The 72,089-nt window shown below is 40.0% G+C and overlaps 1 long non-coding RNA gene across 1 annotated transcript; it reads left to right on the forward strand.

Moving 5' to 3' along the window:
• The first annotated feature begins 30,144 nt into the window (after nucleotides 1–30,144).
• Nucleotides 30,145–42,542, forward strand: LOC124544713. The gene is made up of 3 exons (XR_006967560.1): nucleotides 30,145–30,180; nucleotides 40,506–40,592; nucleotides 42,406–42,542. It is a non-coding gene; the product is annotated as an uncharacterized LOC124544713 (long non-coding RNA).
• Nucleotides 42,543–72,089: the final 29,547 nt, after the last annotated feature.

The raw sequence follows: 72,089 nt of genomic DNA on the forward strand, positions 1-72,089 counted from the left end.
ACTCTCGCCTGGTTAGGGCCATTTTTTATACTGGCATTCATAAAAGTTGTACGTTACCTAACCAGGCTAAGGGTTGTATCGCATATTATTTGTACTTTTTATGAATTTCAAGTGAGAGTCTAATTTCACATATAGTATATCAGTATATGTTTTTAATGATAGGCGCTCGTTTAGCCAAAGGGGGAAAAACTTCTAACTAAAGACAATGCGTACCGCATTTTAATCTTTATATTGGCGACTTTGGTTTACTATGTACTCTGGCTAAATTTCCCTCTGTCGGCATTAGGTTTTTGTATAAATACTGACGCAGTCTGAGTATTAGCAAGCACATTTTTAACTTGACGATGATTTATATCAGAATACTTTGACGGTATGTATGACTGTTATACATGGATATAAATATTTAATATTTTATTTTACATGCATCTCTAAGACTTGAATAGATTTAATCTTAATAAATAGAACTTGGCCGCTTACACAGTATTTATATTCACAATATATCCGAAGATCTCGATAAGCCGAAAACCCTCATAAAGTGTAAAGAAATCTGTGTGATCAAGAAGATCTTGTGAAAATAAAAGTGTTCAAAGATTTATTATATAAGAACTGAGAATGTGTTCAAGGATTTTGCTGCATACCGATGTCAGGAATAGCAGTCTGTAACTTTAGTGGTCCGTTCTTTTGTCCTTCTTATATGTAAGAATTAACTGGGCTCTTTTCCAGTAACTGGCGACTTTTCGCTGGGAGAGAGATTCGCGGTAGATGCAAGCTAGGTAAGAGGCCACTGCTATGGAATACTCTTTTACCCGCTCAGCGATTTTACATTAAGACCAAAATTTTCATGACTTCTCTGTCATATGGTTTGGAAATGTATGACGGTGGTAGTTGTTGTATGCTTCAAGCATAGATCTTTCACAGACGCTTCAATCTTTACTATCATTTGCTAGCAGTCATTTACAAGTTGTCTTCTGAACTTAGAGCGTAACATCGTCTGCTTCCTCAAATTTTCTCGAATCTTGTTATCAAACCATGGTTGGTCTTTTGTCCTTAACCCACTTACTAGGCACATAATTATCTAGATTACGACGTATATCCGTTTAAACGTAGTCCCAGTATGATTGACGTTGAGCAGTTATAAACAAAATGATACCAGTTCAAGTCAGTATGTGTTGCAGTGCCGGAGAAACAGAAGACATATAGGCCACCAGACTGAGATCCATGCCAGAGGTTGCCCCAAGAAGCAGACGAGCAGAGGAGGCCCGCTGGTGGAACGAGCCACATGGCGCCAAGACATTTGAAATCCCATGTGTAAGAAGACGTCCTCCAGCAGCGATAGGAGCGGTATACGTTCTGAGAAACCGCTAGTAATAGTTTCAGGAACATTTCAGAGTAACAAAGGGGAAGTGCTGGAGTTACTGAGAATATGCATGTCGCATTTGAGGTAGCTAAAGGTAAGGACCAAGAGTTATTATTTAGATAGCTCAATTATAAAATTACTGGTGATACAAGACCTAATTTGGTAGTCAGAGGTAACAGAGAAAAAACTTCCGATAAACGTACGACAGATTTTTACACGGGTATAATATTTCAAGCCAGGCAACATTCAGGGGAATTGTAGCCTGAAGGGGAAATGGGATGAATTAGCAATCAAAGTCCCTTGGGGCTGCAATTAGAGTGTGACTAAAAATGTAAATTTAAGCGCCATAATAGAATAGGTTTATGCACTAGGACGTGCATATTTCCTTCAGAGATTGGAAAATGACAGGCTACGGAGCGCAGCATGTTGGAGAAGGGCGAGAACATTAGTTTAAGTGACTCATTTCATTTCGTGCTGTAAGACGAAAGTGCGAATATGCCAAAGGTAGTGGAAAGTAAAGTGACAACAGTAAAATTTTGGGAGGGTAACAGTAAAGAAACGTGATAAGTAACATTACAGTTGTGGGAATCGGAGGCATGTATGCTGATACTGTGATCAAAGTAAGATGGGTGCAGACACATACTATGGCAGAGTTAGCTAGAAAATTTCTAGATTTCTGCTACTATTGTGACGAGTCAGAGCAAACAGATGCATAGTTGAACTACTAAAAAGTCAGAGACCTCACCGTAAGTCCTCTGAGACTTCCTGATGTTATTTATGTACTAAATACTGGCAAGCAGCACACCGGTGTGGAGAGAAACTCGGGAACACTCCTGAGAAAACGATGGGATATTCAATAGCTGCCTCGTGTGGGAGTCATGCGTGGCCACTGTCAAATATGGCACAATGTTAGGGTAGTAACACGCACAGCAGAAAATGACTGAGGTGACAGAGCCATGGGATACCTTCTAATATCGTTTCGGACCTCCCTATGGCTGGCACAGTGCTAAGGCAGCTGGACCTGGCATAGACTCAAAATGTCGTTGGAAGTCCTCTGCAGAAATATTGAACCATGCTGCCTCCATATCCGTCCACAATTACGAAAGTGTTGATCATGCAGGGTATTGTGCAAGAACTAACCTCATCAGTATATGTCGTAAATCTTTTACGGGATTTAAGAAGGTGGCCCTAGTGCAAGATCATTTTTTCGAATTGTCCACAATCTTCTTCAAGCTAATCACGAACAGCTGTGGCCCGGTGAATGGCGCAATGTCATCTATAAAAATCCCGTCGTTATCCTGGAACATGACGTCCATGAATGGCTGCAAATGGTCTCCAAGTAGCCAAACATAGCCATTTCCTTTCAATGAGCAGTTCAGTTTGACCAGAGGATCCAGTCCATTCCATGTCAATACAGCCCATACCATTATGGAACAGCCACCAGCCTGCAGAGTGCCTTGTTGATAACTTGGGTCCATGGCTTCGTGAGGTCTGCACCACTCGAAATCAACCGTGAGCTCTTACCAAATGAAACTGAAACTCATCTGACAAGGCGACTGTTTTACAGTTCTGCTTTTCTTCGAAATTTCTCGATGTTCCCCGTTAATCCTATCTGGTAATGACCCCTCACCGCGTAGAGGTACTCCAAAACAAGACGGACAAGCGTAGTGTAGGAAGTCTCTTGAGCAGATATGCAACTTTTTCAAAGTGTTTTTCCAATCAATCGCAGACTTTGGTTCGCTTATCACACATTTGCTGTTGTTCTTTTGAGTTTAAGCTGTACGCAATTGTAATCCCTAGATATCAATTGAATTTACGGCCGTGAGATCTTATTTTTCGTTTAACAGAAGTTTTACCGGATTCTTTTTAGCACTCATGTGGATGATTCATACGTTTCATTTTTTATAGTCAATGGCCACTTTTCGCATCATAAAGATATTTTTTTAAGTCGTTCCGCAATGTACTTTGATCTTCTGATGACTTTGGTAGACGCCAAACGACAGCATCATCTGCAAACAACCTGGAGGGCTTCTCAGATTGTTTCCTCAATCATTTATATTGAAAAGGAACAGCAGATGTCTATAACACTACCTTCGGGAACGCCAGAAATCAGTTCCGTTTTACTCGATAACTTTCCGTCGCTTTCCTACGAACTGCGAACTTTCTGGCAGGGAATCAGGAATCCATTGACGTAAGCGAGACGATATCCGTAAACATGCGGTTTGATTAGGAGCCGCTTTTTAGGTACAGTGTCAAAAACCTTCGGCAGATCTAGAAATGCGGAATCAATTTGGAATCCCTTGTTAATAGCACTGACCATTTCGTGTGAGTAAATAGCTAGTTGTGTTTCACAACAAGGATGTTTCCTAAATCCGTGCTGACTGTGTCAATAGACAGTTCTCTTCAAGGTAATTCATTATGTTCGAAAACAATATACATTTCAAAATCCTGCTGCATATCAGAGTTAATGATTTGGGTCTCTAATTTACAGGATTACTCCTATTACCTTTCCTGAATACTGGTGAGACTGTGCAACTTTCCAGTCTTTGGGTAAGGTTCTTTCGTGAAGAGACGGAATGTACATTGCACATTAGAGGTACATTGTACATTAGGGGTCTACTGCACCAGCGTACTCAGAAAGGGCCCTGCACAGCTAGACTTGCTTTTATTGATTTAGGCTTCTACACTAATCGGAGGGCATCTACTTCTAATTTTCATATGTTGACAGCTGTTCTTGATTGGAATTCACGAGTTTTACTTTGTTTTCTTTCGTGAAGGAATTTCGAGGATTAAGTCTAATAACCGTCTTAGTGTCCCTTTTATCGGTACCATTAGCATTTTCCAGTAAAGATACGGATTGCGTCTTGCCGCTAGCATTCTTTACATACCATCAGAATCACTCTCGAATTTATGCCAGGTTTCAAGAGAAACTTTCGTTGTGGAAACTGTTATTAGCATCTCGCATTGAACTCTGCGCTAAGTTTCGAGCTTCTGTAGAAGATCCCAAATTTTTGAGATTTTGTTTTCATTTAAATCTGGCATGTTTCTTCCGTTGTTTCTGCAACAGTGTTCCTACCCGTTTCATGTACCCAGAGGAATCAGCTCCATCAGCTCCATCGTTCGTTAACTAATTTAGTGTAAATCTCTGAATTGCAGATACTATTTCTTTGAATTCAAGCCTCATTTGGAAGGATTAGAACTTGTGTTTCAGGAATGCGTCAAGAGAACATTTATCTGTTTTCTGAATACGTATACTTTTCGTTTATTTTTAGGGTATTTGGTCTCTCTGCGACTACCTGTGTTCACTAATCCCTTTATCCGTTTTGATGCTCATTATTAGCTCATAATTATTTGCAGCCATGATGTCAAGTATGTTTTCACAAACGTTTACTATTCGAGTCGGCTTGTGAACTAACAGATGGAAATAATATACAGAGAGTGCGTGCAGCACAATTCTGAATGATGTTTTATCCGTACCTCCGTATTAAACATGTATTTTAGGTACGATATAGAGGGTAAACTGAAGTCAACACCAACTATAACGGTATGAGTCGGGTAGGTGTTATTATATTATTTGAGTTGGCAGTCGCTAAAGGGATCCAATTAATACCTTATTCCGGTTGCCACGAATGACCTCTACCCAAATTAATTCAATTTCGGTACAAGATTAAATACTTCTAACAGCCACAGACATGCCACCACAAACGGTGTTTAGCCTATCCTTTCAAAAAACCGTAAAGTCCTTATCAATAATATCGTCCCACATTGCGTTCTGCGCCTATTTCACACAGTGGTGTTCACTGTTAGCACTGACAACTTTACGAAAACGTCGCTGCTCGCGGTCGTTAAGTGAAGGCCGACAGCCGATGTATCGTTCGTGGTGATCGGTAATGTCTGCAGTTTGCTATTCTTGGCAAGCTCTTGAATCTTCTGATAAGTAGTCATATATCTGCTCTTATTTACTTAAATGTAGTTTGCATCTGGCGCAACGCATTTACTAATTTGTCACTCTCTCTTGCACAGATCATCGGCAATGTGTTGCTCTTTTGTTGTAATTGTGTTTGTGGCATTTTTTTTTGCTTTGTCTTAGTTTCATTTATGCTTAATTCTGATTTCTGAAAAACACCGCGAAAAACTGTTAACAGTACATCGCGATGTATAATGAGTGAAATAGCCGACTCGAATAATTTGACCGATAGTACTTGCAACACTCAGTGTAATAGTGACAGTCCTCCATTTACAGACAATCACTGCGTACCGACCGCTAATATTGACTTTGATCCAAGTGATGAGCAAATAAATTCAATTGTGTCGTCTGTTAATTTAACAACAATTGATGACGCGCGACGTTCTGTTACAATGAATGCTGCGCAGGTTGATACACCCGGTTTGCAAAATTTACGTAATGAACAGACAAATTTTTCTAACGAAAATGAACAGTGTAATCAGAATACGTCACATTTATTTGATTCCGAGGTAGTGACTAACAGTGCACATCCGATTAGGTAACATTTTCAAGAATCACAGAATATCCAAATGGATACACAAAACGTGACAATTGCAGATACACCATCACACAGCACTGAGAATAGAGTTGCTAATTTTAGCTTGGATCAAATTATGGCATTGTTGCTACAAATTAATGAACATAATAAAAAACAAGACGAAAATTCCAGACGACAGAATGAAAGACAAGACAACAATCACAAACAACTTAGTGAAAATTTCAAACAACTTAATGAAAAACAAGACAACCTCAATGAAAATTTCAAACAACTTTGTGAACAGAACAAACAACTTAGTGAAAATTTTAAATAAGTTAATGAACACAACAAACAACTTAGTGAACAGATTACAGCCGTTGCTGAGCAATGTCATGATACTAAAGAACAATTACATGAGGGAATTAAGGCTTGTGCTAGGAAATAGTGAAGAAATTAGATCTGTTGCTCAAGAATTAAGGAATATGCAAACAGCTACAACAGAATCACTTAGAGAGGAAATTAGTGCAGTCGGTAAACAATGCTCTGAAAACGCAACACAGCTACGCGACGAGTTTAAACTAATGACAGCAGAACTTTCGCGCACACTGGATGCAAAAGTAGATGCGAAATTCGACCAACAGAACAGTCAAATTGACGAACGCTTTAATCACCACCTACAAAACAGTGAAACGCGTTACCGTAATTTCATACAGGAACAAAATAAAGTAAAACGACACACAGTAGACTTTCAGACACTGACCGACAGACTCGAACAATTAGAACTAATACAGGATTCCGATGTCATCAAAGCAGACGTAAAAAAATTGATCGAAACCACTCGTAAAATACAAAAACAAATTAATGCTTGTGACACTAAAAACGACGATCAGGTAAAAATACTGACTGAAAAATATGATGAATTGGCCAGTCGTATTGACGTTATCGAAAGTAATAATGACACCAAATCAGACGATACGTCACCAGTTTCGTTTAATCAAACACATGAATTCCAAAATTTTCAGCAGACGATCAGTGAGATAGATTTGTCCAATAATACATTACGTAGAAAATTGTCAACTTTACAGCAAGAGGTGACAGAGATAAAAAATATTTCAGTCAATAACACGTCACAGCATACGGCATGTTCCGAACATTTGTCACACTCACACAGCCAGTATAATTTAGGTAATTTACAGAGAGTACGTGACTTAAATTCCGAACAATCACAGACAAATAGATTCTCATACAATCCTGAACCTGTTCACACATACAGAGACGATTATTTTGATTACAAGCATTTTCTATCCGTGAGAAAATTTAAAGTGTTTAAAAATGACAGAACACAGGTACACACTTTGAAGTGGATACGCCGATTTATTTTTGTACTTTCACCAGCTTGTCCTGTAATGCTGAAACTAGAATTGGACTGGATACAACAATTTGCTTTTGAATTTTCATCGGTATTGCTTGTAACGCAAAAACTAAAATTTATTTGCAGCTCGTAATAGACCTCAAGGGATTCATTAAGCTTTAATGAATATGTGCTGTAGCGTGCACAGGGCCCCGAGCCATAGTAGTGCCATTTCATCTTTACTTTTCTGCACTGCTGCCTTCTCTTCTACTATCCTTTATACCTATTAAAACAGCTCTTCAACTATCGATCAATCTAGAATTAAGAATGAGTAAAGAAAACCTGATAGAACAAATTTTACCGAAAGTGACAGTTCTCTTTAGACACTCCCGAAATGACAACTACCGCCGTAATTTTAATAACAGGTGAAATTGTAATCATCAGTATGTACAACATTTTTAGCATTCATCAAAATTGTCAGCAACCACATTTTGGTAACAACAGAGGTTTTTCTTCGCAACAGCATCAAAGCCAGCCGGTTAGCATACCTAACCAACAATGTAATGTACAAGGTCAACCAAGCTTTAATCTTTCGCCGCCTACACGTATAGCATCAGCTTCAACAAATAGTAACGCACAGCAACAAGGGAATCAGTACGTACAGAACACACACTATCTCAATTCCTATCGCAATGAACGGTATAGAAATGACTATCATGACAGATGTAAAAGTAATGAACACAATTTTCAGCGTACGTTTAATAACTGTCGGTCTTATCAGCAGCAAAATCATCCGCAACAACATATTATCATGAATGAACCAGACAGTAGATATCATCCCGAACGTAATACGTCAGGAAGAAATAACAGAACAGTACAAATAGTTGAAATGCCACAGCATCCTACTGAAAATAATAGCGCGTCAGATAGAATTTGACTAGATACAGTACAGGTTGCATCTTTCAGTAACGTAAGCACTACTTTTGACACGCAGAATGTTGCTCACGAAAATATCGCCTTTGCGAGTCGCATTCTGTCACCTGCTGAGCGCAATTATTCTGTTACAGAACTTGAAACATTATGTGTTGTATGGGCATTTACCAGATTTCGGCATTTCCTTTATGGAAGCCATACGACCGTTTATACAGACCATAGAGCGATACAGTTTTTACTTTCCGCCAAGCTTACACACGACAGATTAAGCAGATGGAAACTTTATTTGCAGGAATTTAATTTTACAATTGTTCACATTCCCGGCACACAAAATATTGTACCAGACGCACTATCCCGTTCTCTCAGCAACAATCAGCAAGACATCGCAACCAACTTCTGCAAAGCAAATTTCTGCGTCATGTACATTCAACGAGTTGCATTTGAAAATTTCGTTTCGTCGTCATTACAAGACATAGCACAAGAGCAGAGTAAAGACAACGTGTGGAAAGAAATGAAACACCTCTGGCAAGATAGGAATAATGTTACCATTAGAAACCATTACACTGTACGCAATGCCATTCTGTTTCGCCGCTCTCATCCAGACAGCAACAATTGGTTATTATGCATTCCAGGCGAACTTGTTAACAAATTAATCTGGTATACTCATTTAAGTTACGCACATTACGGAGCCAAAAAATGTTTTCTTATATTGAGACAGAACTGTTATTTTACCAACATGGAGAAACGTATTCGACGAGTTTTAGCGTCACGTAAAATCTGCCAGAAAGCTAAATCAGACACGACTTCACATACTCCTCCATTACATCCCATTTTACCTGTTAAATTGAGACCTATGGCCGCTGTAGACATTTTTGGTCCGATTCCCAGAACTAATAGACGTTTTTGCTACATCTTTGTCGCTGTTGAACTCACTCCAAAATTTGTTACCTTCACTCCGTTACGCAAAGCTACTGCTAAAACTGTTTCGAAAGCATTTGTAAAACATTTTCTATTTCATGTAGGGTATATGTTGGAAGTAATTTCCGACAATGGATCACAGTTTCGATCTGCTATATGGACACGTATGTTACGAGCTAGAAACATTTCTCCGATCTATATATCCAGGTACCATGCTTCTTCGAACCCTTGTGAACGATTAATGAAAGAAATTGGTAAAGTGTGTACAATATACTGCCATAAAAAACATATTGATTGGGACACACACATACTCTCATTCCAGGATGTAATTAATTCCATACCAAATGAATCTACTATGCTATCTCCGTCTGTTATACTGAAAAATGTTGAACCACCTAACAAAATTAAAGAATTAGTAACATTTCCTACATCTCGTCGACTACGACACCATGAAATAATTGACATTGCGCTGAACAACATCAAACGGCCCGCAGAGCGCCGGAGAAGACAGCAAAAACAGGTTTGTACACGCGTGACTTTCACATTGGACAGAAGATATTAGTGCATACACACTGTATATCGAACAGAGGAAAGAGAAGATGCAGTAAATTTGAGCTTTATACGCAGGTCCATATAGAATTCGCAGCATTCCTCACCCCAATGTAGTACACGTGGAAACTTTGAGAACCAGAAAAAGTATGGGCAATCACCATGTCTTCAACATCAAACCGTGTATTGAATGAACATACTTTATGATTTATCACACTGTAATGCCATTTCCTAATTTTTTTTATGACCACTTACGCAATTATATTCATGTGACTACTAACTGATGATTAACGTATTTTTTCTTGGCAAGTACCCAGCAAGGTAAGGTTAGCAAGTCGCTTTTCTTGTCTTTACACATCAGACTGTGCTCACTTTTCCAGATATACTTACGTATTTTATGAATAATTGTGCAGTTCTATCTAGTGACATATTAATTTTATGTAATTCTCTCTCCATTAAAGTCTTCAGTTCTCGCCTCTATTAACTACACAACATACAAGCTGAACACAAAGAAAGTCATTTCTTGTCGTTATATATTTGACTGTGCTTATTTTCCATTTTTCATGTATGTATCATTGTTTTATTATTTTGTTCGTATGCATTATGAAATATTTAAGATGTAAGAAACACTAGTTGACTTTGACATTTTGCCTTATGCTATCTCAACATCGTGACTACTTTACTTTTTTTTTTTTTTTTTGCTGCTACATTGTGATACTCTGCGTACATTTTTGCCTCTGAACACAGTCTATGTTTTTGACATATTACGTTTTCTGTCATGATATGCTGTGTGCTCAATTGTGTTACTATAAACCAGTTTTTATTTAAGGGGTATATGATTTAAATACAAGACATTAATCATTGTACATCAATTTCAGAAAGCAATAACGTATAAAAGAAATAAATGAAAGAAACACAGTGGATTACTATGAAATGGGAATTTCACCTTCGGAATGAACGAAAAAAGATGCAATACCTCGTCACGAAGAGTAAATGGATCAGAATTAACAAGCATTAACGAGAAAATACTATACACATCGTAGAATTGCAGTCTTAATTATTTTTTTCTTTCAGAGTACGAGGCGATTGTTGCAGGCTGTCAGACAGAACTACACATCTTAGTTTTAGTGAAGAAATATGCTAGAAATAAGGAACTCTATACTATGAATAGTTGTATGATGAAGTGTCTTTTTGCAGATGATAATGAATGGTGATGAATAGCGATGAAGAGTATGCTACTATGGATTATGAAGTTTTTCTTTGCAGGTGATGATAATAATGGAGTTATAGTGATATGGATAATGAAGTTTTTCTTTGCAGGTGATGATAATAATGGAGTTATAGTGATATGGATAATGAAGTTTTTCTTTGCAGGTGATGATAGTAATGATAATGAAGTTTTTCTTTGTAGATGAAAATAATGATGAAGTTTATATATTTACTGTTAGTTAAGAAATGCTACGTCATTATTTAGGTATTTGTTGCAGTTGCTTTTGACTGTATGTCTTATGTCGCATGTTATGATGACTGAAGGTTTTGGAAAGGACAGCTAGAGAACATATATAATTAATACACATTTCATTACCTGTTAATTCGAAGTTCACTACTCTTCAGCATAATATGCGTTTCTTCTTTCAATTTAATAATCCATTTTGTATTATTTGCAGGAGAAATTATTCATGAAATTAATGTGCTATAAACAGTTGATCATTAAACCTGTGTCATTTATGAATGGGATCACATATACTCTACTTGTTTCATAACCTTGCTACAGTTGACTCATGACGAATGACGTTACACATCTTCATTTGCAGCAGTAACTCAAAAGCAAATATTGTTATGCCCCAGTAATTAATTATAGATTCCAACGCAATGCATTGCTAGCACAAAAAAAAAATTATTACCAGTCCCAAATAATGCTACCAGTTTAAGAGAGTTCTGAGTAATACTGAATAATGTTTCCTAGTCACAGACCTTGAATAATAGTTACAGTATGTTACATTTTCAATTTGTCCTATGTCACTGGCATGATCAGTTCTGAGTAATACTGAATGATGCTTTGTAATAATGCATAAATACTATGCCAATAATTTCTGTAAATAATATTTTTGTTATACTCTATAAATGCTATGCCAATAATTGACTCTCATTTTGAATAATAACTTCTGAATAATACTGAATTAGGTTTTATTAAAATATAAAAATATTTTGTAACCGGCCAATGAGAGCCAATAATTATTTTAAATCTGTCATATGTCACTTTAATGATGAAAAATGTTTTGAAATATTCAATACTTGCTATATGTTTAGTTACTGGCCAATGAGTGCCAATGATTACTATAACTAAGTGAATTATGTTAATACTATGCCATTGATTAGCTCCTGTTTTGAATGATGACTTCTGATGGTTTCTAACTGGTCAATGAGAGACGATGTTCACTGTAATCAGATGATCTATGAAAATTATTCTGTAATACTTCATACATGGCACAGAAAAGTTCAGTAACTGGGCGATGAGTGCCACCTATTAGTCAAATCAGTTGTTAGACTAGTGTAATTCTCAATGAAGACTTGTATGTGACTTAATGTCCTTCACCTTCTGGCCTAGTTACCAGAAGTTACTGCAATATCCGTTTGTTCTGTCTATCCTCATGATCATGCAGCACTATATTTGGTTTTTGCACTAACTCTACATTGGTGTACCTTACAGAAACGTGATGTTGATACGACATGCTGTCCACCACCTTTAGCGATGGAGATGTTATTATGGTCCCACTGTTTGGTGTACCTAATGTACTACCAAAATGATAACATGGAATATTACTACGACATTTCAGTGTCTTGGCTACACTGATTAATACTTCAAGGAAAAGAGCTTCAGATTGTCTCACTTGGTGTTGTGCTTCTGTAGAAAGATATGGACTTTCAATGCAGCTGCGTGCAACCTAAAGTGCTACAACCATGATGCAATACTTCCCTTTCCTATTCTAGTTCTTGTAAAATAGTAAAAAAAGTATATACAGTGCGTGTGCACTTTTGTCATTTTGTTAATATGGTTAGTACTCATTCCGTATACACTTGTGATTTCCTGATATGTTCAGTACTACAGTGAATGTGCACTTTATATCATTTGTTGATATGATTTGTACTCATTCTGTATACATTTTGTGATTTGCTGATATGTTCTGAACTACAGTGCGTGTGCACTTTTGTCATTTGTTAATATGATTTGTACTCATTGTGTATACATTTTGTCATTGCTTGATATGTTCTGTACTCAGTGCATGTGCACTATATTATATTTCATGTTCTGCACTTATAGATATGTATATATTCTGTGATTGTAAACTTAGTTCATTAAGAAACATTTGTTGCTCATGGCCATTCCAAATGACTCACCATCGCTGCCAAATTTTTGTTCCCCCCCCCCCCCCCCCCCCCCCCCCAGTGGAAGGTTATGTAAGACGTATGCGTTGCCGGCGATGGGCGAGGCATGGCAGAGTCTCTGACCAGAGAGTAGTATGTAGTTAGTTGTTGCATGTCGTCATCGGCAGTAGTGTTCAGTTGTCTGCGGTAGTCTTGAGTAGTCTGAATTAGTCTTCAGTAGTCGGCGCGTACCTGCGCGTGTCGGCAGTCTCCTCTGGTCGGGACTTTGGAGGCTGAGTATTATTGTAGAAGGTAAACAAGCAGCCTTGCGCATATCTAGTAATGTATATTAACTGTCATTAATTTCTTTAAAAAATCCCCCAATAATAATTGTTATAATATAACGTAATTTTTTAAAGACAAGCATTATTTCAAATCAAAGAATATTTCCAATGCATGATCATTCCTTTCAAGAATCAGAAAAAAATATACACCAGCATTGCACGAAGTTGTGCCGAAAAATTTCTACTTAAGAACAGATATATTCACTGTTTTTATTGAGGTAAGAATTTTTCCTTTTTTATTCAGAGTACAGGGCCGAGGCTCAGCGCTGCTGCCATCATAAAATTTACCAGGTTACTGATTTTTTTTTTATTCTTTCGGTGTTTTGGAATTTCTTCTGTTTCGAACTTAACATTAAATGAGAAATGAATTTAGTGGGTACATTAAATGTGAATGCGTTTCTGCACAAAGATCATAAATAGGAGCCAATTTTGTGGGGAGGTTACATTTGGTGCTTGGTTCCTTTTAAATTATTTTGTGGGGAGGTTACAACATTCATCACTAGAGTCAAAATGACAGCTCCGCATTCACACTGCCCTTTCACCCCATGTGTACGTGGTACTACCGCCATCTCTATATGTGCTTATCGCTTTACCATGACTTTTGTCATCTGAGTGTATTTACAAATTAGTTACAGGGAAGCTACATCCAAATGTGTACCAGCTGACAAGCATGATGTGCGAAGATTGAAAAGTGTGACACATGGCACTTAGAACATGCTTGGGATGGTGAATTTGACGCTTAAAATAGCCATAAATGTTTTAGGAGGAAACAAATTTCAAATATGAAGAAGGGAAGAAACGTCCGCTATAATAGTTTAGTAGGAACATATTTCCTCACAAGAGACATAGTGGTCATTATCGATATGGATAGACAGAAGTGAATGAGAGTAATATACCCTTGTGGAAGGTACACGACGATAAGATACTGAAAGAGCAAACGAAACCACGAAATATTACTGGACAATTGGGAGCACGAATTGTCCATCAGGACTATAGGAATGTAATAAATGAGAAGAGACAATGGGACGAGTCGCAGCAAAGGAATATCAATTGGTGGAACATTGTCAGCGAGAATTACGGACCAATGCAGTTCTTAGGTGGCGAAAGAAAAAGCAAGCTTCGCGGTCGAAAGGAAACAATCGGATGAAGGGACGGGAAGGTCATGTGGAATCGAATAAAGGAATACTGCATTACTCCAGAAGGCGAAGAAATGATAGTGTCGAAACAGAAGCCCTACTACCAATCATACGAGGAGAATGAATTATAAATGATATGAATACGAGCGAAGAGGAGTGTGACATAAGATCTGTACTGAATCAATATGCTGGGAAAAAACAGTAAGATGTAGAAACCTCAGACGTGGTCCAATATAATAATGCTCACTTCGCGCAAGTCACGCACGCTTAGCGAACAGGGCACATAAAACGAAACGGAAAACATGAATGACAAAAGCTATGCCGTCCGGAGTGGCCGAGGGGTTCTACGTGCTACAGTCTCGAACCGCGCGACCACTACGGTCGCAGGTTCGAATCATGCCTCAGGCATGGACGTGTGTGATGTCCTTAGGTTAGCTAGGTTTAAGTAGTTCTAACATCGAGGGGACTGATGATCTCAGAAGTTAAGTCCCATAGTGCTCAGAGCCATTTGAACCATTTTCACAAACGTTCAGTTGTGCAGATCTGAAAATGGTTCAAATGGCTCTAAGCACTACGGGACTTAACATCTGAGAACATCAGTCCCCTAGAAGTTAGAACTACTTAAGCCTAACTAACGTAAGGACATCACACACGTCCATGCCCGAGGCAGCATTCGAACCCGCAACTGTAGCGGTCGCTCGGTTCCAGACTGATGCGCCAAGAACCGCTCGATCACACCGTCCGTTTGTGCATATCTCATTGTGCTTCATATAAAGGGTGACAGATCGTCATTTACTGATACTATGAGGCATATACATCCGGTATCAGCAGAACATAATGGTCAAATAATGCACTGAGGTGACATAAGTCATGCGGTAGTGATATGCACAAATCCAGATGGTGGTAGTGTCACATACACAAGGTATGAAAAGGCAGTGCGCTGTTGAAACTGTCATTTGTACTCATGTGATGCATGTGAAAGGGTGTCCGATGTGGTTATGGTCGCACGACGGGAATTAACGAACTTTAAACGCGGAATGGTGGTTGGAGCTAGAAGCATGGGACAATCCATTTCGGATTTCGTCAGGGAATTTAATACATAGTGATCCACAATGTCAAGAATGTCACGAGAACACCAAATTTCAGGTATTACCTCTCACCACTAAGAACGCAGTGGCCGACGCTCTTCACTTTAGGACCGCGAGCAGTGGCGTTTGCAATAGTTGTCAGTGCTAACAGACAAGCAACATTGCATGAAACAGACCCTGAAATCAGTGTGGGACGTCCAACGAACGTATCCGTTAGCACAAAGCGCCGAAATTTCGCGTTTATGGCCACGACACGCCATCACTTGCAGCACCTCTCCTTGGCTCGTTACCTTATCGCCTGGACCCTAGATGACTGGAAAACCTTAGCCTGGTAGTTTGTCGGCAGTTCTGAATACCACATGTGGCATCGGATTGTCGTGGATGAGAATCACTTTGTCCACATTTTGTATCCCTCGACGCCTTCGTCTGATGGCAGCCCAGAAGGCTGCTAACATCACTTTCCTGACCGATGGCTCTCAACAGATTTTTTTTTTTTTTTTTTTTTTTTTTTTGAGCTCCAGGATATCTTCGCACTCCTTGGAGTACCGATCCCGATGATTCAGTGAAGACATCATTCGTTTGCCTTTCATCATGTTATCCGACGCTTAGCAGCAGGAAACCTTCCCATCCATACCTTAGGATCTGTGAATGGTAAAAAATGGGCATATCACCCTCGTAGTAAGGGTTGCACTGACTTATGTAGTAAAGGAGACCGAGAGAAAGCAAAATTGTAGGTACACGTCTATAAGCAGAAGACATACTATTAAAATAGAAGTGTATGGCATAAACTTTCAACTAAATTTAGGTGAGGTGTCCTCCTATTGAATACCCAATCATCATGTTACCATGTGCAGTGATGACTTGGCTCTGGATCATTACATGAAGTTGTTATGCCTGGGACCTTCAAGTGCGCGGGTTTCCTCAGGATTATATTACCATCATCAAGGATCGTCAAAGTTATCAGTATCACCTGAAAGTTCGTAACGTAAGTAAATCTTAGAACTATTCATGAAAACTTAGTAGCGCAAAGAGAGCTGATTTGAAGGTTGTTCAACAAGACAAGGATAAACTATAGCAGCTAAATATTAGTAAAACGAATTGTAATATGTTGATTAATGGGGTCACATACAATGTGGAAAGGTTGCAAGTAACGAGATCCATAAAATCATTAATTAAAGAATCCTTAACTTTGTATGAGAATTTAGCAAAATATTGTTCGGAACCTTGGACGAGGAGAATGTCGCTTATTACAAAATGCACATGCATATGATCGAATCTAGATCAGAACAACTGTGGAAATTATCAAAGAGCAAGTGACTGTAATAAATTCCCCTTGTCTGGTCTGAACTTGATGGTAAATTGGATCAGCAGAAATGGGAAGTTGCTTAAGAATAGTATGACAGAAATGGAACAGTTCACACGTGCTGTCTGAGAACTACAGATGTGACTCTGAAAAGAACTACGCCTCATTGAGCGAGATAAGTATAGAATATGAACAGTTAGCGAGTGCTGTAGTTCACACACAGAAAGACCACCTGCACCACATGTAGCATATTCACTAGAGAATGTTAAACACCTAAGGTTAATCCAAGCTGAAGAGAGATGTAAGGTTTCCATTATATCTAATTGTAGATTTTATAGGTATAGTCTATTGAATGTCATGGATCTTGATGTTTAAGGATATTTAATTGATATTCCCTTAAGTGAGAATTCTAGACAATTAAAATTTTATGTTGACCATTTGTTACAACAGCAGGTAAGGAACAGAAATTATGTAAGGAGAGAGACGAAAGGAAGGAAATTTATAATGAAACTTTTGTGGAAATTACGATTTATGACCGAGAAAAGTGAAAAGACGTACAACGAGACAGGCATTATCCTAATAATTGTATTAAATAAAAATTAATTCATTAGCTAAAAGTTAATGGACACATTTATGTGCCAACAAATGGTTGTATGTAGTTTCTAGTGAGGAAGATAATACCATATTTTGTAATACGTGTTCATTTCAAGCTGTTGAAGTAAATGAAATCTGGATGAATGGTGAAAGGTGGGGTCCTCATATATTCAGTTGGACAAAGTGGTACAACAAATTATAATTGGAAAGAAGTAATACCAAATGTGGCTTTGAGCACGGATGTTGTGAGGGCCTGGAAACAAACATTACTGCCTGACAGGTACGATTATATTTGACTTTGAAATATGTAACATCGAATCTGTTGATTTAAGAAAACCCGTCAAAAGAGTAGAGAAAATTTCCAAAACCATAGGTAAGGAGTAGATCGAAATGGAAAGCCAAGAAAGGGTCTAAAAATGTCCCATTGCTACATATCCTAAGTAAAACCTTAGTTATAATAGATGATGTATCTTTGCGTTGTTCCGAATGTGATTGTTGCAACATTTGTATAAGAATTAATTTGATGATATTTGAGGTGGTGACTATTGTTTTCTCTTTCTAAGAGGACGACTGTAATGAGTTCATCAGAGAAATCGAATTACCGTTGCGAGCAGGAGGACAAATGACAAAATAGTGACGTAAGAAAGACTTCGTAGAGAAACAGATGACAGAGTAATCCCACGAAACTGACGATAGTGAACAAAATGTAGCTACGTTCTTTCAGGATCATATAAACAATCCATGTACAACTTTTATTGTGCTACTGCTACTCTGTGTAGGGCCCCTTAATGTATTTCTGCGGGGAGCTGTCAGGACCGGGACTATTTTAGTTAAAAGTGAGAAAATAAGTGGGGCTGTTCCACCGGGGCTTCTTCGAAGACGCCAATGGGTGTGCGGAGCACGGGAAACAAGAACAGAGCAAAGCCGAGTAATTTTAAACGAGAACGCCTTCCGAAGCAAATTTTTAGGTTAGAGGGTCTCAGGAAACCACAGAAATGGCGTCCGTCTAAATGGGGGCAGGTTAAAACACAGAAAGGTAGTTGCAGAAACGATCGGTGTTGTAAATGTGAATTGTCATAACTGTGTTGGGAAAGAACCAGAGTTCCAAGCCCTAATAGAAAGGAACTGAAGCTCAAATAGTTATAAGTTCGAAAAGCTGGATAAAACCGGAAATACGTTTAGCAGAAATTATTTCAAATGATTTAACAGTGATCAGAAAGGATATATTAAATATTCTTGTGATGGCGTAATTATTGACGTCAGAAGTTGTTTAGCTTGTAGTGAAATTGAACTAGATATTTCCTGCGAAGTAGTATGTCGGACTAAACTATTAATTGGAGCGTTTTACCGACCACCCGACTCAGAACATATATTGCTGAACAATTCAATGAAAACTTGAGTCTCATTTCAATAGGTACGCCAGTCATGCAATTGTAGTCGGAGGTGACTTAAATCTACCATCGATATGCTGGAAAAATTATACATATAAAGCCGGTGACAGGCATACGACGTCATCCGAAATTGTATTGAAAATTATTTTCAACATGTAGTTCATGAGCCAACTCGATGCATAAATGGTTGCGAAAGCATACTTGACCTCTTAGAAGCAAATAATCCCGTACCAATTGGGAGTATAATGACGAATACAGGGATTAGCGACCACAAGGCGGTTTCTGCTAGGCTGAATACCGTAACACCCACAACCATCAAAAGGAAACGCAAAGTACATTTGTTTATAAAAGCTGATAAAAATGCTCTTCATGCCACTTTAAGAGGCAGTCTCCACTCCTTCCGATCTGATGATGTTAGCGTAAAAAAGATGTGGATTGATTTCAAAGAGATAGTATCGAAGGCTGTTGAGAGATATGTACCTCATAAAGTAATAAGTGATGGTACGGGACCTCCATGGTACACAAAACGGGTGAGATCGCTGTTGCAGGAGCAACGAAAACAGCACTCCAAATTTAAAAGAACGCAAAATCATCAAGATTGTCAATGTTTTGCAGAACTTCAAAATATAGCCTGTACTTCAGTGCGAGATGGTTTTAATAATTTCCACAACGAAACTCTGCCTCGGGATCTGGCAGAAAACCCAAAGATATTCTGGTCACACATAAAGCACATCAGTGGCATGACGCAGTCAATACCTTCACTGCGCAATAACAATGGTGAAGCCACTAATGGCAGTACCACTAAAGGAGACTTATTAAACACTGCTTTCCGAAACTCCTGCACCAAAGAAGACGAAGTAAACATTCCTCATTTCCAATAAAGAACATCTACGAAAATGTGAAACGTAGGAGTAGATAACCCCGGTGTAGTAAAGCAGCTTATATCACTTAATAAAGGTAAGCCTCCGGTCCAGATTGTATACCAGTCAGGTTCCTTTCAGATTACGCTGATACAATAGCTCCATATATAGCAGTGATATACATCTGCTCGCTCACAGGAAGTTTCGTACCTACAGACTGGAAAATTGTTCAAGTCACACCAATACCCAAAATGGAAATAGGAGTAATCCGCTGAATTACAGGCCCATATAACTAACGTCAATTTGCAAGATGGTTTAGGAACATATACTGTATTCGAACATTGTGAAGTACCCCGAAGGAAACGATTTGTTGACATATAGAACGAATTCAGGAAACATAGTTCTTGTGAAACACAACAAGCTCTTTATACTGAGAAAGTGGTGAGTGCTATTGACAGGGGATGTCAAATTGGTTCCATATTTTTAGGTTTCCAGATCGCTTTCGCCACCGTTCCTCACAAGCGTCTTCTAACCAAACTGTGTGCCTATGGAATATCGCCTCAGTTGTGCGACTGGATTCGTGATTTCCTGTCAGAAACATCACAGTTCGTAGTAGTACACGGAAAATCATCGAGTAAAACAGAATAAATATCCGGCGTTCCCCAAGGAAGTGCTATAGCCCTCTGTTATTCCCGATCTATATTAACTACAGAGGAGACAATCTGAGTGGCGCTATAAGCTTGTTTGCAGATGATGGTGTCATTTACCCTCTCGTAAAGTCATCAGATGACCAAAACGAATTCCAAAGTGATTTAGATAAGTTATCCGTATGGTGCCAAAAGTGGCAATTGACCCAGAACAAAGAAAAGTGTGAAGTTATTCAAATGAGTACTACAAGAAATCCGCTGCATTTCGATTACGCGATAAGTCACACATATCTCAAGGCTGTAAATAGGGGGAGATAATGCCACAGACATTATAAGCGAAATGGAGTGGAAATAATTAAAACGAAAGTGTTTTTCGTTGGGACGGGATCTTCGCAAAACATTTGAGTCACCCGATTTCTCCTCCGATTGCGAAAACATTCTGTTGGCACCCACCTAAATAGGAGAAATTTCATCACGATGTAAAAAGAGAAATCAGGGGTCGCACAGAAAAATATAAGTGATTATATTATCCGCGCGCCGTTCGAGAGTGGAACGGTAGGAACTTCTTAAAGGTGGTTCATTGAAACCTCTGACAGACACTTTATTGTGACTAGTAGAGTAATCACGTAGATGTAGATGTAATACATCCTCCCAGAAGTGATCTGCTTGCCTGTCATGGGTACAGCACATGGATGAAACTTATCAACCCATCAAATGAGTCGAGGATAGAGAAAAAAACTCATGACAGGAAAAAGCCATGTTCTAATTGTGGTTACTAGATGCGTAGATGCAGTGATCGAGAAAAATAACGAAGAGGCTCATGGACAACTATATTCGAGTGGAAGAACAGTCACTCTGAAAACCTATAAAGGGTGAGCTATGGGCCGTAGTTTCCGATCATAGAGTCAGCTGAATCTGTAGTGGACGTCTTTTTCCAATCACCTTCTCACTCCAAGTACCAAGACACGGCTACCCGTCAGGATTTCTCGAGTGCTGGCCAGGCAGAGACCGGAAAAGCCAACAGTTAATTTACAAGCGCATGTTCTCGACATCCATTACGAGAAACATATTAATCGATCTTTTCAACTGTTCGACCGTGCCCCCTGTGCGTGGTAACGGCTGAGTCGTTTACCTGCGTTTACCCGTTATTGCGCTACATCACAGTTTGTATTTCCTAATAATAATTCCTGTACTCCCTTTGTATAACTAAAGATTTAGTGATTACTTTTTCTTCCAACTTCTTTGTCTCCTGTAATTTGTGAACCAATAAATTAGCCGATAACACTGATAAGTAGTTGTGTTTCATATCATTTTCAGTCTGTATTGAAATTTCATAATGGTAAATTAACCGATCAAAAGCTGTTTCGGGAAGCGAGTGTACTTGATTTAAACGCAGACTTCTACAGCAGTGGGATTTTTCTGTCACAGAGAAGAAAAGGCTGCTTGTGGGAGAGATACAGGCCACCAGTGTGTGCTCTGGAATGCCCACCCCTGTGTGCATATTCCAGATGCGAAGGGTGGAAACTCATAATCGGAAAACACATGACTTTAGGAAAGCTTTTTTACGAAAAAGACTTCATATTTTAGGTAATTCTATGGTCGCCTTTGTGTCGCGTATGTGTGTTGTGCTCTGAGTTAATAGCTTCTGAGACGTATAGTTTGCTCAAGAGTCTGTGTAGCTATAGCAGTGTTCATATCTCGGATACAAGTTAATGATGCTGCAGAATTTGTGTGTGGATGAAAGTTACTCACGATTCTCTCTGCAGTCGATAATTCGTGAAAACCTCTAGGACCTTCGTGGAGTCTGTAAAAGAGCTTCCCAGTACCATGCAGGACAGGGGGGCGAAAAACATAATGTCAGTGGTTAGTGTAACATTCACGTGATAAATTTTTGGCTACAGTGCGACGAGAGGAAATTATGCCTCTAACAGTTACAAACATTATCTATTCGACGTATCAAAAAACAGTGAAAATTTTTAAATATTAATTATTTACATAATATTCTATGATTTAATTGGACACATCGGTGTGTACAGTACAAAGACAATGATATTTGTAAATTCCTTTTATGATCTGCGTTTGTCTTCCTTTGTTTGTACCTTTTGTTGGATGGCTTTTGTAGGTTCAGCACGCAAGACGCATATCAAACTGAGGTCTGTTAAGAAAGTGTAATTATTTGTTAATTATTACTTGAAAAAAGAGTTCATTATAATTATGAACATGAGTGAATAATTATTTGTAACTGTAATTCCTCTCTCAGTAAGCATTATCTGTGTTAATTATTTCTTTCTGCTGAAAGGAGCGCAGCCATTGATGATAGCGATTTGTATCGCGCTTTTGTCTGTGTTTTCCTTTGAAACAAATCGAATGTTTCCTTGATGAAGTCTAAATAGTGCACAATACGAAAATAGATTTTATAGCGTTCAATAAGCATTTTAAATATTTACTTATTTGCTCTAACAATAGAAAGTCTCTATCAATTGCCTGCCGCCATCTCAACAATTATCTCAGCGCCAAATACAAATTTAAATCACGCAACTCTGCAGACATAAATGCCGAACGTAATACAAATGTGTAAAAATAAATGTGCACTGGTGGTTCCGAACTCATTTTATATGAAAATGATTCGAATCAGATTGGTTCTTTAAAAACAGTGCCCATTGCACGATCCTTATAAGAAATTTTTCTAGCTGATGTATGGAGCCGAAATTAATTACGCACGAGTTGCGAAGAATATTGGTTCAGGTAACATACGTCAGTGTTATGCGCGGCTGATATTCGGTGGTTTTAATGATCATTTTGCTGAAGATAACTGTTTCCATCGTAATCCATAGTTGTATTGAATCTGTTGTATGAACTGTGATTTAGTGACACACAACTTACAGACAACACTTTAACACGACGTTAACTTGGAGATCTTTAGCAACTTGATCAAATCTTTAGCCGGGAGAAAAATTATTTAGTAATTACCCAATGTAATAAAATAAGATTGTCATTTCCATTTACAAATTAGTTAAATACCAAACCACTGAATAACACAGCGAACGCCACATTAGTGAGGCTGATTAGTACAATACTTTTTAGTGTGTGGTGTTAAAAACAAGTCTGTGGCCCATTTACCTTCCGTGTGAGTCACTCTGTTACGTGGGACTCACTCTGTTACGATGGAAACGCAATAGATAACTGGAGGTAGTGTTTTAAGTAAACAGCGAGGTTTGTGAAAATTTTTAGAATGCATATGGCTTTCTTGGCAACTAAAGGGTTTATATTATTACTTGAAAAGAATTTCTTTAAGTACTACCTTGAGGACTGTGCATTTCCGTGTTTTGTGGACATTAAAAACACCTGTTAAATGCTGACCGATGATATAATTCGCATCGAGGTTAATGATATGATCTCATGTTCTTCCTAGTGTTTTCAAATAGAGGAGAAGATTAATTAACCGGCTCTTGTATGAAGGCGAGATATATAACCTTACCTACAAATCAATAACGAAGCTTACCAATAAAGTGAGTATCTCACCATTAACATTATACTTATTACTGAGCTTGTAACAACAAAAAAAAAAACCAGTGAAGCACTTCGATGGTATTTATACGTTTAGCCTTTATTAAACGAAGAAATACTTTCAAATCCGGTGATTAGAGTAAACTGGGATTTTTAATTTTTTTTTTTTTTTTTTTTGGGTCATCAGTCTACTGACTGGTTTGATGCGACCCGCCACGAATTCCTTTCCTGCGCTAACCTCTTCATCTCAGAGTAGCACTTGCAACCTACTTCCTCAATTATTTGCTTGATGTATTCCAATCTCTGTCTTCCTCTACAGTTTTAGCCCTCTACAGCTCCCTCTAGTACCATGGAAGTCATTCCCTCATGTCTTGGCAGATGTCCTATCCTCCTGTCGCTTCTCCTTATCAGTGTTTTCCACATTTACCTTTCCTCTCCGATTCTGAGCAGAACCTCCTCATTCCTTACCTTATCAGTCCACCTAATTTTCAACATTGGTCTATATCACCACATCTCAAATGCTTCGATTCTCTTCTGTTCCGGTTTCCCCACAGTCCATGTTTCACTACCATACAATGCTGTACTCCAGACGCACATCCTCAGAAACTTCCTCCTCAAAGTAAGGCCGGTATTTGATATTAGTAGACTTCTCTTGGCGAGAAATGCCTTTTTTGCCATAGCGAGTCTGCTCCTGATGTCCGATTTGCTCCGTCCGTCATCGGTTATTTTACTGCCTAGGTAGCAGAAGTCCTTAATTTCTTTGACTTCGTGACCATCAATCCTGATGTTAAGTTTCTCGCTGTTCTCATTTCTACTACTTGTCACTACCTTCGTCTTTCTCCGATTTACTCTCTAACCATACTGTGTGTTCATTAGACTGTTCATTCCGTTCAGCAGATAATTTATTTCTTCTTCACTTTCACTCAGGATTGCAATGTCATCAGCGCATTGTATCATTGATATCCTCTCACCTTGAATTTTAATTCCATTCCTGAACCATCCTTTTATTTCCATCATTGCTTCCTCGATGTACAGATTGAAGAGTAGGGGTGAAAGGCTCCAGCCTTGTCTTACATCGTTTTTATTACGAGCACTTCGTTCTTGATCGTCCACTCTTATTATTCCCTCTTGGTTGTTGTACATACTGTATAAGTCTCGTCTCTCCCTATAGCTTACCCCTACTTATTTCAGAATCTCGAACAGCTTGCAGTATTTTATATTGTCGAACGCTTTTTCCAGGTCGACAAATCCTAAGAAAGTGTCTTGATTTTTCTTTAGCCTTGCTTCCATTATTAGCCGTAACGTCAGAATTGCCTCTCTCGTCCCTTTACGTTTCCTAAAGCCAAACTGATCGTCACCTAGCGCATTCTCAATTTTCTTTTCCATTCTTCTGTATATTAATCTTGTAAGCAGCTTCGATGCATGAGCTGTTAAGCTGATTGTGCGACAATTCTCGCACTTGTCAGCTCTTGCCGTCTTCGTAATTGTGTGGATGATGCTTTTCCGAAAATCAGATGTTATATCGCCAGACTCTTATATTCTACACACCAACGTGAACAGTCGTTTTTTGCCACTTCCCGCAAAGTTTTTAGAAATTTTGATGGAGTGTTATCTATCCCTTCTGCCTTATTTGACCGTAAGTCCTCCAAAGCTCTTTTAAATTCCGATTCTAATACTGGATCCCCTATCTCTTCTACATCGACTCCTGTTTCTTCTTTCGTCACATCAGACAAATCTTCACCCTCATAGAGGCTTTCGATGTATTCTTTCCACCTATCTGCTCTCTCCTCTGCATTAAACAGTGGAATTTCCGTTGCACTCTTAATGTTACCACTGTTGCTTTTAATGTCACCAAAGGTTGTTTTGGCTTTCCTGTATGCTGAGTCTGTCCTTCCGACAATCATATCTTTTTCGATGTCTTCACATTTTTCCTGCAGCCATTTCGTCTTAGCTTCCCTGCACTTCGTCCGCAGTTCGTGGTCGTGCGGTAGCGTTCTCGCTTCCCACGCCCGGTTTCCCGGGTTCGGTTCCCGGTAGGGTCAGGGATTTTCTGTGCCTCGTGATTGGGTGTTGTGTGATGTCCTTAGGTTATTTAGGTTTAAGTAGTTCTAAGTTCTAGGGGACTGATGACCATAGATGTTAAGTCCCATAGTGCTCAGAGCCTTCCCTGCACTTCCTACAGATTTCATTCCTCAGCGACTTGTATTTCTGTATACCTGATTTTCCCGGAACATGTTTGTACTTCCTCCTTTCATCAATCAACTGAAGTATTTCTTCTGTTACTCATGGTTTCTTCGCAGCTACCTTATTTGTACCTATGTTTTCCTTCCCAACTTCTGTGATGGCCCTTTTCTTAGAGATGTCCATTCCTCTTCATCTGTACTGCCTACTACGCTATTCCTTATTGCTGTATCTATAGCGTTAGAGAACTTCAAACGTATCTCGTCATTCCTTAGTACTTCCGTATCCCACTTCTTTGCGGACTGATTCTTCCTGACTAATGTCTTGAACTTCAGCCTACTCTTCATCACTACTATATTGTGATCTGAGTCTATATCTGCTCCTGGGAACGCCTTACAATCCAGTATCTTATGTCTGCTCCTGGGAACGCCTTACAATCCAGTATCTGATTTCGGAATCTCTGTCTGACCATGATGTTATCTAATTGAAATCTTCCCGTATCTCCCGGCCTTTTCCAAGTATACCTCCTCCTCTTGTGATTCTTGAACAGGGTATTCGCTATTACTAGCTGAAACTTGATACAGAACTCAATTAGTCTTTCTCCTCTTTCATTCCTTGTCCCATGCCCATATTCTCCCGTAACCTTTTCTTCTACTCCTTCCCCTACTGCTGCATTCCAGTCGCCCTTGACCATTAGATTTTCGTCCCCCTTTACTTACTGCATTACCCTTTCAATATCCTCATACACTTTCTCTATCTGTTCGTCTTCAGCTTCGACGTCGGCATGTATACCTGAACTATTGTTGCCGGTGTTGGTCTGCTGTCGAATCTGATTAGAACAACCCGGTCACTGAACTGTTCACAGTAACACACCCTCTGCCCTATTTTCCTATTCATAACGAATCCTACACCTGTTATACCATTTTCTGCTGCTGTTGATATTACCCGATACTCATCTGACCAGAAATCCTTGGCTTCCTTCACTTCACTGACCCCTACTATATCGAGATTCAGCCTTGCATTTCCCTTTTCAGATTTTCTTGTTTCCCTACCACGTTCAAGCTCCTGACATTCCACGCCCCGACTCGTAGAACGCTATCCTTTCGTTGATTATTCAATCTTTTTCTCATGGTAACCTCCCCCTTGGCAGTCCCCTACCGGAGATCCGAATGGGGGACTATTCCGGAATCTTTTGCCAATGGAGAGATCATCATGACACTTCTTCTAATACAGGCCACATGTCCTGTGGATACACGTTACGTGTCTTTAATGCAGTGGTTTCCATTGCCTTCTGCATCCTCATGTCGTTGATCATTGCTGATTCTTCCGCCTTTAGGGGCAATTTCCCACCCCTAGGACAAGAGAGTGCCTTGCACCTCTATCCGCTCCTCCGCCCTCTTTGACAAGGCCGTTGGCAGAATGAGGCTGACTTCTATGCCGGAAGTTTTCGGCCACCAATGCTGATTATTTATCAAAACTTAGGCAGTGGCGGCGATCGAACACGGGACCGAAGAAGTTTTGATTATGAATCACAGACGCTACCCCTAGACCACGGGTAGCTTACAGCTTTATTTCTGTCCAGTTCACTCTGTTGGTCCAGGTAGTCACTTATGGTCTGTGAAAATGCATCCACATTTGCTTCATTACTCTGCAATTCACAATGAAGTGCCTGACACAGGGTTCACCGAACCACTGTCATTCTTTTTCTCTAACGCACCACTTTGTTACAGCCCGCGGGAAACACAAATACATACGAGTACATCTGTCCGTGAGTGCTCTGATTTCTCATGTTTCATTACGATGATCATTGCGCCCTATGTAGGTGGGCATAATCCCAAATCTCCACACTCTGAGGAAAAAAATTGTGATTGAAATTTCGTGACAACTTCCAGCCACAAAGGAAAACGACTTCCGTTTAGTGATTGCCGCACCAGTTCACGTACCATATCCGTGACACTCTCTTCGCTATTTCGTGACAGAACAAGACGAGGTGCCCATCTCTGAACTTTTTCAGTGTCCTCCGTAGATCCAATATGATGCGTCTCCTACACCGCACAGGACTACTCCGGAAGAGCACGGACAAGCGTAGTGTGCGCAGTCTCTTTAGAGACCCCGTCACACGTTTTAAGTATTTTGTAAATAAATTGGGGTTTTCGGTTTATTTTACCCACAACATTATATGTGATTGAACCAACTTAAGTTATTCGTAATAGATATCCATAAGTATGCAGTTGAGTTTATAGCCTTTATATTTGTGTGATTTTTTAGTATAACCGAAATTTAGTCGATTTCTTTTAGTACTCATGTGGTCGACTTCACCTTTTTAATTATTTAGAGTCAATTGCCACTTTTCGCACCATATAGATACCTCGTTTAAATTGTAGTGGAATTTGTTTTGAGCATCTGATGACTTTATAAGACCATAAATGACAGCTCCATCTTCCCACAATCTACGAGTGCTACTCATATTGTCTCCTAAATCGGTCACGTAGACGAGGAACAACAGAGGGCCTATAACACGCTACAGTCTGGAACCGCGCGGCCGTTACGGTCGCTGATTCGAATACTGCTTCGGGCAGGGACGTGTGTGATGCCCGTAGATTAGCCAGGTTTAAGTAGTTCCAAGTTCTAGGGAACTTATGAACTCAGAAGTTGAGTCCCATAGTGCTCAGAGCCATTTGAACCATTTTTTGAAGCCCATAACACTTCCTGGGGAACGCCAGGTATTTTTTTCTGTTTTACTCGATGACTTTCCGTCTATTACTACGAACTGTGACCTTTCTGGCAGGAAGTCACAAATCCAGTCACACAACTGGGACGATCCGCCGCAGTCACGCAATTTGAACAGAAGCAGCTCCTGCCCGTGGAGAACGGTGTCAATAACTTCCAGGAAACCTAAAAATACGGAATTTCTGGAAACCTGCAGCTACGGAACACTATGACAACCCCGTCAATAGCGCTCATTACTTCCTGACAATAAATTGGTAGCTGTGTTTCACAAGCCGTTATCCGTTTTTCAATAAATTGTTTGCTTTGAGGTAACTCATAATCTTCGAACAGAATATATGTTCCTAAGCACTACGGCAAATCGACGTTTACGATTTGGGTCTGTAATTCAGCGGATTAAAGCCATTTCCTTTCTTAAATATTGGTGTGAGCTGCGCAACTTTCCAGTGTTTAGGTAAGAATGACTCGACGAGAAAGCGCTTGTACATACTTCTATAAATATGAAACTACTTTATCAACATACTCTGAGAGGAACCTGTCTGGTATACAGTAAGAACCGGAGGCTTTGCTTTTATGATTTAAATTGCTGTGTTACACCAAGGATATCTGCTTGTAAGTTACTCACGTTTCCAGCTTATCTTGATTCGAATCTGGAATATTTACTTCGTCTTCTTTGGGGAAAGAATTTGCTAAATCCGCTTTTAGTAACTCTGCTTTAATGGCACTGTCATCAGTAGGGTGTTATAGTGTAATGGAGATATTCATTGCATATTTCCGCTTGCGTACTTTATATACGACCAGAATGTCTTTGGATCTTCTGCCACATTTTAGATTTAGTTTCGTTGTGCAAAGTATTAAAAGTATTTGTCATTCGAGTTCGGAGTAAATTTCTAGCTTCTGTAAAACTTCAACACTCTTGGAGGTTTCGCGTTCATTCTAATTTGATATGCTTTTTTCGTCGCTTTTGCAACAGTGTTCCGACCTGTACTGTGTAATGTAGGGGATCAGTAACATTTCTTATTAATTTATTTGGTATATGTTACTCGAGAGCCGTCGATAGTATTTCTTTTAATTCAAAGCATTATATAAATAAATAAATGAAAAACTAAAAACTTTACGTAACCAGACTTCGTATCTTGTAAACGTTTTGTTATCTGGCTCGTTCGAGTAGCCACGCCTCCCTCAGCCAGTGACATGTAAATTCATTTCCCTTTTCCTTGTTCGACTGCTATTAACATCCACAGGAGGGAACAACGGATAATTTTCTGTGAAGTACAAAACGCCTGGTAGCTTTTATCACTACAATTCGCACTTAACTGATGACGTTCGCTTTACGTAACAACGGAAGCTTACTAGCTCATAAAAGGCGATGTTCCTAACTCCTGGCTACTATTCGCCATGCAGAAGACACTCATTGTCATCGTCGTGGTCGCCGCCTGTGTCGGTAAGTCAATTCGCCGAACAGAGCCACGTAACTTCGTTTGTAATCGACTCTTAGACGCATTTTCAATTTGTAACAGATATACCAATAACGATGTTTGACCTCTAACTACGTTTCGAAGAGGCGAACAGCTGGAAACGAATTACTTGTTGCTAATCTTTGAGACACTCCGTTCATCCATTCGTTCCCTATATGCATCCCCTTTCATCGAACTGCACTGTATGCGTTCACCAGTATACAAGCCTTTATTCATTTGTTCTTGTACACTGACTGACAGGACGGACTCAACAGCGTCATAGTTTTTGCTCTCACCTCATATCGCTTGACAGAAAATATTAAAGGTGGAACCATAGGCATAACTTTTTCTAGTAATATCTGATATGTGAAGAAAAGGAAACGTAAAGGATAAATGAGGCAAGCGTCGCGTACAGCAGAGTGACACTATGTGCACTTAATTACCTAGAAATAAACTCTGGGAAAGAAGATTAATGTTACCAGTCAGTAACTGCTAGCTCAAAAAACAGCACCCATTTGGAACAAAATGCAGCATGAAGTTGCTATGTTCACATATTCAGAGCTGTGATAGCATTCCCGTTTAGATGTTTAGGTAAGTGGAGTTCGTTTATTATTTATTGTGATAATTTGAAGAAGCAGTTACGACATAGATATCATACAAATTTCCACAAGCTAAACAGTAAATTAACTACCTTGATATTTCGTAAATAACTTTAATGAATACATAAATTTTTGTCGTTTTGTGCTCCATGGCTGCGTTTACATTCCAGTTTCGTTAAATTAAGAGTTAGTTCCATTTTAATGGGATGCAAAGAGATGACGCGCGATTATGGTAACTGTATGGTATTGTTCGTAGCGTTCGTCACATAGCTCGACAGGCGATCCTGCGGCAGTCAGTTCTAAAGCTAAACCCATTTTGCACATATTGGGTCATCCGTGAGGCAGCGTGGCTCATGTGCTGCTTCTTAACCGGACAGGGCTTTTTACTGAGTATTAACAGCTTTACGATACAAGGTCTAAACCTTTTGTGTCTATTCCATTGTGTCGAATAATTTTCGTTCTCACGTATGCAGATAAAAGATTCCCATATTCCTCCCGCCTTGATTTGGAACGAAAAGGTTATTTGTTATGAAATTGACCACTACTGCTCCTAAAAAGGACAATCCTTGCGCCAGAATTACTTTACGAATATACTCTAAGACAAAAAGTGATGCATCACGAAGGGCTGGGACGGAACTCGGTTGATGTAATGTCCGTGTACAGTCAACAAATGATTGCAACTTGAGAAAAAATTCGATAGTTAATTCAAGAGGAAAAGCTTCCTAAGTTGAGGAAGTCGTTTACGCTTTGGTCCACCTTTGGCGCTATGTAAGCAGTTATTAGTATTGACATTGTTAGATAGAATGGTTGGATGTCCTACTGAAGGATACCTTGGTACATGCAGTCCCAATTGCTCTTTAGATCTTCAAAATGCCGAGTTGCTTGGAGGGTCTTTCCAATAATGCTCTAAACTTTCTCAACTGGGGTGAGATAAGGTGACCTTACAGTGTAACGTATGTTTTGGAAAGTACGAAGGCAAGCAGCTGAAAGTGTCGCCGTGTGCAGGAGGGCGATATCTAGCTAAGATGTAAGCCCATAATGCCTTGCCATAAAGGGCAATAAAACGGGCTTAGAACATGCTGTAAAGTTGCGTGGATGACACTCAAAGGGGTCCTGCTATGATATGATATGGCACATCCATCCATGCGTGTCTGCAAGTACGTCTCCACTGGTCATCGGGGCTCAGTTTGAAGCGGGACTCATCACTGTAAACACCTCTACTCCAGTTAGTGAGATTACAAGTCGAATATGCCCGGCACCACTGATAATGGACCTGTTGTTGTACAGAGGTCAATGGATGTCGGTTCAAGGGTCGCCTCCACAGCAGGCGACTGGATCATGTACGAAACATAACTCTATGGTAACAAAAGTGATGGGATAACGACATGCACACATGCAGGTGTCGGCAGTATCGGGTACACAAGGCGTAAAACGGCAGTGCGTTGGCGGAGCTTTCATTTGTGATCCGGTGGTTAGTGACAATCATTCTTTGCGCGCACTATTTGCGAGTGGAACATGGTTGTGGGGATCAGATAGTTGTACCAAAAGTACGGTCCGCCACTCACCATTAGGTGGCTTGCGGAGTATGATGTAGATGTAGATGTGATTCATGTACAATAATTTACCAAGTTAATTATGGCCTCAACAAGGTAATTAGCATACTTTGAACGCGGAAAGGCATTTGGAGCGAGACGATTGGGTAAGTACATTCTGGAGATCGTTTGGGAATTCAGAGTGTGCCGAGAATATGACGTTTCAGGCGGAGAATGCAGTGGTTGATGGCCTTCACTTAACGACCGACAGCAACTGAGTTAGATTGGTCAGTACTAACAGGCAATCACAATACGTGAAATAGCCGTAGTAATCAGTGTGAAACGTACGACTAACGTATCTGTTACGGCTGTGCTGCGAAAGATGTCGTTAACGGGCTATGGCAGCAGACGACCGACCTGAGTGCCTTTGCTAACAGCATGACATCACTTGCAGTGCCTCTCCTGAGCCGATGACCATATCGGGTGGACCCTAAACGACAGGGAAACGGTGGTCATGTCAGACGAGTGCCTATTTCAGTTCGTAAGAGCTCATGCTAGTTTTTGAGTGTGTCACACACCCCACTTATCCACAAAACCAAGTTTTCAACAAGACACAGTGTAAGTTGGTAGTGGTTCAATAATGGTGAGAGCTCTGTTTCGATTCAATGGACTGGGTAGTCTAGTTCATCTGAACCTCTCATTGACTGGAGATGGTGAGAGATTGCAGGGCACAGTCAGTTCTGATACGGTGTTGTGTTCCTAGGGAAGTTGATCTTTATTACATGGTTGCTATAGTTGGAAATTATCTGACTTCATTCATATCATGAAATGGTTGGCAGTAGTTACGCTCTTGCTTGTGTGCTCTACTGAAGGAATTGCGGTAAACTTTGCCTGCATCTAAAGGAAGAGGGTGCCGATTTAAACGACTGCAGTGAAAGCGTACGGTAGCTCAGAGCCGAGGGGACGTTTTTTCTGCAGGGTGAAAACGTGCTGCTAATCAGTCTCATTGTGCAGACTCGTTGGATGGCGCCAGTCGGCCGGCGGCCGCGTTCACATCGGCCAACTAGCTATGGGCAGAGCATTGATGATCAGCAAATAAATCAAAGGATGGGTCCTTGTTAGGCAGGAAGGCAATGAGACGACTGTGCGTTTCTGCGAAATTCCATGACCAGGGGCGCCCATACGTTAAGACTCTTCTTCAAGACATATTTGTAAAGCCACAAGGGTTTAGCGAGTTTATGGCCATTCTTTGGAAAGTTAGAGATGGACGCTACAGGGTACATAGCAATCTTTGTATGTAAGACTGTGGTTCCATCGAGTTCATTCTTTTAGCAAACGTCACAGCGTAAACGTGGGAGAAAGAGGCCTATAATCTGAGTCTGTTTCTCCTTTTCTCCCAATTAATTCTTAAAGTCACTAATTGGTCAAATCTGTGTATGCAGAGAAAGGGAGAGCCCGTGCCAGTTTTCATCTGAACTGTCAGACGTACTGCTTTTAGCATCAAACACACAACGAGTGGTGCGTGGGTGGACTTTTTTGTTTTGAGTCATCCGTCTAAACATTTGACATATTCCGTCATTCATAGTTGTGGCATGGAGTCAAATTGGTTTGGCACAACAGCAAACTGGTCCACCTGCACACTAGAACCCACCGGGGTTTGAGAGGCTACGATTTAGCCAAACGCGAGACCGTGGCGTGGGCTGAGGAGGTCTAGTCTCTAAGCCGACCGTAGATTTGCAGCGTAGTCACATGGGCTACCGCCAAATTCTACATGTGGACTCAGGTGGCGTAGTATTGACAGCACACGACGTCACACGAGGTAAAAAGTGTGCTTGCACCCTGGGGAGTTGGTGATGTAGACATATGTTATGTTAGTCACGTAACTTGTTTAGACGAAATCATTAACAGGGCAGCGAAGCACTGACGTGCTCATATTGGGGACAAGTTGGATGTAACACACATTCGTTCGTGGTCAGTTCTAATCATCTAGCATTACAACTACTGGTGCCGGTATGGATTACATCATAATAGGGCAGTTTCGTTCTAATAACTCATTGCGTAATGTACGTCTCCTTTGATGTGGCGACAGCATTTCTGTCCAGCTGAGCTGCCGCTGCGGAATTTCACTCTTCATTTTTACCATCTACTGATACATGGTATTTGGATACCGTCAAGATGAAACGAAATCAGTAGTTTGTGTAACATGAAAGTTAATAATTTCTGGTCAGTTACAAAAAATACCTGCGACGTCAACTCACGTACTCTAAGTCGTAGTTTTTGGAACACTGAAGAAAGATCGATATTCATATGCCTGATATTCATTGACGCATTGTCAGCGTGTTTTCAGAAAATTCGTTCTTGTGAAACGCAACCAGCTCTTCATTCGCAAGTAATAATGAGTACTGTCGACGAGGGATCTCAAATTGATTCCATATTTCTAGGCTTCCAGAAGGCTTTTAACACTGTTCCTCATAAAAGACTTCTAATCAGTTGCTTGTCTATGATGCATCACCTCAGTTACGTGACTAGACTCGTGCGCTCCTATCAAATGGGTCACAGTTCGTAGTAATCTACAGAAAATCATCGAGTAAAATAGAACTATTTCAATTCAATCTCGTACTTATTCTTCAGTAACGATTGTGGTAACTCTATGAAGAAAAACACGTCCGGTTTCTATAAAACAGAACTATTATCTGGCTTTCCCAAAATAAGAGTTATAGTCTTCTGCCCTCCCTAACCTATGTAAACATTTTAGGAGGCAATCTTGGTAGCCCTGTTAGACTGTTTGTAGAAGAAGCTATCGTTTGCCCTCTAGTGAAGTCTTTAGAATATCCAAACCATTTCCAAAACCGACACAACATCTACATCTACATCTACATTGATACTCCGCAAGTCACCCAACGGTGTGTGGCGGAGGGCACTTTACGTGCCACTGTCATTACCTCCCTTTCCTGTTCCAGTCGCGTATGGTTCGCGGGAAGAACGACTGTCTGAAAGCCTCCGTGCGCGCTCTAATCTCTCTAATTTTACATTCGTGATCTCCTCGAGAGGTATGAGTAGGGGGAAGAAATATATTCGATACCTCATCCAGAAACGCACCCTCTCGAAACCTGGCGAGCAAGTTACACCGCGATGCAGAGCGCCTCTCTTGCAGAGTCTGCCACTTCAGTTTATTAAACATCTCCGTAACGCTATCACGGTTACCAAATAACCCGGTAACGAAACGCGCCGCTCTTCTTTGGATCTTCTCTACCTCTTCCGTCAACCCGACCTGGTACGGATCCCACACTGATGAGCAATACTCAAGTATAGGTCGAACGAGTGTTTTGTAAGCCACCTCCTTTGTTGATGGACTACATTTTCTAAGCACTCTCCCAATGAATCTCAACCTGGTACCCGCCTTACCAACAATTAATTTTATATGATCATTCCACTTCAAATCGTTCCGCACGCATACTCCCAGATATTTTACAGATGTAACTGCTACCAGTGTTTGTTCCGCTATCATATAATCATACAATAAAGGATCCTTCTTTCTATGTATTCGCAATACATTACATTTGTCTATGTTAAGGGTCAGTTGCCACTCCCTGCACCAAGTGCCTATCCGCTGCAGATCTTCCTGCATTTCGCTACAATTTTCTAATGCTGCAACTTCTCTGTATACTACAGCATCATCCGCGAAAAGCCGCATGGAACTTCCGACACTATCTACTAAGTCATTTATATATATTGTGAAAAGCAATGGTCCCATAACACTCCCCTGTGGCACGCCAGAGGTTACTTTAACGTCTGTAGACGTCTCTCCATTGATAACAACATGCTGTTTTCTGTTTGCTAAAAACTCTTCAATCCAGCCACACAGCTGGTCTGATATTCCGTAGGCTCTTACTTTGTTTATCAGGCGACAGTGCGGAACTGTATCGAACGCCTTCCGGAAGTCAAGAAAAATAGCATCTACCTGGGAGCCTGTATCTAATATTTTCTGGGTCTCATGAACAAATAAGGCGAATTGGGTCTCACACGATCGCAGTTTCCGGAATCCATGTTGATTCCTACATAGTAGATTCTGGGTTTCCAGAAATGACATGATACGCGAGCAAAAAACATGTTCTAAAATTCTACAAGAGATCGACGTAAGAGATATAGGTCTATAGTTTTGCGCATCTGCTCGACGACCCTTCTTGAAGACTGGGACTATCTGTGCTCTTTTCCAATCATTTGGAACCCTCCGTTCCTCTAGATACTTGCGGTACACGGCTGTTAGAAGGGGGGCAAGTTCTTTCGCGTACTCTGTGTAGAATCGAATTGGTATCCCGTCAGGTCCAGTGGACTTTCCTCTATTGAGTGATTCCAGTTGCTTTTCTATTCCTTGGACACTTATTTCGATGTCAGCCATTTTTTCGTTTGTGCGAGGATTTAGAGAAGGAACTGCAGTGCGGTCTTCCTCTGTGAAACAGCTTTGGAAAAAGGTGTTTAGTATTTCAGCTTTACGCGTGTCATCCTCTGTTTCAATGCCATCATCATCCCGTAGTGTCTGCATATGCTGTTTCGAGCCACTTACTGATTTAACGTAAGACCAGAACTTCCTAGGATTTTCTGTCAAGTCGGTACATAGAACTTTACTTTCGAATTCAATGAACGCTTCACGCGTAGCCCTCCTTACGCCAACTTTGACATCGTTTAGCTTCCGTTTGTCTGAGAGGTTTTGGCTGCGTTTAAACTTGGAGTGGAGCTCTCTTTGCTTTCGCAGTAGTTTCCTAACTTTGTTGTTGTACCACGGTGGGTTTTTCCCGTCCCTCACAGTTTTACTCGGCACGTACCTGTCTAAAACGCATTTTACGATTGCCTTGAACTTTTTCCATAAACACTCAACATTGTCAGTGTCGGAACACAAATTTTCGTTTTGATCTGTTAGGTAGTCTGAAATCTGCCTTCTATTACTCTTGCTAAACAGATAAACCTTCCTCCCTTTTTTTATATTCCTATTAACTTCCATATTCAGGGATGCTGCAACGGCCTTATGATCACTGATTCCCTGTTCTGTACATACAGAGTCGGAAAGTTCGGGTCTGTTTGTTATCAGTAGGTCCTAGATGTTATCTCCACGAGTCGGTTCTCTGTTTAATTGCTCGAGGTAATTTTCGGATAGTGCACTCAGTATAATGTCACTCGATGCTCCGTCCCTACCACCCGTCCTAAACATCTCAGTGTCCCAGTCTATATCTGGTAAAATGAAATCTCCACCTAAGACTATAACATGCTGAGAAAATTTATGTGAAATGTATTCCAAATTTTCTCTCAGTTGTTCTGCCACTAATGCTGCTGAGTCGGGAGGTCGGTAAAAGGAGCCAATTATTAACCTAGTTCGGTTGTTTAGTGTAATCTCCAACCATATTAATTCACAGGAGTTATCCACTTCTACTTCACTACAGGATAAACTACTACCAACTGTATCTGCATTGTGCGAAAAGTGACAATGGTCTCAGAATAGATAAACTATAAGGTCACCCAAATGAGTAAGAAAAGAAAGCCATTAAATTTTGGTTACACCAGAAATTACACAAGTTTAAAAGCTTCCAGTTGAACTAAGTATCTGTGAGTTACTGTTAAGGACAATTTAAATTGGAAAGACCAGATAGGTAATGTTATGGGGAAGACACCACATGGACTGTACTTCACCAAGACTTAGATGGTATAACATTTCTACTAAAGAGACTGCTTACAGTACCCTTATACGTCCTTTGCAAGTCATTAAACGAATGGCGATTTCACTGCGACAGGATCTTCTCACGAAATTTCAGTCACCAATATTTTCCCTTAATGTGAAATTATTTTAGAGTCGCCTACCTACATAGGGAGAAATGACCATCTTAATAAAGTAAGAGAAATCAGAGTAGCTACAGAAGTATGTGTATGTAAATGTCTATTTTTCTCACGCGCTGGACCAATTTCTTGTGCATCAAATACTTTGCCGAACTCAAGCAGTGTCGTTATGGTAGCCGCACGTTTGTCAGTGGCATATCTCAGGTCATCAGTTAGTACCGGGTGCTTACTTAATTCCGACTGATATTTGCGGTATAAGTTGTACAAGTTTATCAGCTATGATGTGATATACAGCTATTGATTTTTTCTGATTTTTACCAAAGCTACAGAAATCCTTTAACAGGACGCAGGGCTCGTATTGTTATACTGAATTGAATGTTTCTTGTATGGAGCCATGAAACAGAAGCTCAAAAATTTAGCAACTTTCTTGGAAGCACTGTTTATTTGGAGCCTTTGTATTTCTACAGGGTGATTCACGAAGATATGCTAATATTTTCCTATGTTATTCTATAAGTAAAACTGAAGAAAACAGTGCAGATAAACACACATCCGAAAATGTTTAGTTACGGCGTTGTGGCTAGTAAAATATTTTGTCGGGAATTTAGCAACGTCGCTAATTTGAAGCCATGACTGTACGAGGTTAAAGCAAAGCGTGATTTCCATTCATTTTGTTTTTATTGATCAAGTGGATCTAATAAAACATGTACCAGACGTGTATCTGCAGTAGTTTTCCATAACATCCAGAGAAGTGAAGACGTAATTTCGTGAAATTTTAATTTATTAACTACTTGGCCTAATTCGTTGTTTAAATTCCAGACTATGCACAACGTTTTCAACAGAAGTAGTGGAGAACTTAATTTAAAAAAAAACGGGGTAATAACGTTAAATGAAACTGTGTGAATATGTCTGATAATCTAATTTCATCAATACAATAGCACCTGTGAATTCATGTTGGATGTTCTGGAAAACTACTGCACGTCTGGTACATGTTTTATTAGATTCAGGAGACCAATAACAACAACAAAAATCTGAAATCGTGCCTTACTTTAATCTAAAAAAGGTTTTGCTATGGTTTCACATTAACGAACTTGCTAAATTATACGGAATAGCTATTATTAGCCGTAAATAAACATTTGCGGACCTATCTTCATTTGAACTTTTTTCTTTACTTGTACTTGCAGAGTAACATATTAAAATATTTCCATATCTTTGTGAACCATGCTGTAGGCAGTCCGCTTTGGACTGTCACGATCGATATATCTAACGTTCCTCCAAGTTGTGAGACAAAATTTGTGCTGTGTGGAGTAGACAATGGATATTAAATTATGCCCTCAGAGTTCTGTTGTTTAAATATTACCATATCTTTTACACTGTCAAACTTTCGCTGCAGCTACCTCTGTAACAAACTTCCTGGCAGATTAAAACTGTGTGCCTGACCGAGACTGGATCGGGACCTCTGCCTTTCTCGGGCAAGTGCTCTACCATCTGAGTTACCCAACCACGACTCACGCCCCGTCCTCACGGATTTACTTCTGCCAGTACCTCGTCTCCTACTTTCTAAACTTTACGAAAGCTCTTTTGCGAACCTTGCAGAACTAGCACTCCTGAAAGAAAGGACATTGCGGAGACATGGATTAGCCACAGCCTGGGGGATGTTTCCAGAATGAGATTTTCACTCTGCAAGGTTCGCAGGAGAGCTTCTGTAAAGTTTGGAAAGTAGGAGACGAGGTACTGGCAGAAGTAAAGCTGTGAGGACGGGGCATGAGCAGTGCTTGGATAGCTCAGCTGGTCGAGCACTTGCCCGCGAAAGGCAAAGGTCCCGATTTCGTGTCTCGGTCTGGCACACAGTTTTAATCTGTCAGGAAGTTTCATATCAGCACGCACTCAGCTGCAGAGTGAAATTCTCATTCTACATCTGTAAGTGTTTATTGCATGCAGTGAGATGCGTGGGGTGTAGCAGCAACAATCTCAAAATGTTGCGACTACACAATCTTCTTAGCTATATTATGGAGATAGTTTCTCCTAGTAAGTTTCTGTTCACGCCTCGAATTAAGTTAAATTACTCTTATAGACACAGAAGTGAATGTAATTCCCATTGAATGGATGACAGTTTGGTAAATTATTACAGATTCTGGAACTGTTTTCTCACAACTCAGAGGTCAGTTGACCATAGTAAACACAGGAAAAGCATCGAGATATAGTACTGTGAGACTTTTGATGTGTAAAGTGAACATTTAGTAACTGTTTAGGTCTCTCATCTAAATAAGTTCAATTTTCTGTTGTGAATGATGAATGTACTGGTGCAATTGCGTTGTATGAAACATATTAAAACTACAAAACAATTCCTTTGCGCAGGAGCCATCTCTGCACAGGTGGTATGTCCCAAGGAGTGCCTAGAGCTGGCAGGAGGGCCTCCGGTTGCAGAAGACCAACTGCAGTCTGGTTTGTATATTAGCACTACATATGTCTGAAAAATGTACTAAAGGAAATATTTTTTTAAATTAATTGAGTATTCCAAAAATTATGCGATTTTTATGCTCATATTCTTTTCAATTCTTCGTTGCTATTTTTATACAATTAATAAGTACTGATATTTGTTGGTGCTTGTGGTACTTTAAAATATTTACTACTAAGTTTTAAATATATTTTCAAGGTCATATTTTTAGGATGAAAAATTACATATGTTACTTTGCTTTTAATCAGCGATTTTATTTTCAAGCGATGAATTTATGTCAATCCTTACAGTTTGAGCACGACTATTAAGTAAATAAAATTTGCAGCACCTTTTAAACGTAAAGAAGTGACCTAGAAAAAAATTTTGACACTAACTTGTGAAACTATATTTGCAAGAAAGTAAAATTCTGACATCAAAGAATACCAAATAGTAAGGCAGACAACACACTTCAGTTACTTATCTTATAGTTGGTAATTATTAGTGTCCGCACATCGGTCTAAGCTGTTTCGAACAAACACAGCTGCCTCGTGGTATTGATTATAACATGGGTTAAATGGTTATCACAGGTAACAATTAACACCATCAATAGCCGAATAAGTTGCACACTTAACAGGTATTACCTGAGCCCGGTTTGTCGTAATCGTTGCTATGAATTAGTAGATACACTAGTGGAAACTCACCGAACTACAACCAAACTAACTCTTAACGTACCGGCTCTTACAAGTAAGGCCGTTTGTCGTAAGATATCACTTACAATTTTCGTACAAAAACCCATTTACCCAAAGACGGCACTAACCTTACCTTATCCAGCTGAACCGCAGTGACCAACGTACGTTTTTCCTTATTGCCACATTTCAGTATTTGACAGTAAATAACGTGCAATGCGAAAACACAATGCAGTTCTTATCGTAGACTTCCCAACAAAAGGTAACACTTAAATACGCACACACTTAACGGCGTTTAGAAAACTTCATAAAACACATACAGTGAAACTCAGTGCTCGCTCGGACATGGGTATCATTAACTCGAGTTCTCGGTGAATCCAAACAGATACAAACTTGATCGAGTGAGGTTCGCGCGACTCTCTCCGTCGGAGGTTCGCGTCCTCCCTTGGGAATGGGTGTATGTGTAGTCCTTACCGTAACTTATTTTAAATTATATTCAGTAGTGTGTAAGCCTAGGAACCGATAACGTCAGCAATTTGGTCATATAGGAACTTACCACAAATTTCCAAAAAATAGTACATCCTTGCTCAGTCCCGGTTCCTTAACCGTTTAAACAGAACCACAGAGAGATGTGCGTAATTGATTCCCCGTCAGTACACTCTCTCAACTAATCGTGCAATCCCTGATATAGGCTATCAGTACAAGCTATCAGGCTAATTCCGCAAATCCAGAGATCTCAATGCACAATTGATAGTAAAAAACACCAGACAGACAAACTAATGATAACTTATACTCCGGGCAATTTGCATGCAGAAAAGAAAGGTAAACGTCCCGAACCACAAATTACACCTCATTGCACTAACATCGTAAGCTAATCAGAACGCACTTTCCTTAATTGACGGAAACGCACCGACGCGCACAAAACTCACAGCAAAAGATGTAGATTTCGGCGTGTTGTTGCCTGCACCAGAAACGAACACTAAAGTAGAGCTGGTAGAATGTAGCTGATTGTAGCTCCTGCTTTCAGCATCCGTAAGTGGATTACCACGTCATCGGGTAGCTGAAAGAAGCGATTGTAAACACTTTTACTTCCAGGAAAATACTCAGCAGTAACTAACTCAACTTTCCTGCACAGGACGCGATGGGAGGGACCTGCCCAGTCAAAGTCTACGAGCGCCACTTCCCGCCTCAGCGACCACAGCAAATAGCAAGCCGATACCCCTGGATAGCAACGTTAGCGAAGAGTATAATCGATGGTTCTCGTTTTTTCAGGTAATTAGTTTAACACTAAGTGCATGTGGTTTTTTTTAGGAGTAGTCTGAACTTTACTTCTTACTCATTGAAGGCGTTGTGTCCCAAACTCGAAGGCAGATTTAAATTCCCTGACGGAAAAAATGTCACAACACCAAGAATAATTAATGTGGAGGACGGTGGAGCTGTTGTGTGATGATGCTCCATATGGGTTCGATTGGAGACAGATGTGATGATAGAGCAGGCTGGGGCAACATGTCGACACTTTGTAGAGCATGTTGAGTGAAAACAACTGTATGTGGGAAATACACCCTGGAACGCTGTTCATGAATGGCATCACAATAGGTTCAATCTACAGGTTGACGTACAGATTTGCTGTCAGAGTGCGTTGGATAGCCATAAGAGTACTCCATCTGATATATGAAATCGCATCGCAGACCATAACTCTACGTATAGGTCCATTGCGTCTAGAAAGTAGACAGGTTGGCCGCAGGCCCTCAAATGATGTCCCAGTAACCAACACACAGCCGTCACTGGCAAAGAGACAGAGCCTGCTTTCACCAGAAAACACGACAGACTGCCACCGCGCTGTCCAATGGTTTGGGCACAGCGGAATGCACGCTACAAGGCGTCTGGCTCAGAGCTGTCCTTGAAGTAACAGATTTATAACAGCTTTCTATGGCGCTATGATGTCAACCGCTGCTGAAATATGCCCCAGAACTACACGCCGAACGTATGGTCTTCGTAGTGCCACGTAGCCATCCGGAGACCGATATTCTTGCGACTGTTTAATCTCGTGACGACCGATTTCAGCAGTAGCGCAGAGTGGCTACGTTCCTGCCAAGTCTTTCTACAGTATCGGAGACGGAGCATCCAGCTTCTAGTACTATATTACACGACCTCGTTCAAACCTAGTCACCATAAACGTGTTCTTGACTAACAGCAGCACACCGTGTCCACTATCAAAAGTAACTTGTGCTCACGGCTGCTACAGCGTGTATTTAGAGTAGCTCTGATGTCTCACAACTATTTCTTGGTGTTGCGACTTTTTCTGCCAGTGAAGGTTAGCCGAGGCTCGCACGATGCCGTGTGGTATATTTTGGAAAATGGTACGCCTGATAGTGTCGATACCTATTGCTTCAGAAGGGATTCTCATTACAGCTTTTCTAATTTCACGTGCTGTAACGTGGTTTAAGTAGTAAGGATCAGGGTCATTTAGCCTTAATTTTCTTTCAGAAAGTAGTTCTTATTAGCATTTGGTCTGATTAAAGCTGAAAGAACTTGTTCACCTTGTCAGCTGGCTTTTTCTGTCCTTCACCCAAGCTACGGAGATTCTTCCTCGTAATCTAAGCTCTCGTACAGTGCCACCTAAGGTATGCCATATTTTTGCATTGCAGACTTATTGCTTTCCCCGGTTGAGCAATTTTCTGTATCCTTCGTAGCACCAGCTAGCATCATACCTGTGGATGAATATTTGACATAACTGAAAGTTTTGTATTATTCGTACATGAGCCATGAACTTATTAATAAGTTTCTGGATCTTTGCTCAGTTGTTGGTTCACTGATTATTTGATGTTACAGCGATTATGAGCACTACGCTCCAGAGATCCACGGTCGATATGATTAATGTTCCCATAAGCTGCGTGGCCGGCCATAGGTGGCCGAGCGGTTCTAGGCGCTACAGTCTGGAACCGCGTGACCGCCACGGTCGCAGGTTCGAATCCTCCCTCGGGCATGGATGTGTGTAATGTCCTTAGGTTAGTTAGGTTTAACTGGTTCTAAGTTCTAGGGGACTGATGACATCAGATGTTTAGTCCCATAGGCTCAGAGCCATTTGAGCCAATACTATTTGAGTAATACAACCCAGTACGTTTTCCTTGTCGGCAAGCGTTTACCAGAGACAAGTGCATTGTCAGGAATGTCTCTGGGGAGCATGATTTCACAGCTTTTATCCTCTATATACGTAAGTGATCGGACAGGCTACAGAGATTTACGTCTTTCTGCTGATGATTCTGTGATGTACGGCAAGGTGTCGGCGTTGACTGGCTGTAGGACGACGCAAGATGACGTTAACAGAATTTCTAGTTGGTGTGATGAGTTGCAACGTGCTTTAAATTTAGAAAGATATAAGATAATGTGATCGAGTAGGAAAAAAACAATTCCTGTAACTTTAGAATACAGAGTTAGTCGTGTGCTGCATAACACACTCATCGATTCAACATCTAGGCGAAAATTTACAAAGCAATATGAAATGGAACGATGAGGTCAGGTTTTTAGCAGGAAAGGCGAATGATCGACTTCGGTTTATTGGAAGGATTTTGGGTAAATGTAGCTCATTTATAACGGAGGCGGCATATAGAACGCTGGTGCGACCCTTTCTTGTGTACTGCTCATGTGCTTGGGATACTCACCAGGTCGGGTTAAAGGAAAACATCGCAATAATTCAGATTCGTGCTGTTAAATTTGTTACCAGATGGTTCGATCAGCAGGGAAATATACTTTGTGGACTCAAATGAGAACCTCGGAGGGCAGACGGCGCACTTCCCTCGAGGCACCATCCCAGAAATTTAGAGAACTCGGTTTTAAGGCTGACAGCAGAACTATTCTATTGCCGCCATCGTACGTTTCGTGCAAGGACCACGAAGATGAGACAACAGAAGCTGGGTCTCGTGTGGAGGCTTGTAGACAGTAGTTTTGTCCTCGCCCTATTTGCGAGTGCAACAGGGAAAGAAATGACTAGAAGTGATGCTGTGTAAACGAATAAGAGGCTGAACCTTTACTGTGAAATAATTCTCAAGACTTATTTTGTTTAAACGACTCAGTAAGTGCATATGCTGAAGTGAAACATGAGAAACATTTCTCGCAGAAGTGGTCTATCGCTGCATGTGCTTCATAAATTGGCTATAGTGTCTTCTTTTTTAAAAATCTAGTAGTCGCGAAAATGATTACAGCGATGTTTGAAATGCGCACGTGAAACTCTCTTGAATCGATCTTGATCGATGCTGAAAAATATGCAAATCGCGACAGGAATGACTCGAAAAAAAAATTATGTTATAATATGTTATGTATAAAGTGTATCACTAAGATCGTTTATCAGTCTCTAGTTACAATGACTTCCTCGTATTCACAATAAAGTGAATGTAATCGCGTTTGAAAGGCTATTTATAAAGGAATCCTGGAACCGTATCTGTGTAACTCTGACTTCATTTCATTAAGGTAAATGCAGGCACAACACCTAGCTGTGTCAAAAAATGTTGCCCAGGAGACGTAACAACACCGCAGCTCCTGTTGAAGGCCTGAACAAAACTCAGTTAGATTCATATAAGTTTTAGTGCATTGTGAAGGCTGTGATTGTCTTAGACGCTTCTGCAAACGGTATCTGATATAAGCCTGGTTTAGGTCCAGTGTAATTAATATCTCTGACTTATCGTAGCACGAAAACATGAATGGAAGTCTCGTAGTGAAATAGACTGGAGGATTACTTTGTAATTCAGGTCTCTTTAATCAGCTGCTGGCCAAACCCCGCCTCATCTTTTCAGAACTAAAACTATTAGTCAATATAATGATGACACAAAGTCTAATTATTCCTTCACGTATCAACTAACCGATATTGGCTAAGGTTGTGTCATCCGTGAGGGTAAGAGTCGGTATGACTGTTACCTTTTCTTCACGTTATAACTGACATCAGTTTCGTCGCTCCCAAGTCATCAGTGGGAACGCCAGGAAAGAAATCCAGTAAGTATATGGCCTTCTCGATTGACAAGTGATCGATCTCGACGTCTTCCTTGCCCCCAACGGAATTACCAATGGTATCGTAAGCTCACAAAATTTACATGTTTGTGCTTTGTAAAGCTACCCTCTGGCTCGAATGTTTTATCAAATAACAGCCCAAAGTTTGCAATACTGCTAAATGACTTCCCCCTCTCACGCGGAATTTGAAGTTAAATAGTGGTATTTAATCGGAGTCGCTTAGTAATAACATCTCGTCCGAATTTTCCATCTTACATGTACCCACATCTGAAACCAATGATGGAATTTTTCAAGTTGAATCGCTATTCCGGTAACAATTCTCGCTGACTAAGGAAATTTAACTGCGTGAGTCCAAGCATACACAGTTTTTTTTCGCATATAACGCAAATGAAGGGAACAGTAGCAGTAAATCCTGCTGTCCTACTGCACATGTCAGACATAATAATTAAAACAGTTTCCGTTCCGTGCAGCTAGTCACTAAGACATTGCACATTTTCCCTTACGTACCAGCTGGAAAACTCACTTAACATGGTTGGTACTCACTCACCCGAAACATTTCGGCACTAATTCTATTCTCATTACCGCCCTTACCCAATGTTGTCTCTACCTACAGCTTATTAAACTCGATTCTATCTTGTTCATCAACAGCACCACGAAAGCAAAAAGTTAAAAAAAAGTACAGATAATCTTAGCTGTTGTGGACCTTTACTAACAGCCTACATTTTAAATAGATGACGTGTAACTAGCGTTCAGAAGTTGAAAATATTTAATATGACTGTCGTTGTAGCAAGTCGTATGGACTACTAATATACTACTACAACTACATTTATCACTACAACTTATATTTCTGAATTAACTTTAAATGATAAAAGTTTAAAAGTACTGTAGAATATGGCACAAGCATTCTTGGGAACCAGTATACATTTTTTTCAAAATTTTTAAATATGAAGTACATGACTAGATTATAGTACTTACGAGAGATGGGTGTAAAGTACACCTTCCCCGTTGGTGCCGGAGGAATTTAGTTGTAGGGAGGACGGTTCCAGTTCTTCGAAGAATGAAAGTAATGTGAACTTGTCTACAAACGTCATTTCAGTAACAGACACGGCTGTAGTCATACATTCCCCGCCCGACGTCGGCAGCATGCCGGTTGATACAACACTTCATTTAAACTTCCGACATAGTAACATTCCTACTTATTTTTAATTCTGAACTCAGTTTTACTTTTCTCGAAGCATTAAACGTAACAGCTCTGAGGCAGACACGGTGAAACAGACCACTTCAAATAGAACGCCGGCCACGCATCTTAAACATAGAATTAATAGAATGTAAAGCTATTATAAAATATAAGGCGCATAGTGTTCTCAACCACACTCCGCTGCCACTACAGAACTCAACCAAGAAGAGTGGTAGTAGTGGTAGTACTGAGTTGGTTTTATATATATATATATATATATATATATATATATATATATATATATATATATATATATATGTGTGTGTGTGTGTGTGTGTGTGTGCGTGTGTGTGTGGGTGAGTGTGTGTCTGTGTGTGTTTGGTTTCGCTATATTTATTAAAATCCACTGCTTGGTATAAAAACAACCTCGCAGTCATTCAACTCCTCAATAAGATAAGCTTCAGAGACGGTAAACAGGAAAAGAAATCACACAATAAGCTTTTGAACATCATAATAAACTAAAATCCGGCACCACTGAAACGGTACCATGTCCATCGCGGCATAATTCTTGACGTTTCCACAATGTAAATCATGAATCTTTGCCTATTGTCAGTTTGAAATAGTTAATTGTTAACTCTTCACCCACGACGATAATACAACACTTACTTGAACCGTAATAGTTTTTCAGTGATGCCTCCTCGACACATAGACTTTCTGTTGTGTCAAACTAAGAAGAGATATTAAAAGACTATGCCTTGGTCAAAAACGTTTACTGATATATGCCGCCTTTCGCAATTGAAAGCTATGCAGTATTCATACACTTTGCCAACAACGATGGGTGAGAACGCAGCAAACAACCCCATTTATAAAATACTGATTGACATTTGTGCACGAAGAGTGTACAGACGGTCTGTTGCTGTTCCTATCTCTCTGCTATAGACGTGCACAGCAACAAAATAGCTAAGGAGACACTTCCTGCAAACGTAACATACAGGTCCTTGTGTATTCTCTGCAATTCTTATGCTACATTCGTTGATATAAGAAGTTAATTGTGGAACGTGGTGATGGCTCGAGATATGATAGAAACAAAGTAATAACCAAGTTCTTTTTCTTGTCCTCCTCTCTAGCGTCCAGGGCTTCGTCCATCTAGGGGCTAAACCACGACGCAAGAAGGTGGATGAGCTCTTACAAACCAACAACCTCACTGACGTACAACGGTTACTGACAATTCCAGGCCTGTTGCTGTTCACCACCGTAGTAATGATAACATCTTCACTAATAAATGCAGACTATTTGCTACGATATCTGTCGCTCTTTCAATAATACGAGTAATAACAGCACCATATGCAGAAATAACTCGCACGAATATTAATTTCCACAATTCTATTGGAAATAAACTACTTCTTTTCCTCATGATGATTTGATTTATTTTGTCAATTCATCCCAAAACTTCAGTCTCAATAAATAAGCTCTTCCTTTCACATTTTTCCTAACTGCCTACAACAAAATATCCTCGTTTCCACACTAGTTCAGTCATAAACGACTGATCCTTGCTTTGTGCAATACGAAGTTAACAAAATAGAAGTTATGACTGTGATTAACAATAACACTGGTCAATCATTACTAAGGTATTAAAAATTGTAATGACACACATAGATACCTGCATTTCACCCAGTACAACTAAAGAAGCAGCGAAGTGCCACAGAAACAGTACAACTAAAGAAGCAGCGAAGTGCCACAGAAAGAATACGACCGTTTGATGAAAGATATTATCCAGCAACAAAATACAAACTTACATGAAAAAGAATTCGTTAGAAAAGAGAAAATTTTGTTTACGATGAATATACACACCAAGGGCATTAGTTATAGGGTCGTAAAAGGTAGGAGAACCAAAATAATGCCAATCAGAGAGTTCAGATAGAAAAATGCAACTAGAACGCCATCTGAAATCACTATTTCGTAAACAGCAGCACACCTTGCCTTGTTAATTCGCTTAAAGTTCTATTTCAGTTGACAGATCGCAATTTCACTCATGGGACCGTCTCCTCAAACTAAATACATAGGGTTTTCTATCAAACCTAAGCCCCAGTTTGGTACTAGGTCAGTTTGGGGAACCATGTAACCCTGACTGCTGCTATTATCGGAAATAATCAGAATGACGGTATACAATTAATAGTAGCTATTAGCAACGGATGATCCAGTCTCTGACGACGCCCTAATTCACACTCTATCTCTCTTCTGTCCTCTGAAACCCTACTCCTTTCTCATATGTTCATAAAGTCAGAAACTTCCTCATAACAAATCTGAAATACAAATCGTCAAGCAGGAAGGTATTTACTGTATTGTACTGTAAAAATCATCCGACATTACGGTAAACAACATTGTCAACAAAGTATATGAGATAGGATAATTGGCGATTTGGGAGAAGAAGATATTGCAGGTCTTGTAAATAAAACCGTTTTAAATCCAAACTACACTGCAAGGCCAGCTTATGTAAGAGAGTCGCTAGAAGCTGCACCATAATGACACTCGGCGCCCAATCTCATGGCAAAACCACTTGGACTCCGATACCTTTTGAGGAAGGTCTGAAGCAGACACACACAACCTGCACACTCTCCATGCCTATGTTTATCAGGCGAATACAGCATTCACTATTGAAGGTACCTGGCGACTTAGCAGAAGATTTTATTCCGTGCATTCATTCTGGGATTAACACATTCATGCTAGGACTCGATTTACAAATTTTAACATCTCGCTTGCCAGACTCAGACCTGTGGTGTTGCTGTCACCTGTGGGAGCCACACGGCATGGCCCAAAGGTGAGTAAATTGTGTATATCATGGTGTTGCATGTGAACTAATAAATTCACCTTGGTTCTTTGAACGTTAGTACTGCTTTTATATATGTATAATAAAAATGGGGGTCCCTATTCAAAAAAACACAGTTGATATCGTTTGACCTATGGCAGCGCCACCTAGCGGGCCAACCATAGCTCCATCCCGTTTCCCACTTCAAGCTAGGCGAGCTTCGTTCTTTGTGGTTTTAAGGACCACCCTTATATATATATATATATATATATATATATATATATATATATATATATATATATATATATATATGTATATATATATATATATATGTGTGTGTGTGTGTATGTATGTATAATGTATTGTGCTGGTGCTCTGAGTACACACTCGAGAATGTACATAAGGTTTGTGCCCTGCTTTGTCCCCTGCTCTTAGCCAGCAAATTCTATAGTTTTTTGTGTGACATATTTCCCATGCTAATTCTGAATTTGGTCAACAATGGTTATAGTTTTTTTGGAATGACATTTTAAAGAACTGTTCCATTTCTAACATGGGCATTAGTCTCTGAAAGTTGCCACTAACATTATGCAGAGGGCGATATGAAAATACTTTATTCCATATCGTCTTACAATTGACCAAGATGGTATTCAGTAATACATTAGAAATTCCGCAAGAGCTGCGGTCGTTGACTGGTCGAGACACGCATCTGCTAGCTGCAGTGTCTCCTCAACGGATGTTCGCCAGTATCTGAGTGAACAGGGGACGAGCATGTCTAATTCTGGACAAACAAAGTTTCAATTCATCGCTACAGGTAGCAGACTATACTGGACAGACTAACCTGACCAGTTTGCAAAATGCCGCTAGATGGTACTTGGGCGTGGCTGGTAAGTTGTGAAACCAAACATACTCGTTCATTTCTATGGCTCTGAAATAGCAGATTTGGGTTAGCCAAGACAGTGGCTGTTTTCATTTCACTATTTGTTTCTTCACATTTGCTAGATAATACAGGAGAGGTTTCCAAGAACCGAAAGCTTTCTAACTGGCTGCACGATATATCAGTCCTGTCAAGAGGATTGGCCACCATGAAAATGTTAATCCCAGTGAGAGGCGTGGCCTAAGGTGGGCAGATAGGCATTCATGACCACTCTAACAACCCAACCCCTCTTTCTCCCTCCGCCGGCTGACCAGGAAGCACTTTTTTTGTCGTAAGAATCATAGAATTCTCCGCAGAAGCCATTTAGTCATATAAGAGACCACTAGCCGGGTGTGGTTTCCCTCATGCCGCCTAAATTTTCAATACAACGTCTCATAATAACGTCCGGTTTAAACCTAGAGAATGTAGATTTGTGGCTCGGTCATGCTATTAATTTCTGGCATGCCCACACGTTTTCGTTCTTTCCACTTGCGGAACATTGGACAGGCCCTTTTGAGAATTGTACCATGTAGTAGGGGAGTTCTTCTGCCTTCCTCAACACCTAAGAGCTCTATTGGGTCAAAAAAGAGAAAAATCTACAAGAATAGGAGATCGTTTAACACCTTCATTAGGCTTTTTCTGGTCGGCATTTGTAATCTTCGTCACCATTGTCCAACGAATTTCTTCTCTGGCGAAATGCAGCGAAGATCCAAAGAGAAGCAAAAGGAGATCACCTTTTCAAAAGAGTGGAGAAGATATTACAAATATTTCCTATCCTTTGGACTTACGCTATACCAGAAACTGCTTCTGTCATGAAAGAGGAAGCTTTAAATTATATGGAGTTATGAATTGCTCGACATGAAAAAATACTGCTATGGAAGTTACTCCACTTGTTCATATTAAGGACGTGACAATTATAAATTCATGTTCGCATGTGTGTTACTATGTGCTTTGGCAAGCTTCCTCGCCATTATCCCACCCCTTGAAATACGACATGTAACCATATTTCGGATGTAGGAAATCCTAGCAGTGGGAACTAGCCTCTTGTAGTTTGTAAAATAACCAAGACAGTCGTAACTACTCATTTGTCCTGTGTGAAAATGGCAAAGGTTTTGATTTTATATGGGGAAAACACATCAATTTACACGTAAGAAACTAGTCTACATGTCATCTATATCTACATCTACATCCATACTCCACAAGCCACCTCACGGTGTGTGGCGTGGACTGGACGGTTTTTTAGGTTAGAAGGCCTCGGGAAAGTACGGGGTGGGCTGCAATCTCAAAGGCTGCATGGCAAATACAGGACGTGCTTGGATCAAAGAACAGTCGGAATTGTAGTTGTAAATTGTTGTAGTTGTGGTGGGAAAGTCCCTGAGCTTCAAGCGCTAATAGAAAGCACAGAAGCTGAAATCGTTATAGGTACAGAAAGCTGGCTATAGCCTGAAATAAGTTCTGCGGAAATTTTTACGAAGTCTCAGACGGTGTTTAGGATAGATAGATTAGGCACAATTGGTCGTGGAGTGTTTGTGTCTGTCAGTAGTGGTTTGTCTTGTAGTGAAGTCGAAGTAGGAACTCTGTGCGAAATGATATGGGTGGAGGTTATACTTAACAGTCGAACTAAGTTAATAATAGGCTCGTTCTACCGTCCCCCAGACTCCGATGATATAGTTGCTGAACAGTCCAGAGAAAATTTGAGTCTCTTAACAAACAGATACCCCACTCATACGGTTATAGTTGGTGGGGACTTCAAACTTCCTTCGATATGTTGGCAAAAATACTTGTTCAAAACCGGTGGTAGGCAGAAAACATCTTCCGAGATTGTCCTAAATGCTTTCTCCGATAATTATTTCGACCAGTTAGTCCACGAACCCACGCGAATCGTAAATGGTTGCGAAAACACACTTGACCTCTTAGCCACAAACAATCCAGAGCTAATAGAGAGCATCATGACTGATACAGGGATTAGTGATCACCCGTTTCTTCCAAATCCACCAGAAAGAAACGCAAAATAATTTTATTTAAAAAAGCGGATAAAGTGTCACTAGAAGCCTTCCTAAGAGACAATCTCCATTCCTTCCGAACTGACTATGCAAATGTAGACGAGATATGGCTCAAATTCAAAGATATAGTAGCAACAGCAATTGAGAGATTCATACCTCATAAATTGGTAAGAGATGGAACTGATCCCCCATGGTGCACAAAACAGGTACGAACGCTGTTGCAGAGGCAACGGAAAAAGCATGCGAAGTTTAGAAGAACGCGAAATCCCGAAGGTCTGCTAAAATTTACAGACGCGCGAAATTTGGCACGGGTTTCAATGCGAGATGCCTTTAATAGGTTCCACAACGAAACATTGTCTCGAAATTTGGTAGGAAATCCGAAGAAATTCCTGGTCGCATGTAAAGTACACAAGCGACAAGACGCAGTCAATACCTTCGCTGCGCAGTGCCGATGGTACTGTTACCGACGTCTGTGCCGCTAAAGCGGAGTTATTGAACGAAGTTTTCCGAAATTCCTTCACCAGGGAAGACGAATGGAATATTCCAGAATTTGAAACACGAACAGCTGCTAGCATGAGTTTTTTAGAAGTAGATACCTTAGGGGTTGCGAAGCAACTCAAATCGCTTGGTATGGGCAAGTCTTCAGGTCGTGATTGTATACCGATTAGGTTCATTTCAGATTACGCTGATACAATAGTTCCCTACTTAGCAATCATATACAACCGCTCGCTCACCGATAGATCTGTACCTGCAAATTTGAAAATTGCGCAGGTCGCACCAGTGTTTAAGAAGGGTAGTAGGAGTAATCCATCGAACTACAGAACTATATCATTGACGTCGGTTTGCAGTGGGGTTTTGGAGCATATACTGCATTCAAACATTATGAATCACCTCCAAGGGAACGATCTATTGATACGTAATCAGCATGGTTTCAGAAATCATCGTTCTTGTGCAACGCAGCTAGCTCTTTATTCGCACGAAGTAATGGCCGCTATCGACAGGGGATCTCTAGTTGATTCCGTATTTATAGATTTCCGGAAAGCTTTTGACACCGTTCCTCACAAGCGACTTCTAATCAAGCTGCGGGCCTATGGGGTATCGTCTCAGTTGTGCGACTGGATTCGTGATTTCCTGTCAGAGAGGTCGCAGTTCGTAGTAATAGACGGCAAATAATCGAGTAAAACTGAAGTGATATCAGGTGTTCGCCAGGAAAGCGTCCTGAGACCTCTGCTGTTCCTGATCTATATAAACGACCTGGGTGACAATCTGAGCAGTTCTCTTAGGTTGTTCGCAGATGATGCTGTTATATACCGTCTAGTAAGGTCATCCGAAGACCAGTATCAGTTGCAAAGCGATTTAGAAAAGATTGCTGTATGGTGTGGCAGGTGGCAGTTGATGCTAAATAACGAAAAGTGGGAGGTGATCCACATGAGTTCCAAAAGAAATCCGCTGGAATTCGATTACTCGATAAATAGTACAATTCTCAAGACTGTCAATTCAACTAAATTCCTGGGTGTAAAAATTACGAGCAACTTCAGTTGGAAAGACCACATAGGTAATATTGTGGGGAAGGAGAGCCAAAGGTTGCGTTTCATTGGCAGGACACTTAGAAGATGCAACAAGTCCACTAAAGAGACGGCTTACACTACACTCGTTCGTCCTCTGATAGAATACTGCTGCGCGGTGTGGGATCCTTACCAGGTGGGATTGACGGAGGACATCGAAAGGGGGCAAAAAAGAGCAGCTCGTTTTGTATTATCACGTAATAGGGGAGAGAGTGTGGCAGATATGATACGCGACTTGGGATGGAAGTCATTAAAGCAATGACGTTTTTCGTCGCGGCGAGATCTATTTACGAAATTTCAGTCACCAACTTTCTCTTCTGAATGCGAAAATATTTTGTTGAGCCCAACCTACATAGGTAGAAATGATCATCAAAAAAAATAAGCTGTTCGGGAGGGGAATGGCAGGGAGATAGTATGATTGTGGTTCGATGAACCCTCTGCCAAGCACTTAAATGTAAATTGCAGAGTAATCACGTAGATGTACATGTAGATGTAGATGTACCTACACAAACCTAGCAACAAACTCTCGGACCCCTGATACCCAGAATCAGTGATGTTTTTCGTTCCAAAGATTGACAAACAGGCTGTTAAGCAGGAAGACATATTTTGGCTCTTCAGTGTCTGTATAAGTTTTATGACTATAACGAATTCGCATTTACAAACAAATCATAAAGCTAATATGTATATTATTCTGCTTACAATGTAATGACATTGATGCCTGTATATGTATTGCGCTAGATAATAAACTTTCTACTGTAGTAGCAATAAAACGTATGTGTGGATGATCAAATGTGAAACTTAAGCAAGTACACCAAAGAACGAAACTCTTCCTTAACAACCATTGACATGACAGTCTGAAGGCCCTGTTCGCAGTTTTTCTTTGGTTTTAAGCTAAACATGATCCAAAGACGGTGTAAGAGAGAAAATATTAATCCAAGGTTAAAAATAGCCCTACCTCTGGCAGCACATCTTGCGTAAAAGTACACTAATTTGTAAGATCGCTACATTGAAAGATGTGCCTCAACCACAGCTAGATGTAATAAAAAATTTATATATACACTTTTTTCTCAGACTCAAATATGGACTGCACTCATGTATATTCACTAGATTGTAATCCGACGAACAAACAACTTGAACTTCTGTGGCCCGTATTCCGTCCTACTTGTTATGTAATCAAAGACAACACAATACTATATCTATTGTATGTAAGAGAAGTTTTTGGCTGAACATATAAACAGATATAAATAGAAGGCTACAGAATGTCAAAAGTACTGTTAACAGTGTAATATTTCCATACAAAAAAATTGACATACTTATTGGCTTTCTTATAACTCTGTAATAACTGGCTGCATTCAGGCGAGGTTTCGTAGGCTGCATGTTTATCGACGTAATTGTCCACTTTTTTTTATAACAGCTCATAAATGTATCGGACGCTCTTTAGAACACTCATCTTGTTCCTACGTCTTGAGCCTAGCAGACTGAAGTGATTTGGGGGAGGGAACCAAACAGCTAGGTCATCGGACCCATCAGAGTAGGGAAGGATGGGGAAAGATGTCGGCCGTACCCTTTCGTAGGAACCTACCCTGCATTGGCCTGAGGCGATTTAGGGAAATCTCGGAACATCGGAAGGAAGATGGCCGAGAGCGGTTTTGAACCGAGGTCGTCGCGAGTGCAAGTCCATTGTGCCAACCACTGCGCCACCTTACTCAGTGACTAAAGTGAGACCAGTACGTACTCGCGCCATTGACTTCTTGTTGTATGTAATAAATACGCAACCATGATACTAGAACTATTTAAATATTACGCCATTTCTTATTTAAGATTTGTGTTTCTGACACCAATAACCTTAGGAACTTTGGTTTTTTTCAAGCTTTTTTTCTGAAATGTTTCGTGATTTATCTGCCGGTCGAACGATCGAGCAAGTGGGTGTTCTATTGTAATTTATTCCACTATTAAAGTCGAACCTTCTTCTTTGCTGACGTTATCCTTTGAATAAAGTTGCGATTCTGAATCTCTGCTTATACATTTTCTTTTATCATCCCCGTCATTAGATATTTCACGTAATGAAGATCAGTATTTTTCAATATTCCGTAGTATTCATGACAAGTCACTTAATCAGGTTACTTAAACTTAATACAATTCATCAATTTTAGTGAACTACATATTTTTGTCGAGATCGTTCAGTGCGTTGTTCGTGACTCTCCATTTGGTGAAACTGCCATTATCACCTTTGTACATAAACCATGTCGTCTCGATACTGTGTATTATGTAAACTTTCTAATATAATTTCCGAAATTAGAATAATTATACAAAAATGGTTCAAATGGCTCTGAGCACTATGGGACTCAACATCTGTGGTCGTAAGTCCCCTAGAACTTACAACTACTTAAACCTAACTAACCTAAGGACATCACACACATCCATGCCCGAGGCAGGATTCGAACCTGCGATCGTAGCAGCCGCGCGTTTCCTGACTGAGCGTCTAGAACCGCTTGACCACCGCGGCCGGTTAGAATAATTATACACAAATTCAAAACTGGTTGCAGCTTTTCCCTGAAGCATACCCAGTTGCACAAATTTTCAACGACCACACAATTATATTGTTTACTCAGACTTGTGATGCATTGTTATTTAGACATCAGGTATGCTAGAAATAGCAATGCTGGTAAAGGATTTTTGTATATAACGTATTTTTCACCTAGTAAAGATTTTAGTTCATTCTTAATTAGCTTTGCAATGCAGGTCGTTAACAAGTCACTGTTGGACATAATATGCCACATAGAGCAACGTCATGATACCTACAGAACCTATATAAATACAAAACTTCGTGTTAAACATCTTGCTGGCGATGAAAGTGTGCGTATTGTTTGCGTTTCTCTACATTTCTAAAAGTGAACGTATTTCATTCAGTTTCTCCTCATTTCACAGCAGACAAGAAAATATTGCTGTTAATCTTTGCTGATTGACAACACTCTTCTATTAAAGAAGAGTATAGGGGCTTGTTTCTTATCTGACAGGAGCATTTATCAGCTGGTAAGTTATAAGGCATTTTAATAGTAAGAACGACTTAACAGACTTTTTATAGTGTAACAGGCGTTAGATGTTATGTTTGATGATTACAGTTAGTAGAGTCTCATAAACCATCACGTTCACTACATATCCATCTGACGCACATCTTCTGGAGATAAGTGTTCCTAGGTTCGCATTTATCGAAAAATGCAATATTTTTGTCATCAGTTTCCTCAAAAGTTAAACTTTTCAGAACAGCAGAATGCATAATAAAATACTAAAACATGTAAAACATTTCATTATAGCTGTAAGAGAACTGCACTACCTAGACATAAACTTCTTTACCGTTCCGGTGTGGAGTAGTATTCTGTGGGCGGCTGGCACTGTGATGATACGTGTTGCTTGAAGTTCAGTGGTATGGAAATTTTTTATCTGGATGAAAAACCGGGCTTGTCGTGATTGCGGAGGAGATATATTAATGCGGGAAGAAGGAATTTACTGTCCTGGATTACGAGATATAATTAGGTCATGGAAATGCCAATCAAACACGCAAAGTCCACATCAACATTGCAACAGTCTACGTAAGTTCGACGATCTTTTGCAAAGTACTTCACCTGGATGACAGGTTTTCGTTCAAGTTAAGGACTTTGAAACCTGAATATGTTGCAGAGAGCTACAATTTTGAATAGGCTTGGTTACACCTCATTTTCCTAAATTTACCTTGGTTGTTATTTAAAGTCTGGCATCATAACGTAATGTTGCTTCACAAACATCGATTTCAGCAATTGCAGTGGGCTGATAGATTTATTATTTCCATGGTTGTGTATGTACTGCTATCATTATTGTTTAGTGCATGATTAGTAATGTAGTGACATGAATGGGTTTGACTGGGTTCTTTAAATTGTTATCGTAGCATCATGCTATGCATTCACTTCTGCAGTGCAATATCTGCATCAACCAACCTATTATTAGTGTTTTACGTCTTTCTAATTGCAAGGTTTCAGTTCATCCACGTAAAAGTGAAAGATTATTAGTATGGTTAGTTAAAATTTGGTTGAACCATTCTTGTTACACCGCTTGTGAAATACGTTATCTGTCAAAAGAGCCATGTTCTTCATTTTTCACATGTTCTCCGTGTGCCCCACGTTTTGCGTGTTTAGAGTGACGCATAAAGCGATGGCGTAAGTCGTGGTGCTAACTTATCTTACCCAATGCGGTAGCATTACGACGCAGTTGGGGTTGACACGTTTGTCTCCTCTGATGTGGAAGAATCAGTTTCAGCAGTTGTGACTGAACCATATGTTGCTGTGTCAGCAACTGTTGTTTCTTCTTCTGCTGAGGTCGATGCATTTGTTGTGGTTGAAGAAGTTGTTAAAATGGCTCTGACCACTATGGGACTTAACTTCTGAGGCCATCAGTCCCCTAGAACTTAGAACTACTTAAACCTAACTAACCTAAGGGCATCACACACATCCATGCCCGAGGCAGGATTCGAACCTGCGACCGTTGCGGTCGCGCAGTTCCAGACTGAAGCGCCTAGAACCGCTCGGCCACAGTGCCGGCCGAAGAAGTTGTCCCCTCTGATGTTGTCTCCACAGCTCACTCAGTTGTTTCACTGGGATCAGTCCTTTCTGTAGTTGATGATGTAGGTACTGTGTCGCTGAACGGAACTTCTTGGCAGACACCCATGGGTCTGTACCGGCAGACGCGACAACGACGGGGAGAACCAGAGCACTTGTAAACGGTAACACCTTCGGAAGCAGGTGAATACTCTTTATCATTTGAAAACCTGCTATAGCCACAACACGTGGGTGACACTTGTCACCATGTCAGATGAGTCGAGGGTCGACACCAAACTCATGATAATGAAAAATCCTCTCTGGATTTTGCTAACACATGGATATTACCACACGTAGATTGAATATTCCAGAAACAGTGAAGAGTGTCGTGTGTACACAGTTCCAAGTCGCAAAAGTCACTTAAGGATCGTATAAATGGCCAGAAATGGGACGTAGTAAACATGTATAGAGTCTGTGAGTAGTAATTATGGACGCAGTAAGCGCCAGCGTCTAGGACACAGCAGTTGATGAAGGAACAGTATTACTTAGCCTATGAGTGGCCAGTGCTACATCTGATAGATGAGTAGCATGAGTAGCAGTCTAACAAATGTCACACACACACACACACACACACACACGCACCCACACCCACACGCACACACACACACACACACACACACACACACACACTTATATATATATATATATATATATATATATATATATATATATATATATATATATATATATTTCATTTAGTGTAATGTTCACGACAACACATCATCTCAGTTAGCAATGTTTTGGACAGTAACTGTCCCTGAGAGAGTTGTGCGAAGAGGCCAGTGATGTAATAACTGGTCAGGTAGAAGCTGATTTAGCAGTTAGGCCAAGTGGCCATTGATTCATTAGATGACAGAACAGGTCCAAGCTAAGCACCCTAGGTAGTGCATTTTATATAGATTAGAACAAGAGACAGATGGCTCGTCTCTTCACAATGGGAATGCCATTTGTAATTATATGAAATCACAGTAAAGAAATGACGACAGTAAAATGTTGGTTCGAGGAGTGGCTCAGGAATGTACAGGGTGTGGAAGTTATCAATGCAGATATTTTTATATGTGGTACCTTTATACGTACACACATCAATGTGTTGGTTTTTTCTTCTGCATCAGTCTACCCACGAACAATAATTCATGTTTTCTCCATGGTCGCAACTGCACAACAAAGTGGACTATGCCTTTCGGTATATACTATCCGTTTTGCTTCCACACGTACACAAATCGATAATTGACTTGTTACACAGGGTGAAAATGAATGTTAGTGGCGTACTTGTACAACACTTCCGTGGAGGTACTACTATCGTGACAGAAAAAGTAAGAATTATAATAGCCGTAATTATTAGTCTACAATCGACTTAAATACTGATTCAATATTCTTCAGTACACCGTCCTCAGTCACCAGTAGACATGTCTGCACTTACACCCATTTACCTTGTATAGCAGATGGTCAAACACCTCACATATAATCATGAATAAAGATACTTTTTTTTAAGGAGTGCGTATTATCTTGCTACTTTCACATGTCTCCATCCTTATCAAAGATCCTTTTCTGTTTCCGCAATCCACCATACGACGAGTGGTGGAGTGTACTCCGTACCCTTGTCAGTCGTCTCCTTTCCTGATCCACTCAAAAACAGTTCGAGAGGAAAATGATTGTGTATGTGCCTTCGTATGTGTGCTAATTTCTCGTATATTATCTTCACGGTCCTTGTGGGCAAAATACTGTGGCGGCAGTAGAACCGATCTTCTGTCACCTACAAATGTTGGTTCTCTAAATAATCTCAATAGTGTTCCTGGTACATAATGTCTGCTTCCCTCCCAGAATCCTCATTTTAGATCCTGCACCTTGTCCGGAACACTTAGGCGACGCTCGGGCCTGTTAGTAAAATATCTAATTGCCCGTCTCTGAATTGCTTCGGTGTCTTACTTTAATGTGACCCAGTATGGCTCCAAAAACAGGAGCAGTACCCAAGAATAGGTTGCACTAGCGTCCTATATGTGGTCTCATTTACTTATGTTTGTCCCAATAAACAGAATTCGACCATTCGCCTTCCTCACAACAATTCTCACATGCTCGTTCCGTTTCATATCGCTTGCAGCATTGCGCCTATGTATTTAAACGACGTGACTGTGGCAAACAGGGCACTATTAACGCTGTATCCCAGTATTACGGTTTATCATCCACATTCACTTTCATTTTTCTACATTTGGAGCTAGTGCCATTCATCACGCCAACTATAAATTTTGTCTAAGTCATATTTTGTCCTCCTACAGTCACTCACGTTCGACACTTGCCTTACACCACAGCATCGTTTGCAAACAACCGCAAATTGATGTTCTCCCGGTCCGCCAAATCATTTGTATATTATGTAGAGGACAACGGTGGACCTGTCGCACTTCCATGGAGCACTCCTGACGATATCCTTGTTTCTGACGAAAACTGGCCGTCGAAGGCCACATCCTGGGTTCTATAACTTAAGAAATATTTGAGACACTCACGTATCTGTGAAACTAATCCATATGCTCGTACCTTCTTTAACAGGCTTCGAAGGGGTTCCGGTCCAAACGTTCTCCGGAAATCTAGAAGTATGCGATTTGCCTGTTGCGCTTCATCCATAATTCGCAGCATATCATGTGAGAAAAGGGCAAGCTGAGCTTCGCACTAGCGATACTTTCGGAAAGCATGCTGATTCGTTGAGATAAGATTCTCAGTCTCCAGAAAATTTATTATCAATTGAAGACATTAAGTCCGTATATGAGTCCACGATCATTTTATTTTGAGCGCTTTTATTTTCACAAGTCCTTCATGATCACATATATTTCTATCCACTTTACGACCGGTTTCGGCTTATCGCCATCTTCAGACCTGTTTTAATTATAAATACTGTCTAAGCGACGAGGTTCAATTAATTAAGATTAAATCTATACAAGTCTTAGTGATGCATGAAATATAAAATATTTACAGCCATGTACCACATTCATACATAGCGTTAAAATATTCTGATATAAATCATGGTTAAGTTAACCATGTGCTCGATAACACTCAGATTACGTCAGTATTTAAACAAAATCCTAATGCCAGCAGACGGCACCTTAGCCAGAGTACATAGTAAGCCAGTGCCGCCAATATAAAGACTAAAATTCAGTATGCATTGTCTTTAGTAAAAAAAATTTCTCCCTTGGCTAAACGAGCGTCTGTAATTAAAACATATACTGATATACTCGTTGTTGAAATCAATAAAAAGTACCAATTATATTCAGTACAACTCTCGCCTGGTTAGGGCCATTTTTTATACTGGCATTCATAAAAGTAGTACGTTACCTAACCAGGCTAAGGGTTGTATCGCATATTATTTGTACTTTTTATGAATTTCAAGTGAGAGTCTAATTTCACATATAGTATATCAGTATATGTTTTTAATGATAGGCGCTCGTTTAGCTAAAGGGGGAAAAACTTTTAACTAAAGACAATGCGTACCGCATTTTAATCTTTATATTGGCGACTTTGGTTTACTATGTACTCTGGCTAAATTTCCCTCTGTCGGCATTAGGTTTTTGTATAAATACTGACGCAGTCTGAGTATTAGCAAGCACATTTTTAACTTGACGATGATTTATATCAGAGTACTTTGACGGTATGTATGACTGTTATACATGGATATAAATATTTAATATTTTATATTACATGCATCTCTAAGACTTGAATAGATTTAATCTTAATAAATAGAACTTGGCCGCTCACACAGTATTTATATTTACAACATATCCGAAGATCTCGATAAGCCGAAAACCCTCATAAAGTGTAAAGAAATCTGTGTGATCAAGAAGAACTTGTGAAAATAAAAGTGTTCAAAGATTTATTATATAAGAACTGAGAATGTGTTCAAGGATTTTGCTGCATACCGATGTCAGGAATAGCAGTCTGTAACTTTAGTGGTCCGTTCTTTTGTCCTTCTTATATGTAAGAATTCACTGCGCTCTTTTCCAGTAACTGGCGACTTTTCGCTGGGAGAGAGATTCGCGGTAGATGCAAGCTAGGTAAGAGGCCACTGCTATGGAATACTCTTTTACCCGCTCAGCGATTTTACATTAAGACCAAAATTTTCATGAGTTCTCTGTCATATGGTTTGCAAGTGTATGACGGTGGTAGTTGTTGTATGCTTCAAGCATAGATCTTTCACAGACGCTTTAAACTTTACTATCCTTTGCTAGCAGTCATTTACAAGTTGTCTTTTGAACTTAGAGCGCAACATCGTCTGCTTCCTCAAATTTTCTCGAATCTTGTTATCAAACCATGGTTGGTCTTTTGTCCTTAACCCACTTACTAGGCACATAATTATCTAGATTACGATGTATATCCGTTTAAACGTAGTCGCAGTATGATTGACGTTGAGCAGTTATAAACAAAATGATACCAGTTCAAGTCAGTATGTGTTGCAGTGCCGGAGAAACAGAAGACATATAGGCCACCAGACTGAGATCCATGCCAGAGGTTGCCCCAAGAAGCAGACGAGCAGAGGAGGCCCGCTGGTGGAACGAGCCACATGGCGCCAAGACATTTGAAATCCCATGTGTAGAAAGACGTCCTCCAGCAGCGATAGGAGCGGTATACGTTCTGAGAAACCGCTAGTAATAGTTTCAGGAACATTTCAGAGTAACAAAGGGGAAGTGCTGGAGTTACTGAGAATATGCATGTTGCATTTGAGGTAGCTAAAGGTAAGGACCAAGAGTTATTATTTAGATAGCTCAATTACAAAATTACTGGTGATACAAGACCTAATTTGGTAGTCAGAGGTAACAGAGCAAAAACTTCCGATAAACGTACGACAGATTTTTACACGGGTATAATATTTCAAGCCAGACAACATTCAGGGGAATTGTAGCCTGAAGGGGAAATGGGATGAATTAGCAATCAAAGTCCCTTGGGGTTGCAATTAGAGTGTGACTAAAAATGTAAATTTAAGCGCCATAATAGAATAGGTTTATGCACTAGGACGTGCATATTTCCTTCAGAGATTAGAAAATGACAGACTACGGAGCGCAGCATGTTGGAGAAGGGCGAGAACATTAGTTTAAGTGACTCATTTCATTTCGTGCTGTAAGACGAAAGTGCGAATATGCCAAAGGTAGTGGAAAGTAAAGTGACAACAGTAAAATTTTGGGAGGGTAACAGTAAAGAAACGTGATAACTAACATTACAGTTGTGGGAATCGGAGGCATGTATGCTGATACTGTGATCAAAGTAAGATGGGTGCAGACACATACTATGGCAGAGTTAGCTAGAAAATTTCTAGATTTCTGCTACTATTGTGACGAGTCAGAGCAAACAGATGCATAGTTGAACTATTAAAAAGTCAGAGACCTCACCGTAAGTCCTCTGAGACTTGCAGATGTTATTTATGTACTAAATACTGGCAAGCAGCACACCGGTGTGGAGAGAAACTCGGGAACACTCCTGAGAAAACGATGGGATATTCGATAGCTGCCTCGTGTGGCAGTCATGCGTGGCCACTGTCAAATATGGCACAATGTTAGGGTAGTAACACGCACAGCAGAAAATGACTGAGGTGACAGAGCAATGGGATACCTTCTAATATCGTTTCGGACCTCCCTTTGGCTGGCACAGTGCTAAGGCACCTGGACCTGGCATAGACTCAAAATGTCGTTGGAAGTCCTCTGCAGAAATAGTGAACCATGCTGCCTCCATATCCGTCCACAATTACGAAAGTGTTGATCATGCAGGGTATTGTGCAAGAACTAACCTCATCAGTATATGTCGTAAATCTTTTACGGGATTTAAGAAGGTGGCCCTAGTGCAAGATCATTTTTTCGAATTGTCCACAATCTTCTTCAAGCTAATCACGAACAGCTGTGGCCCGGTGAATGGCGCATTGTCATCTATAAAAATCCCATCGTTATCCTGGAACATGACGTCCATGAATGGCTGCAAATGGTCTCCAAGTAGCCAAACATAGCCATTTCCTGTCAATGAGCAGTTCAGTTTGACCAGAGGATCCAGTCCATTCCATGTCAATACAGCCCATACCATTATGGAACAGCCACCAGCCTGCAGAGTGCCTTGTTGATAACTTGGGTCCATGGCTTCGTGAGGTCTGCACCACTCGAAATCAACCGTGAGCTCTTACCAAATGAAACTGAAACTCATCTGACAAGGCGACTGTTTTACAGTTCTGCTTTTCTTCGAAATTTCTCGATGTTCTCCGTTAATCCTATCTGGTAATGACCCCTCACCGCGAAGAGGTACTCCAAAACAAGACGGACAAGCGTAGTGTAGGAAGTCTCTTGAGCAGATATGCAACTTTTTCAAAGTGTTTTTCCAATCAATCGCAGACTTTGGTTCGCTTATCACACATTTGCTGTTGTTCTTTTGAGTTTAAGCTGTACGCAATTGTAATCCCTAGATATCAATTGAATTTACGGCCGTCAGATCTTATTTTTCGTTTAACAGAAGTTTTACCGGACTCTTTTTAGCACTCATGTGGATGATTCATACGTTTCATTTTTTATAGTCAATGGCCACTTTTCGCATCATAAAGATATTTTTTTAAGTCGTTCCGCAATGTACTTTGATCTTCTGAGGACTTTGGTAGACGCCAAACGACAGCATCATCTGCAAACAACCTGGAGGGCTTCTCAGATTGTTTCCTAAATCATTTATATTGAAAAGGAACAGCAGATGTCTATAACACTACCTTCGGGAACGCCAGAAATCAGTTCCGTTTTACTCGATAACTTTCCGTCGCTTTCCTACGAACTGCGAACTTTCTGGCAGGGAATCAGGAATCCATTGACGTAAGCGAGACGATATCCGTAAACATGCGGTTTGATGAGGAGCCGCTTTTTAGGTACAGTGTCAAAAACCTTCGGCAGATCTAGAAATGCGGAATCAATTTGGAATCCCTTGTTAATAGCACTGACCATTTCGTGTGAGTAAATAGCTAGTTGTGTTTCACAACAAGGATGTTTCCTAAATCCGTGCTGACTGTGTCAATAGACAGTTCTCTTCAAGGTAATTCATTATGTTCGAAAACAATATACATTCCAAAATCCTGCTGCATATCAGAGTTAATGATTTGGGCCTCTAATTTACAGGATTGCTCCTATTACCTTTCCTGAATACTGGTGAGACTGTGCAAATTTCCAGTCTTTGGGTAAGGTTCTTTCGTGAAGAGACGGAATGTACATTGCACATTAGAGGTACATTGTACATTAGGGGTCTACTGCACCAGCGTACTCAGAAAGGGCCCTGCACAGCTAGACTTGCTTTTATTGATTTAGGCTTCTACACTAATCGGAGGGCATTTACTTCTAATTTTCATATGTTGACAGCTGTTATTGATTGGAATTCACGAATATTTACTTCGTTTTCTTTCGTGAAGGAATTTCGAGGATTAAGTCTAATAACCGTCTTAGTGTCCCTTTTATCGGTACCATTAGCGTTTTCCAGTAAAGATACGGATTGCGTCTTGCCGCTAGCATTCTTTACATACCATCAGAATCACTCTCGAATTTATGCCAGGTTTCAAGAGAAACTTTCGTTGTGGAAACTGTTATTAGCATCTCGCATTGAACTCTGCGCTAAGTTTCGAGCTTCTGTAGAAGATCCCAAATTTTTGAGATTTTGTTTTCATTTAAATCTGGCATGTTTCTTCCGTTGTTTCTGCAACAGTGTTCCTACCCGTTTCATGTACCCAGAGGAATCAGCTCCATCAGCTCCATCGTTCGTTAACTAATTTAGTGTAAATCTCTGAATTGCAGATACTATTTCTTTGAATTCAAGCCTCATTTGGAAGGATTAGAACTTGTGTTTCAGGAATGCGTCAAGAGAACATTTATCTGTTTTCTGAATACGTATACTTTTCGTTTATTTTTAGGGTATTTGGTCTCTCTGCGACTACCTGTGTTCACTAATCCCTTTATCCGTTTTGATGCTCATTATTAGCTCATAATTATTTGCAGCCATGATGTGAAGTATGTTTTCACAAACGTTTACTATTCGAGTCGGCTTGTGAACTAACAGATGGAAATAATATACAGAGAGTGCGTGTAGCACAATTTGAATGATGTTTTATCCGTACCTCCGTATTAAACATGTATTTTAGGTAAGATATAGAGGGTAAACTGAAGTCAACACCAACTATAACGGTATGAGTCGGGTAGGTGTTATTATATTATTTGAGTTGGCAGTCGCTAAAGGGATCCAATTAATACCTTATTCCGGTTGCCACCAATGACCTCTACCCAAATTAATTCAATTTCGGTACAAGATTAAATACTTCTAACAGCCACAGACATGCCACCACAAACGGTGTTTAGCCTATCCTTTCAAAAAACCGTAAAGTCCTTATCAATAATATCGTCCCACATTGCCTTCTGCGCCTATTTCACACAGTGGTGTTCACTGTTAGCACTGACAACTTTACGAAAACGTCGCTGCTCGCGGTCGTTAAGTGAAGGCCGACAGCCGATGTATCGTTCGTGGTGATCGGTAATGTCTGCAGTTTGCTATTCTTGGCAAGCTCTTGAATCTTCTGATAAGTAGTCATATATCTGCTCTTATTTACTTAAATGTAGTTTGCATCTGGCGCAACGCATTTACTAATTTGTCACTCTCTCTTGCACAGATCATCGGCAATGTGTTGCTCTTTTGTTGTAATTGTGTTTGTGGCATTTTTTTTGCTTTGTCTTAGTATCATTTATGCTTAATTCTGATTTCTGAAAAACACCGCGAAAAACTGTTAACAGTACATCGCGATGTATAATGAGTGAAATAGCCGACTCGAATAATTTGACCGATAGTACTTGCAACACACAGTGTAATAGTGACAGTCCTCCATTTACAGACAATCATTGCGTACCGACCGCTAATATTGACTTTAATCCAAGTGATGAGCAAATAAATTCAATTGTGTCGTCTGTTAATTTAACAACAACTGATGACGCGCGACGTTCTGTTACAATGAATGCTGCGCAGCTTGATACACCCGGTTTGCAAAATTTACGTAATGAACAGACAAATTTTTCTAACGAAAATGAACAGTGTAATCAGAATACGTCACATTTATTTGATTCCGAGGTAGTGACTAACAGTGCACATCCGATTAGCTAACATTTTCAAGAATCACAGAATATCCAAATGGATACACAAAACGTAACAATTGCAGATACACCATCACACAGCACTGAGAATAGAGTTGCTAATTTTAGCTTGGATCAAATTATGGCATTGTTGCTACAAATTAATGAACATAATAAAAAACAAGACGAAAATTCCAGACAACAGAATGAAAGACAAGACAACAATCACAAACAACTTAGTGAAAATTTCAAACAACTTAATGAAAAACAAGACAACCTCAATGAAAATTTCAAACAACTTTGTGAACAGAACAAACAACTTAGTGAAAATTTTAAATAAGTTAATGAACACAACAAACAACTTAGTGAACAGATTACAGCCGTTGCTGATCAATGTCATGATACTAAAGAACAATTACATGAGGGAATTAAGGCTTGTGCTAGGAAATAGTGAAGAAATTAGATCTGTTGCTCAAGAATTAAGGAATATGCAAACAGCTACAACAGAATCACTTAGAGACGAAATTAGTGCAGTCGGTAAACAATGCTCTGAAAACGCAACACAGCTACGCGACGAGTTTAAACTAATGACAGCAGAACTTTCGCGCACACTGGATGCAAAAGTAGATGCGAAATTCGACCAACAGAACAGTCAAATTGACGAACGCTTTAATCACCACCTACAAAACAGTGAAACGCGTTACCGTAATTTCATACAGGAACAAAATAAAGTAAAACGACACACAGTAGACTTTCAGACACTGACCGACAGACTCGAACAATTAGAACTAATACAGGATTCCGATGTCATCAAAGCAGACGTAAAAAAATTGATCGAAACCACTCGTAAAATACAAAAACAAATTAATGCTTGTGACACTAAAAACGACGATCAGGTAAAAATACTGACTGAAAAATGTGATGAATTGGCCAGTCGTATTGACGTTATCGAAAGTAATAATGACACCAAATCAGACGATACGTCACCAGTTTCGTTTAATCAAACACATGAATTCCAAAATTTACAGCAGACGATCAGTGAGATAGATTTGTCCAATAATACATTACGTAGAAAATTGTCAACTTTACAGCAAGAGGTGACAGAGATAAAAAATATTTCAGTCAATAACACGTCACAGCATACGGCATGTTCCGAACATTTGTCACACTCACACAGCCAGTATAATTTAGGTAATTTACAGAGAGTACGTGACTTAAATTCCGAACAATCACAGACAAATAGATTCTCATACAATCCTGAACCTGTTCACACATACAGAGACGATTATTTTGATTACAAGCATTTTCTATCCGTGAGAAAATTTAAAGTGTTTAAAAATGACAGAACACAGGTACACACTTTGAAGTGGATACGCCGATTTATTTTTGTACTTTCACCAGCTTGTCCTGTAATGCTGAAACTAGAATTGGACTGGATACAACAATTTGCTTTTGAATTTTCATCGGTATTGCTTGTAACGCAAAAACTAAAATTTATTTGCAGCTCGTAATAGACCTCAAGGGATTCATTATGCTTTAATGAATATGTGCTGTAGCGTGCACAGGGCCCCGAGCCATAGTAGTGCCATTTCATCTTTACTTTTCTGCACTGCTGCCTTCTCTTCTACTATCCTTTATACCTATTAAAACAGCTCTTCAACTATCGATCAATCTAGAATTAAGAATGAGTAAAGAAAACCTGATAGAACAAATTTTACCGAAAGTGACAGTTCTCTTTAGACACTCCCGAAATGACAACTACCGCCGTAATTTTAATAACAGGTGAAATTGTAATCATCAGTATGTACAACATTTTTAGCATTCATCAAAATTGTCAGCAACCACATTTTGGTAACAACAGAGGTTTTTCTTCGCAACAGCATCAAAGCCAGCCGGTTAGCATACCTAACCAACAATGTAATGTACAAGGTCAACCAAGCTTTAATCTTTTGCCGCCTACACGTATAGCATCAGCTTCAACAAATAGTAACGCACAGCAACAAGGGAATCAGTACGTACAGAAAACACACTATCTCAATTCCTATCGCAATGAACCGTATAGAAATGACTATCATGACAGATGTAAAAGTAATGAACACAATTTTCAGCGTACGTTTAATAACAGTCGGTCTTATCAGCAGCAAAATCATCCGCAACAACATATTATCATGAATGAACCAGACAGTAGATATCATCCCGAACGTAATACGTCAGGAAGAAATAACAGAACAGTACAAATAGTTGAAATGCCACAGCATCCTACTGAAAATAATAGCGCGTCAGATAGAATTTGACTAGATACAGTACAGGTTGCATCTTCCAGTAACGTAAGCACTACTTTTGACACGCAGAATGTTGTTCACGAAAATGTTATTACTTTTGACGACATCCGATACACACTGTTGCATTGAAAGACGGAATCACAACGTACGTAGACGACATTCTTATTGCAGAAGCTGACTGGTCTGAGCACAATCTGATTCTTGAACAACTGTTACGAACTTTTCGTGCAGAAGGACTCACAGTTAATCTCAGTAAACCGCACTTTGGTAAAACTTCTATAAAATTTCTTGGACATATAATTTCAGCAGAGGGCACTACGCCTGACCCGAAAAAACTTCAAGCTTTACGTGACATTACTGTTCCTACGACGAAGAAACAACTACGCAGCTTTTTGGGTTTAATTAACTTTTTTCGTAAATTTATTCATTACTCTGCTTTAGACACCCCTATATTATGTCAACTGACAGGTAAAAACACTATTTGGTCCTGGGATAAGCAAGCACATTCTGAATTTATGAACCTGAAACATGCTTTGTTGCGTGCACCACTTTTATCTCACCCAGATCTTACTAGAAATTTTTCCATTGCCACCGACAGTTCTAACACCGCTTTAGGCGTACACATTTTTCAGGAAGTTGAAGAAGATGGTTCTACAGTAATTAAAAATATCGCCTTTGGGAGTCGCATTCTGTCACCTGCTGAGCGCAATTATTCTGTTACAGAACTTGAAACATTATGTGTTGTATGGGCATTTACCAGATTTCGGCATTTCCTTTATGGAAGCCATACGACCGTTTATACAGACCATAGAGCGATACAGTTGTTACTTTCCGCCAAGTTTACACACGACAGATTAAGCAGATGGAAACTTTATTTGCAGGAATTTAATTTTACAATTGTTCACATTCCCGGCACACAAAATATTGTACCAGACGCACTATCCCGTTCTCTCAGCAACAATCAGCAAGACATCGCAACCAACTTCTGCAAAGCAAATTTCAGCGTCATGTACATTCAACGAGTTGCATTTGAAAATTTCGTTTCGTCGTCATTACAAGACATAGCACAAGAGCAGAGTAAAGACAACGTGTGGAAAGAAATGAAACACCTTTGGCAAGATAGGAATAATGTTACCATTAGAAACCATTACACTGTACGCAATGCCATTCTGTTTCGCCGCTCTCATCCAGACAGCAACAATTGGTTATTATGCATTCCAGGCGAACTTGTTAACAAATTAATCTGGTATACTCATTTAAGTTACGCACATTACGGAGCCAAAAAATGTTTTCTTATATTGAGACAGAACTGTTATTTTACCAACATGGAGAAACGTATTCGACGA

This window comes from Schistocerca americana, chromosome 8 (assembly GCF_021461395.2).
Source record: "Schistocerca americana isolate TAMUIC-IGC-003095 chromosome 8, iqSchAmer2.1, whole genome shotgun sequence".
Taxonomy (NCBI): domain Eukaryota; kingdom Metazoa; phylum Arthropoda; class Insecta; order Orthoptera; family Acrididae; genus Schistocerca; species Schistocerca americana.